A 72089-nucleotide genomic window follows, 5' to 3' on the forward strand; every position below is an offset into this window, starting at 1 on the left:
CCCATCACATCTCAGTGCAGGCTGCTGTTAGTCATCAAAAATGTGGCACATGATGCATACATACTTCCAGTGACATACTTCGGTTCCTCACAGAGAGCTGCCACAATTTGACCGTTACCCCAGAACCCATGATTTTCAGAAACCCGTCTCTCTTGTTATTCCTTTGGCCAAAAGTCGCAAAAACACTGTCAAGAGAATGGAAATTGTAAAAATTTCACTTACAAATCAGTCTCGTTAGACAACTTGCCCAGTGTGGTCGAGTAGAGAAGTCCTGGTATATAATCTGACTCAGGTTCTTCACTGCCTTTCACCTTCGTTTCCACCCCTGCAAGATGAGGACAGTCATGGGTGAGTAAATGAATGGAGATTTATAACTGGGTAGCATTTTTTACACCTATTTTACACAAAGTACAAGGCAGTGGAGATTCAGGTCCACCGTCGGTTTAATTTCTTGGCATGAATATGCTAGCCCAATGCACATTAGTGTTTAGATTCAAACTGCACATTAGTGTTTAGATTCCAAAGAGGCCAACTGTTTTTGATAACACTAAATTTAAAGCAAAACAACTCTCTTCCAACTGTATACAAAGTTTTGAGTCACGGCAAGTAGATTTTATTCCAACAAAGTGTGAATTTTGGCCCTCGAATTACTTACCAAAATCTCTTTAATTAACACCTTTGCCCTCACTTAGCATTATTTCATATGGCAGCCCAAATTCTCTCTCCTGCCTGGAGGAACTCATTAACTATGCAAATGAAATGCGCTCCAGCAGAGTGACAGCCAATTATACCACCTCCCTCCCACCAAATGAATACAATCCACTGGGTGTCTTTGGGGAGCTAAGGGGGAAAAGCTGCATAGGCTACTGCGTTGCTGTATGTGGCAATCAAGCTTTCCCACCGCTGCTAAACCCTTGGGAGCTTTTCACTCCTGTTGTTGAGAGCGTCGTCTGTCCACGTTGTTAATCTGCTTTTGCTGCACTCCCAAGCACAGGCTGTCCCAGGGGAGTCCTGTGAATGTGCACTCAAGTCCTAGCTGTCCCTTCTTCCTGCAAACAAGGGAGGAAATGTGTGCTTCCTTCATTGATTTTGATGCAAAAGACAGGCAGCCACGGTGCTGTCAAATTAATTAATTCCAGACCCATTTGCATTTATGAGCCACAAAAAATTAGTGGCCATCACATTGCAGTCCTTGTGGAGTGGGAGGCAGAAATAAGATAAAAATACTAGACTTTCTGAGTCTTCCCTAGAGGTACCAGGTTATCCCCTCTTTAGAGCCACAAGTCATTCTGAGAAGCCTCACAAATCCTATAGTTGCATAACCATGTTTGAAATTACTTTTCTGAAGGGTGCAAGATTGCTGTGTGTACTCATGGGGTGTATATCTAGTATTTTGTGTTATAAATCTAACAGTTTCTGCTCACTGGGTTCTTAGATATGGGTCTGGCCCTTTCCTCTCCAGACTGCTGGGTACAAAGACTGATGAAGATCTCATGTTTCGTTAGGGCACTTTCTCATTATCACTGCAACCAGAGTGCTCGTGAGACAATCCCCCTCCTCCAGTCTTTTTGAGGAACAACTTACGTACAGGGTATTCCCCTCCCTGCTTTGAGGTGCAAAGCCAGTTCTCCAGATGCACCAGTCAGCATGAGGAATAACACCTCTGGAGACGCTGTGTTTCTTTATCCCTCTCACCCTCTCTCATCAGAAAGGGAATGCAGACTCAAGGCACAGGGAAATGCTTTGAAGGCCCCATGTGGTGGCTCACAGGGGCTCAGATCCCTGATTAGATGGAAATGCCTGCTGAAACCTGATAACAAACCAATATCTGAATGGGAGGCTCCAGCAAATGCTACCAGAGTCAAGAAGTGTCTGTTGTTACATGAAATATTAACATCCACAAACACACACACAGAGCTATGCACACAAAAATGTTTACTTCCATACACAGATGTGTACGTCCATATACTTTATATTACATGCCTACACACAGAAATGCAAATTTAGATTATTTTCTTACATCGTTCCTTTCTGTCTTCTCATGTTGCTTAATTGTTATCTGGGCTAAACTTCAGAATTGAGTCCTATAATAAGTGGCAATCAGAGTTAACACACATACCAGTGAGGGGGAGCTTTATGACTTACAAACATATAAGGTAAATTTGCAAATGATGCAGAAATATAGATTAGAAGATTTGAGTGAATCAAGATAATGCAATATAGATTTAAGACAACATATTAATAGGCTCTGCAATCAGTAGGGTTGCCAGGTGGTTTAACCAAAAATACTGAACACCCCTTCCTACCCCCCCAAAAAAATACGGGAAAAAATTCCGTTGAGGAAAAAAAAAAAAGAAGGGGGAGACCAAAGTTGTTGAGGGGGAAAAAAAGGACCCCGAGAGTTAAGCAAAAAGAATAAAAAAAATTTAAAAAAACCCAGCATGGCCCCTTTAAGAAATGTGTTTGAGGCTTTTTTCCGGCAGCCATCTTGTTTTCCTGCACCGAGCCAGAAGACAGCTCCCCTGCGGAACCAGGTAATCGGAGTGGGGGGAGGCCTGGGTGGGTCCGGGGGCTGGGCCTAGTAGCTGAGTGTGTGTAGGGTTGCCAGGTGTCCGGTATTTTCGCCTCCTGGCAGGGAAAAAAATCAGAAAATACTGAACATTTTAGGTGTCCGGTATTTTCTGATTTTTTTTTACCGGACAGGAGATGAAAATACCAGACTGTCTGGGTCAATACCGGACACCTGGCAACCCTAGCAGCCAGAAGGGACCATTGTGATCATTTAGTCTGACCACCTGCCTAGCGCAGAGGACTGCCCCAAAATAATTCCTAGAACAGATCTTTTAGAAAAATAACCCCTACTATACATATAGTATGATGGGGGTTAATTTGGCTATGACAAAGCAGGAAAGAGATCTTGGAGTTATTGTGGATAGTTCTCTGAAAACGTCCACACAGTGTGCTGCAGCGGTCAAAAAGGCAAATAGAATGTTAGGAATTATTAAGAAAGGGATAAAAAATAAGACACAGAATATCTTACTGCCTCTGTATAAAACTATGGTACGCCCACATCTTGAGTTCTGTGTACAGATGTGGTCTTGTCACTTTTAAAAAGATTTTTTGGCCTTGAAAAGGGTTCAGTAAAAAGGGCAACTAAAATGATCAGGGGTTTGGAACAGGTCCCATATGAAGAGAGGCTAAAGTGACCGGGACTTTTCAGTTTGGAAAAGAGGAGACTGAGGGGGGATATGATAGAGGTCTATAAAATCATGAGCGGTGTGGAGAGGGTGAATAAAGAAAAGTTATTAATTAGTTCCCATAATGTAAGGACTAGAGGACACCAAATGAAATGACTGGGTAGCAGCTTTAAAACTAATAAGCAAAAGTTCTTCTTCACACAGCGCATAGTCAACCTGTGGAACTCCTTGCCAAAGGAGGCTGTGAAGGCTAGGACTATAACAGAGTTTAAAGAGAAGCTAGATAAATTAATGGAGGTTAGGTTCATAAAAGGGTATTAGCCAGGGGGTAGGAATGGTGTCCCTGGCCTCTGTTTGTCAGAGGCTGGAGATGGATGGGATGAGATAAATTGCTTGATCCTTGTCTTCAGTCCACCCCCTCCGGGGCACTTGGTGCTGGCCATTGTCGGCAGACAGGTTACTGGGCTAGATGGACCTTTGGTCTGACACTACAGCCATTCTTATGTTCTTATGGTTTAACAATGGCAAGTGATGGGGAATCCACTCTCACCTTTGGTATGTTGTTCTAGCCTTCACTGTCAAGGTATTATACCTTACTTCTAGTTGGAATTTGTCTAGCTTAAAATTCCAGCCATTGGATCACGCTACACCTTTCTTTGATAGATTGAAGAGCCAATTATTAAGTATATGTTCCATATGTAGATACTAACTGTAATCACGTCACCCCTTAACCTTCTCTTTCTTAAGCTAATATGTAGGTGACAGCCCATGTGTAACAAATCATTGTTAAAGCATAGCATGCACGGTTACAATCCTCCATACACAGCTACAGAATATGCAGCTACACATGCGCATGCAGTTATGCATGTCTGCTATGCTACACGTACACCTCCAAGATAACATTTAAGTTAAAATGACGACGTGATTTTTAAAAAATAAAACCAACTTTTTTTTAAAAAAAGTTTTTCTGTTTAAAAGGGCCTCTAGGATCCAGAACAGGGTACATTCATAAATTCCTTTCACCCCAAATTGCTTTGCTATCTATGTATGTAAAAAGAATCACTGAGATGCAGCCATTTCTGAGATAGAGGATGGTAGCTGAAAAGTAGTAGGATACCTTCCCTAATCTTGCATAACATTCAGAGGGGAAATTTTGAATGAGGATGCCAGTGGTTCCTCCTTACCACCATCCTTTCTCCAGGGAAATACCATGGGATCTTTTAGGGCTTGGATTTTCAGGAAGAGCTCTGTATGTACTTCAGCATAGTTATTACTATTTCAGTTCTACTCATAAATTGGGCCTCTGTGGGGGCAAAAGGCCATTTAGAACTACTGGCACAAGTATCTGATTCACGCAGGCCATTGCAGTAACTGGACATGCACATTAGGTACACACATGGCTGGACCTCAGGCATCAGCTTTTGGAAAAGCACATTCTGAGTACCCAAGCAAAGCAAACAGATGCTGGATTTTAAACACGTCATCCAAAATCTCACATACAGTCAACTGAATGGATCTCAGTTTAATATCCCTGGAAGGGTAAAGAGCTGAGATGATTCAATTGCTATTCAAACCTTTGGTTCTAGGAAATCCATCTGCTGCAAACTTGATACTTAGTCATTAAACCATGCCCTTCCAGCCAAAGTTCAAAGGGAAAAGGTGAGGTTAGCATTGGAACATATTGTTTACTCAAGGGAGGAGGGACTCTCCCTCATTGGCACCCTGATGTGCCTCCTTGGTTCCCTCATTTTCACCCTCATTTCTCCTGATTCCCAAATGTTGACTATCAGCCTTCACCCTAAAAGGGCTCATATGCTAACATGAGCCACTGCCTCCCTCCCCTAGCATTTACCTGGGGCAAACCGGGCTATTTCAGTCCTGGTCTGCCACATTCACGCAACCTATCCTACGGGACTTTTGACAATGTTCTGCAATCAGGATGATTCTTCACATTAAGGGGGCAGGTTTTTCAACTCCTTATGCTGCCTCTAAAAGAGGATATGGTAGATGCCAGTGGTGTATTCCCTACAGAAGTTGGGGTTTTATTTTAGGAAGGGGTTTATTGCTCCCAGGTTAGGTGTCAGCAAGCATTGAATTCTGAGTAGCTATAAACCTGAGGGGCCGCAACAGCTGGAAATGACCTTGCTGCAACCCCATCCAGAGCTCGCCCACTGGAAATGCAGCTTCCAATAAATTTAACACTCATCTGACAATCTCTCCACATCCTCCTGGTGGCAGAAGCAAAGTCAGTTGGTTTGGAAAACCCAGGTTGGATCTGAGCAAATGGCAGAACTTCCGGGGGCCTTTTTGCCTATGAAGAAAGTTCTGTGTTTCCATGACTTTTCTATTGGTTTATTTTAATTGGGGTAGGAGAGAGGGGAAGGAAGGGACTGGTGCAAAAGCACTAAGTAAGAGTGCCCTGGCTCATTGTGTGACAGTGAGTAATTCATTTAACTGCTTCAGTTTCCTGGGGGACAACAGCATTTACCTCCTATTGCAGCACTATGAATGAAAGTTATGTAAATGCAAAGAATTCCTTTTAAATTCAGTGGATGCACCACACATTTTCCTTCATCCTCAGGGGCTGAAATATCATCCTCAAGGAGATTGACCTATATGCTACCTAAATTGTAGTTCAATAGAGACAAATCCCAGCGATTTTGTTGCAAACGAGTAAAAGGAAAAGTGTGTATATCTGCATCTGTGGAAGCACAGCAAATGCAGAAGGCGTGTGAGATTTAAGTATGTTTGCATCTGCATGCAGCGATAGGTGTATGCTTGGGTGCCCAGGTGCCAGTGGGTGTATGAGTGCGTTCATTGTTTCTGTATGCAGGCACATGCCTGCTTGGAAGCCAGGGCAAGCTGTTGATGGATTCTCTTGAGAAGCGGTGTATATAAGAGTGTGAGAGAGTGAGTGAGAGAGCATGCTCACAAGCACAGGGGCAGCTTGGCCAGGCTGCACATAGGGTCTCTTGGGAGCAGGGCTGTATACTGAATTTATGAGCTCTTAAGTCATCACATTTACAATTTATATTCCTCAGTCTTTTAATCTCGGTAATAAACTTGGACTAAATCTTCACTGAAGCACTGTTGAAATTCCCCTGTTCCCAGCCTCCTACAGCAGCCGTATTCAGAAGTTTTCCGTAAGTAAACCCCAGGTTGTGATGTTGGCTGTTCAGATGGGGAAGGTGGGGGAGGCTTTCTTCCTCAGTTTCCCATGTCATGTAAAATCTTCTCAATTAAATATTCCACCTCTTCTGATTACTCATTCTTGTTCTGTGCAGCTAGGAATAATGTACCATGCAGATGTACATAGTTCTGGAGTTGTACTATTCCTCCTGCCCTGTAAAGAGAGAGGGCTCCTCTTCTGACACAGACACTCAGAGTTGTTCAACAGGATTGACTCTGAAGGAAAGAAGGAATTTTAAACGCCCTAGAACTGTACATGCAAATCACCAGTCTGATGGGGCAAATCACAGAAGTCCCCTTGAGGTTGTCCCTCAGTGTGCTGATTATGCTACTAACACTCACCTTCCTGCTCTCTAGAGCTCCCTCACCACCCTGTCCTGCTGGACCAGATTCTCTAGTTTTGCCTAGACAAGGCACAGAACGGGAGTCCTCTGCTGCCCCCGCCCCCCCCCCCCCCGGTAGAGCAACACAGACACTAAACCAGCTCTGTTCCGGGACGGCTCAGTTATAAGGGCTCAGCACCCAGGAAACCAAACCCCAAAAGGGACCAAAACTACAAATAAATTCTTCTTACTCAGAAGCTCGTAAAGTCTGCCCGCTTTAACAATAAAAGAGAGATATGCACAGTGGTTCCTCTCCTCCAGGTAACAATTATTTACACAGGGCTTGATAATAAACAAAAGTGGTTTTTATTAAGTACAAAAAGTAGGAAGTAAGTGGTTGCAAGTGAAAACAGTCAAATCAAAGTAAGTTATTACATTATAATGAACAAAAAATGCTTCGCTCCATGGTGTCCAACCAGTTCTGAAGCAGTGGTCCCCAAGGCGGTGCTCGCGGGTGCCATGGCGCCCACCGAGTGATCAGGGCTGGCCCCGCTCCCGGGCTTGTGGGACATGGGCAGTGCCAGCCCCTGGGTGCATGGGTGGCGCCAGCCCCAGGTGCACAGCACATGGTCAGTGCTGGCCCCGGGCGCATGGCGGTTAGGCGGCCCCACCCCCGGGTGCGCGACACGAGGTCTGTGCCGGCACTGGGCATGCGGTGTATGGGTGGTGCCGGCCCAGGTATGTGGCACAGGGGTGGCGCCGGCCCCGGGCACACAGCACATTGGTGGCTCTGCCCCACGGTGAGCGGCGTGAGGGCTATGCTGGCCCCGGGCTTGCAGCGTATGGGCGACACTGACACGGGTGCACGGCATAGGGGCGGCGCTGGCCCTGGGCGCGCAGCACATGGGCGGCCCCGCCACCGGGCACGTGGCGCATGGGTGCTGCCGGCTCCAGGACACAGTGCATGGGTGGTGGTGGCCCTGCCCCTGGGCGCACGGGACATGGGCTGTTCCGGCCCCGGGCACGCGGCATATGGGCGGCCCCACCCCTGGGTGTGCAGCACAGTTGTGGCACCAGCCCCGGGAGTGCAGGGCATGGGTGGCGCCAGCTCCGGGCATGCAGCATATGGGTGGCCCTGCCCCCGGGCGCATGTGTGTCCCTGCTCCCGGGTGCCCAGCATGTGAGTGGCTCTGTCCCTGGGCGCCTGGCAGTCGCAAAAGGTTGGGGACCACTGCAGTAGCCACTATAATGGCTATTGCTATAGCAAACTAGCCACACTCAACCAGACAAATATCCATATGTGGCTAGTGCAGGGGTGGGCAATAATTTTTGCCAGGGAGACACTCCAAGATTTTAGAAAGTGGTTGAGGGCCACGCTCTTCCATGGGGAGGTGCAGGGTCTGGGATGGAGGTTGGGTGCAGAAGGGAGATTGGGGTAAGGGAGTGGGGTGAAGGAGGAAGAATGTAGTTTAGCAAGCAGTTGTGACCTAGAGCAGGGGACTGAAGGGCATGGGTTTGGGATGTGACCTAGGGTAGGAGATTAGGGTGCCAGATCTGGGAGAGGGTATGGGATGGGTGCAAAAGGGGGGCAAAGGGTTTGGGTATGTTGAGTGGGGGGCAGAGGATTGGGGAAAGGAGGGGCTGGGGCACCATAGGCAGGATCTGGCCAGGAGACTTACCAGCCAGTAGCCAAACCTGCCTGCCTGGAGAGCTAACGACTGCAGAGTTTAAAACATTTCCCAGACAGACAGCCTGTTTGCCTAGCCATGTGCTTGGGTGAATAACTAAGCTGAGGGGAGAGGGCATGGTTCTTCTTGGCTGCCTGTTATTCAAGCAGACAGCTCCCATTGACCGGTTTCTTGTCAGAAACCAGCCAATGTGATTGCACTGGGGATTGGGACAGCTCCTCAAGCTTTCCCCCCTCCCCTCCGGGATTTCAATTTTGAAACAGAAATGGGGCCTAGCAGCCACGTTGCTGAGCGGTGTGTGGGGCTGTGGGGTAAGCAGGGGAGCCTCTGTGGGCCAAATCTGGTGGCTTGGTGGGCCAGATCCAGCCCGCAGGCAGTATTTTGCCCAGGCCTGAGCTAGTGGCTAGCGTGTTGGACACCACGGACTTAGCTAGGTCAATCCACTAAGAAACTTGTTTCATGCAAATTGTTACCCTAAACACCTATTTTTAATCTCAGGTAAAAAGCTTTAAGTCAGAGTTAATCTTTACTTTGACTTTGGTCTACAGCTTCTTCAAAGTTCTTTGCATCCTCTTAGGGTAGGCCTGGACAGTGGTGACTTGACAGAAGAAGGGGAGGCACCTGACCCCTACTCTGCCCCTGCCTCACCCTTGCTCCGGTGGGGAGGACTGGTGGGGACAAGGGGCTGGCACCAGCAGCGGGGTTCCACGCTGCATCCCCCCATGCACTCACCAGTTCAGCTGTGCCACTCTAGGGGAGGGAAGGGGCTGTCCAGGTGCGCCCTGGAAGTGAAAGCAGTGCCACTTCTGCTTCCAGAGAGTGCTGGGGCTGTCCTGGCTCTCCCCTGGTGTGGTGCCTCACAAGCTGGAGACGCACCTCCCAAGCTAGAGCCACCAGGACTGTGCCTTCCCTGCTGCCAGTGCTGGCGAGTGCAGGTTTGTGGGGAGGTGGCATGGGCTCCTGCTGCTGGTGCCGACTCTCTGGGCGCCACCCCACTGCTGGCTGCTGGCCAGCCACTTCTGTGTTGCAGGGTGCACTTTGGGGGGGAGGGTGCACGTGATCCCATATGCATCCCCACACAGCGTCTATGGGCCAGGCAGTGTCAAAGGCCAAGTGAAGACAAAGGACTGATGGTTCCTCATTGCTAAAATAGACTTTCCACCAGGGCAGGAACCAAAGTAGCATGCCAAGATTTAACAATCCTGCACTGGGCCATATCACTCTCCCAGGAAGCCGGGAGGGGCTCTCTCCACCACGTGCCTTATGGACCATCTGGGTCAATGTAAACCTTTCCATGGATTACCAGTTGTTAATGGAAACTCATCATTAAATACAGAATTACGCCAGACCCATTTTGCTAGTGCTGCAGTCAGGGAGAACGGTTTAATTTAAATTACTAAACACATTAAGTGTTTTAACTATCTCATGTTAGTGCATCTAATTTCATTTAAAACAAAGTAAAATATTATATCCAACACAAAAAGGTTTCAATGTTTTCTTTATTTATGGCAGGGGTGGGGAACCTTTTTGGGAGGCCACTGACCCACAGAAAAATCAGTTGCGGACCACACAAGTGAGAAGCAAAAAAACTCCTTCAAAAACCTCCAACCCTCACTGATGTGGTCCCCAACTGAGACACCTCATTCTTCTGGCACTCCAGCCCTCACAGGGTGAGGGGAAGGGACAGGGAGGTCTGAGGTTCAAGGCTTCCCACAGGCCAGATTTACTTTTCTGGGGTTCCAGAGTTTGTGGATTTTGTGGACCCCTTTAGGCTCTGGGATGGGAACAAAAATGAGAGGTTCAATGTGTGGGACAGTGCTGCCAGGGAGTGGGATACGGATGCAGGATCTGGATGGGAGGTGGTGTGCAGGACGGGGTGAGGAGGGTAGGGTCTGGTAGGGAGTTTGGAAGCAGGAGAGAGGGTGGGGTAGGGGTACAAGAGGGAGTTTGGGGGTGGGAGGGATTTGGGGGAGTAAAGCAGAAAAGGTGAGAGAGTGAGAATGCAGCCAAATAGCTATTTAGGGAGGGAGGCAAAGAATTGGGGAGTAAAGGAAAGTGCAACTTCTGCAAAGTAAAATTGTATCCTCCCTCACATCTGCCCTCTGCTCCAGCTTCATTCCTCTCAGCTCCATGATCCCCCTCAGCCTGATCCCCTGCATCACCCCATGCCCCTCAGTGAACTCCTGCCTCCTCATCCTCCTTCACCCCCCTCCTGTGCCCCCAGTGCACTCACCAGCAGGGCAGCGCGCTGGGACTCGCAGCCCCCCAGGAGCAGCTCTGGAGTGAGGAGAGGTGGAGGGAGCAGAATTTCTTCCCTGCCCAGCTCCAGCCTGGCTGGGCACAACGGGGTGAAAGAGGAAGAGGCTCCCTGCACACAGCCCTCGGGGAACAGCATGGCGTGGCCTGGGCCACAGTGCACCATGTGTTCTGGCTGCCCAGCCCCAGCTCTGCAGAGCAGGCCCAGCCCCGCCCCCTCTGGAAGCAGGATGCAGAGCCAGGGATGCACACATGCATGCCCCTCCCACCTGCATCCCTGCAGGAAGCTGGAGCTGTGGCAGAGGCTGGAGCCACAGCACTGGCTCGCTGCTGGGCAGGGAAGGGGGGAGGGGCAGGGCTGAGCTTCAGCTCCACATGCCAGTAAAAATTGGCTTGCGTGCCATTTGTGGCACGCGTGCCAGGGGTTGCTGACTCCTGGCATAGACAGTGCTTACACTGAAGTGCTCCAGCTGTGCTTCTGTAGCATTTCAAGTGTAGACAGGCCCTGGCTACGTCAGACCTGCATTTAGCATGGGTGTCCGGTATGTAAGGCAGGGGAAGGCTCGGCCTTCCCAAACCACCAGGCATAGCCCCACCCACACACTGTCCCCAGAATGCCTTCACTAAACATTCTGGGGTGGAGTGTTGCTGCCCCGGGAGCCCGCTGTCCCAGTGCTCCAGGGCTGGAGAGGCTAGGCTGGGCTGTGCTGGGTCACATGGTGTACCTTCCTCCAGTGCTGGGAAGACTGGGGCTATGCTGTGTGCCTTCTGCCCTCCTTGGAGCTGGAGAGGCTGGAGTGAGCACGCATCTGCCTGCTCCCCACCTCTCTCTGTGGTTGGGAAGAGGGTATGCACATGGCACGCTGCCCCACCTCCCCATGGGGGCGGGGCCTCAGAAGAAGGGGCGGGGCTGGAGGTGGGGCTGAGAGCTTGTTTCCGCCAGCCGTGCCTTCATCAACCACCCATGGCATTAACTACCACCCGCGGAAGGTATCTAGCAGCTGGGAAGGCGTAGTGCTCAGAGGTGGTTATTTCCCAATATAATGTCGTCCAAGATTAGACATGAGTCAGTTTTAGGTGAAATAGCTGAGCAAGGCAGGTAAACATCTCTCTCTCTGCAGTCAGAAGAGACCAGAGGAGCTTTTAAAAACCAGGTGGTATCATTTCCGTAGGATACCTGAGTGGCCTCAAATAACTCGGCTGCCAGGCACAAGCCCAAGCAATGTCATGAACCACCACTTCATAATGAGAATCTGAGCTACAATGTTCCCTCTCTGGTTTACTAACTGAATGCTCCACAAAGCTCATCCCTCTGGCAGGAGGCAGAAAAAAAATCCCGGGACAGTAATTCATCATTTTCTCTTTCCTGGAGTTTTAATATGGCGTCTTCTGGTCCTTCTTCATTTCCAGCTCTAGCACTTCTAGCCATGGTACCAAAAACTAGACCTTCTCCTCAGTGTTTAATATTGAATTCATCACCTTTGTATACGACAGAGAGAAGGGGAAAGCTAGGAATCCCAAGGGTGTCACAGGCAGGGAAGCAAGGCACGACTGCTCTGTCTTATTTCCGAGCAGAACACTGGTACAGCTATCGTTGTGAATGTACTGGTATAACTGGTTACATAGAAAGATGGGCCAAGTCTGGAATGTCACATCCAAGCTGCACTGAATTTTGGGATGAGGTGGAGCTCAGATTAGAATACATGGGTTGGTCCCAACATTCTCATATGGTTTTGGTTCTAGGTGATCTGAAATTGGGAGAGGTCTATTTCCTGAATTTAGGACATGATCCGAGGCTGCAAACCAGCAGCTGCCATTGACTTCATCCAGCCCCACCATGTAGGGCTGGGTTCTTAGTTTGGAGTTAGGTGGTCTCAAGAGACTTCTGCCATTTGTGATTTAAATTTCACATGAGCTGTCACTAGGATCTTGGGGGGTCTGAAATCTCAGATGAAACCGTATCCAGAAAAGTCCTTCCTCGGCTCCTCCCTGATTATTTATAGGTTAGAGGATGTTTGAGCAGCCACAGTTCCATTCAGCCTGCTAGATCTACATTTCTTCCTAATGCTCCCCAGAACCTCTCTGTCACCTATCACACAGCACTTTACTGGAATGCAGTTAATACATGAACATCTTTGTATGGGATGCACAGAAACTTCCTCTTGCCATCCACCATTGTGGGAGGTTGCAATCTGTGTCATTTAAGCCTTTGCTCCTCACCATTCACAGCTGCAAAAACAGCAGGCAAACTCCTGACCCCAGAAGCTAAATAGAAGGCATATATCCCGATTACTTCAGCCCACACGGATACTCATTGGCTTGCCTGCGTGAAGGGTAGATTCCTTAGGAGGAGTTCAGGCTGTGGAGAGGGGGCTTTGTTGTCTTGAGAAGGAAAGGCTTTTGTAGCTAAATCTGTTAGTTTACATCTTTCCTTAGGCAGCCAATTCCTATTGTAAATGGCATTACACAACCCACCATGAGGTATGAACAAAGCCCCTTCACCGCAGATTCTAACAGTTCTCGCAAGGGAAAAAGTTGTGCGATTCCACCCCTCCCCCGCAGGAAGGAATCAAGTACAATATCCCTTTAGATAGGGGCCACAGAGGGGTGAAGTGTCTGATGACAGTTTGAGTAGCAGAGCAAAGTGTGACCCTTGTTTGATTGGACAGTTGAAGTACTTAGAGCAAATGTCCCAGGCTCTTGTTGTTCTATAGATAAAAGGATCCAGGCCTTGTCACAGGATCAACAGGCTGCCAATAAACCCTTCTCCTGGTGACACTCTCTGCCAAGTCTGTTTCAAAACAAAAACAAACAAAAAATTGTTTTTACAGCTCAGAAAAGCTCTTTGGCATGGAGGAAAATTCAGGGCCTGTTGGAGTTCTGGACAAAGGGTTAATTGGTGCAGTGACTGAAAGTCCAGGAGTTGGATAGAAGTTTGAGGTCAGCTGCAGTTTTGTGCAAAGGCTCAGAACCGGTTTGATTTCAGTGTTGACACTACAGGGCTCAGTTTAGGATGAATTTGGGGACGTCCCCCTTCCCCCATTTTAATCCAAAATTGTTTCCCATCGTAGCAGAACAGGTATGAAAAATGCAAACTGCCTGTTTGGACAAATATAGGGAAAAAGCCCCATGACAAGACCTCAGCAGTCAGAATGCTCTTCCCATGGATGCGATTGTGTTTAAATTATGATGGGAGCCACATGGAGACCGCAACTCTGCCCATCTGGCATGCTGAAGCAGAAACCTAAGCAAAGGGGGGGGGGGGGGCAAAAGATCCAAAGATAATGAGCACCATTAAGGTTAGTCTGTCTCATGATTGTTTCTTATTAAAAAGAGACTGTACTTTATCTGAGCAGGATATGCTGTTCGGATGAGGGAATTAGCAGAACGACTGCCTCCATATCATCTAATTAGCAAAAATGTTGATAAGCAGATACAATCACATATGATTAGGATCCTTTTTAAAAGCCACTCCATTAATTAAATAGACAGAGAGGCCGCCTACAGCCCTCGCGTGCCACTGATTAGAATACAAATATTTACACTAATCTCACCTCCATCAGCATGGGACACTTTTGAGTATTTTTAGTGACATCTGATTACTATTGATTTCCATCCCCACTGTCAGGCCGTTTTGTTAGTATCTGAAAGTGCTGCCTTCAGTTTCGGATGCTTTAAATCATGTTAAGCGTTTATCTTAATGACGCTGCTGATAACCACTGCTCAGGTCACTCGTACTTCTCTTCAAAGAACACAGCCTGGGCTGGTTTTTATTGTTTGTACTTGAGATTTAAGATACGAAAAACATTTCTCATTTCAAAGCCTTGGTTTCTTTGGGGCTGCCTGGTTAGTTTGGGTCTAGTTACTTACTGTGTGCATGTTTTTCTCCCTCTCCTTATTTCTCTTTCTCCTTCTCTTTTTCACCCCTCTGTCTCTTTTGCAAACTCTTTTAGCTTACAGCAGTGGCATTCAGCTGAACTGCAGCTAATCTCTGAGGCTGCTGCAGGCAGCAGAGGGACAGGCAGTGATCAGCCCTCATTTGAGATGACAGTAGAAAAACACTTCCTACATTTCAGATTGGTAAATGTACTAAATCCAAGACAGATAATCCAGTGCGCCAGTGAGTCTGAGACTCTACAGACACTCATCACCAAATATGAGCATTGTGACTGCGGAGGGAGGAGAAGCATCTCAAATGGCACAGCTGAAAAAGTTAGAATTACCTCCTTCCCTGTCCATACGATACCACTCATGGCAGCCAATTTGAATTGGTTTCTGCTGGGAACTAGCTCTTGCTAAAAGCCCCCAGGAAACCTCCCAGCAAGCTGATTGGGACTGCTCCTTACCAAGTCTTTCCCCTCCCTCTAACAGAGAATGGATGTTAGAAACAGGAATGCAATGGCCTTTGAAGCCTTGTCCAAGAGATTTTAAAATGTTCAAATCTAGCCCATGTTGGCAAAAGCAGCCTGTGTGAGATGAGTTTGTTAGGTTCTTAGTCCACTTCATTGTGGGTAGGCATTTGTGGCCTGGTCTACACTGCCATGGGATGTCAACCCAAGTTTCACAACTTCAGCTATGTGAATAATGTAGCTGAAGTCAACACATTTTGGCATGCTTACCACAGTATCTTCATCACGGGGGTAAGCTCTCCCATCAACTCTACTTGCTCTTCTTGTTCTGGTGCACTGACAGTGTCAACAGGAGAGAGCTCTGCATTCGGTGTATCACATCTATACTAGATGCAATAAATTGCTGCCTGCTGGATTGATCACTGCCCCTGGATCTAGCCTGCAATGAAGACAAACCCTATGTCACAAACCCACCATCGCAACAGTCACTAACCAAATCCCCTGGATGGCAATTTTAGTTCAGAGGCCAATGACTGAAATGCCCATGGAGCCTGTTCTCCCTGCTCCCTGATATCCCTCTATGTCAGGTTTGAAGAACACTGGTGGGGAAGCATGGCAGGGACTTGCATCTACTTGAGCTGTACCTGTTTTAGGGATAAATAGAGAGCCCCTCTCACCGAAGGTGTAATTTGGCACTTTTCAGCAGCACTAATGCCCCATTCCAAAAAAGAAGTGCTGACTTCTAAGCACAAGTGGTTCCATTGATTTAGTTCAACTATTCACATGCATAAAGTTGAGTACATGTGTAAAGCTTTGCAGGATAATGGAAGGTCCCAAGCTAAAATCCAACAACTGAATATTTTGGTACTTTCAGGACTGTAGGGATATTTTCTGAGCATGGAGACAGTGCCCGTCCCCTAAGTAGAAACTCTAATATTACTTTCAAGCACAAGAATCTAAGTCAGGCGTCTCAAACTCCCAGCCTGTGGGCCATAACTGGTCGGAACTGGCAGGCAATCCAGCCAAGAAGGGGGCTGTCTATTCCCATTCCCCAAACCCTTTCCTGCCCATCAGCCTGCCCTCTCCCCATAGCTTCCCCATGGCTCTTGCCACCATGAAAGTATGGGAGGAAGGGCCCGATTGCTGCTGCTGTCCCATACCAGGTCCTCCCTGATAATCCTCAAGACTGTGTCTTCAGCAGTCAGGATGCCACGGTGGGTAGAGGGCAGGGTGATGGAGGGAAGGGGAGAGGCTTGGGGAACAGGAACAGACAACTCCTCCAGCCTGCTGAGACTCCCAGGCAGGATTGTACCACTGCAAGAATCACAGATCCGATGATGCATACCCAAGGGGGGAAGGACAAAACCAGGTGGACCATTTTAGCAAATAAAAAATATTTATTTATAACTGATGAATTTATAGTATTTATTTTAAGATTTTAATAGACCGTGTTAATAAAGAATTTACGGTATTTATTATATTTATTCTATGATTTCTAGTTAAACGTGTCAGAGATATAAGGATGGGAATGGCAAAGGGAATAGTCTCTAGTCTAAAAATATCCAGCTACACTAATTAAATAACAGTGATAACTACAAACTCTATGTACTACCCAAAACAACTACAACACTAAGCTTATACAACAAGAAAAAATCAAATCATACGTACCAACTTACACAGCACATGGAACATTTCAAAGATATCGGTTTGGTTGCGAAGGCCTTGGTTACGCCCGAGAGTCGGGGAAGGTGGCTGGTCGGTTGATCAGGCAGGCAGCGCTTTGAAGTATACAGGAACGCACACGCACGGTGGTACGTGTGTTGCGAAGACCTCCTCGAGTGAACTGTGCGATGGGTATTTATTCCCAAATCTGCACATCGCTTTCCCGCGCTTGCATATTACCATATATAGCCCAATGGTAGTGGGGGGTCTGTGTCCCAGGGGTTGGGCCGAAACTGAGCAGGTTTCATGCGACAGGTAAGCCCCGCAGTTCTCAAGCCAAGGTGACGGGTGGGAGAGTCTGAGGCTATTTTCCCCTTTTCACACCTTCCCTTTTTCTAAAGGCAATGGTATGCAGGAAGGGTGCGGCCGGTTTCTCCCAAGAAGTACTGCTGCCCACTATAGCAAGAGTGGCCTGGCCAAACTTTTTTACTGGGGGGCAGTTTTTTCTCTAACACTCCAGAAGGGGATGGCCCACAGGCTGGGAGTTTGAGATCCCTAATTTAAGTGGTCCTTCCACCTAGTGTCCTCTCCTAATAAATAGGCAAAAGGGGATGGGTCCAATACCGGGAACACTCACTCAACATCCATGCTGGAGATTCAAAATCTGAGAGTGGGGAAAAAGAGGAAAAAGTCCATACTTAATTTTTTTAAAGGAATGAAGGTACCATTAATTATTAAAACGCAACATCCAGTATATACAGGCAGCCATTCTCCACTCCTCATTCCTTCTGGCTATCTAATTAATTAATTGGAAACTTCCCCTCAGTCCTTGGCACAGACTGGGCTCCAAATTCAGAGCGCAATGGGTAGAATACGAACTTGCCATAGCGGCATGGATTTTTTAACACACTTCCTCCATTCACACAGTACTCCCCAAACCATCAAATTCCAAAGCACCATCCTCCTCCATTAATGAAGCCATCCTGGTGGAGGAGAAGGAACATGTCTGATGAATTCTCAGCAGATGAAACAACTTTGACTTCAATATTGCCCTTCATTTCCTTGAGCTCTAACCTCAAGAACTTCATTGCACTAACTGATGATGACTTTTATAGCTGAATTTAGGTAATTACATTACAAGTAGTTCCATGGCATTGACTTATCACCGACCCACAAGAGAAATGTATCCTTGTTGGCAATGAAATGGAAATTCTTCCAGCCAAAGGCCTCTTCTCCATTACCAGCCAAATGCCTCTTCTTCAAGGGAAACTTTCTTAGCTTTTCCTTTACGGTTCCTTTCTAATGGATGATGCAGTTTTCCCTTTAGGTCTTTGGCCCTATATGTATTGTATTTCTGCCTCTGTGTGCCAGGAAGAGGGCAAATAGACATTAGGAGCATATTCACGTCCTCAATTATTTTTTCTATCATAACAATCTTGACTTTTGTGGCACCTTTAACCCAAGCATTTCAAAGCACATTACCAATATATAAATATGGGAAATGATACAGAAAGAGGAGATGGGACAAAAATAAAATTAGTTAGTGACAAAAATAAAATTCAAGAGCCCTGGCTCCCAATTCCCCAGTTCTCTGAACTCCATTAGCATCAAAATGACTACGTGAGCGGAGAATCATGTCCCCTCAATATCTATTGCATAACTACAAAAATTCACAGGCAGGCAGAGTATAAGACATAACTACACTATTTCTATATTAATGCCATCAGAGATCTGTATCTCACATGTACATCATCATAGATGAGAAATATATTTTTTTAAAATGTGAAATAAACAGAAGTTGGTCCAATAAAAGATATTGCCTCTCTCACCACGTGTCTTGAATATCTTGGGACTGTCATAGCAGTGTGCAAACAAAAGCTAAGCCCCTGACAAAATGTGTAGAATTCACCAATATCATTGCAGTGTGCAAAAAAGAAAAAAAAAGCACTAAAGTGAGCTGTACAATGATTGGCTGAATTACCTCTGATGTCACAATCCCACCACCCAACTGTCTTAAAATCAAATTGTGAATTTAAATAAAGTGTTTCTCTGTGCTCCAAGCACAAACAAATCAAAAGATGAACTGAGCAAAATCAGCAGGTTGTGAGGAGCAAATTTGGAACGCACAAAGGAAACAGGATTCCCTGGATCCTGAACAACTCAGGACTTCAGGTCACTGAGCTTAGAGTATTTCAAAATCCATCCACCTTTCATTTGGGATGGTGAATTATTACGAAGTTTTAGGACTTCACCAAAAAGCCTCACAAGATGACATTAAAAAGTCCTACCGTAAACTCGCATTAAAATGGCATCCTGATAAGAACCCTAAGAACAAGGAGGAGGCAGAGAAGAAATTCAAAGCCGTAGCTGAGGCATACGAGGTTTTATCAGATCCCCAAAAGCGTTCCATCTACGACAGATCTGGCAAAGAAACTCGGCACAGAGGAGGCAGAGGTGCAACTGGAGGTCACTTCCACAGCCCATTTGATTCTGAATACATATTCCGTAACCCAGAAGAGATCTTCAGGGAATTTTTTGGAGGAATGGATCCCTTTGCACATGATTTTTGGGACATTCCATTTGATGGAAATATAGGTGAGAACAGACACAGAACTAATGGAAGAGGAGCTAGCTTTGCTGGCTTTGATACATTTCCTGATCTTATGGAATCATTTATGTCATTCGATTCAGCCAGCCCTGGTGAGCACACTACATTCTCCTGCAGATCCTTTGGAGGAGACACTAGTGGGTCAAACAACTTCAGATCAGTCTCAACTTCTACTGAAGTGGTCAATGGTAGAAGAATCACTACCAGGAAAATCATCGAGAATGGACAAGAAAGAACTGAAGTTGAGGAAGATGGGCAGCTGAAGTCCATAAAAATCAATGGAAGAGAACAACTGAAATGCTAGCAACTTACCATGCACACCTGTGCAGAAACATTACCAGCAAGCTGCTTGGAATATCTCATTTGTGGACTCTTGTTCAGTTAAATGGGATTTCATATAAGTAGTATGAATAAACAGCTTCACTGAGTTCATGACACAATTATTACAGACTTTTTAATTACTTGGAACAACTGTTTTACAGGTAAAGGCATAGAGGCATGCTGTTCAAGCCAGCTATAATGTTATTAAACCTAAAATAAATGTATCAGTTCAAATAAATATGGTACGGGTAAGAACAGTCTTCCTGGATTACCGAACAGACTAAGTATGTTAGTGTAAAGGGACTGGATGGCCCAGAGGAATGGTTATGAGTGAGAGAGCCTTTTATTTCTAGGTGGCAAGATAGGTCCATGGCGAGCTTTTTGGCGACTTATGTGAAATGAATTGGTGGAACCACTGTAGAATATAGTAGATGGATGTCCAATGTCACAAGTGATAGATGCATTGATACTCTTAATCACCGGGAACTGAAATGTCATGGAGACCGCAATACTCTTCCACCCCTAGAAATGGACTGTTCTTGTTAAGGTTGAGATAGCTGGTAAGGCTGAATAGAAACTTGCACTACCACAGTACCTATCCCATAACTTAGGGTATGTCTACACTACCTCCCTAGTTCGAACTGGGGGGGTAATGTAGTCATACGGAGTTGCAAATGAAGCCCAGGATTTGAATTTCCCGGGCTTCATTTGCATAAGCGGGGCTCCGCCATTTTTAAAACCCCGCTCGTTGAGAGCAGGCCAGCAAGGTGTTTTGTTTTTGCTTTTTGGGAGACAAACCAGTGAAGTTTTTTATTTGTTTTTGTTTTGCTTCTTCTGTGCACCCCCAACTGATTTTTCTGTGGCTCAGTGGCCCCTGACTGAAAAAAGGTTCCTCTAATTTAGATTATTCCTGTTGTAACTATGTACAGTGTGAAAATTGTGAGCCCTCAGACCCTACAGGGAAGCTATGAATGGGATGACTGATACAATGACAGATACACAATAATGGTTTTACTATATAATAAACAATCAAGCGTTCTTATCATGGTTATTGGGAAGACATCAGAACATCAAATATCAGCATACCCCAAGTGCATTGCAAGACTCCTTCATCCCTCTAGTATCTTTCCCTTTCTGACCCTTACAAAACACGGCTGCTAAGGTTATCATTCTTTCCTGCCTGCTGACCACACCTCTCCTTGTTCTTGAATCTCCAGACACATATCCAAATATGGAATACAATCATACTCACTCTCGCTTTTAAAAAGGGAGCGAAGGTCAGAACATCCCAAACTCTGAGGTGTTAGAAATCCAGATAAGCTCTGAATTTTGCAGTTTGAGCCCCAATATAAAATAGACTTTGGATCAAGATGCAAAATTCAGACCTGGAATTTGAACAGCTTAGAGAGTTCAGGAATGTTGAGCGTGACCCAGTCTACTGACAACAGCAAGCTGTAATACTGGATCTTGGTTTGAATCCCAAACCCCAGTGACATTAGGGCTTAGTTGGGACTGGAATTTTGGTTCAAGCCCACTCCTAAGATAATATTTGTATATATTTGTATGGCTTTAAATAAAACAATACACATCTCTACATGCACCTTGTATACTGAGTATCAGCGACACCCACATGTTTATATAGCGCCCTACAACTAAATAGATAGGCACCTTTTCTCCCAGGGTATGTCTACACAGAAAAGTTATTTAGAAATAACAGCCCTTATTTTGAAATAATGTTCCTAGTCTACACAGCCAAACTGCTATTTTGAAATTAATTCGAAATAGCGAAGTGCTTATTTTGAATTTGGTAAACCTCATTCTACGAGGAATAATGCCAAATTCGAAATAGCTATTTCGAAATAAGTGCTGTGTAGACACTTATTTCGAAATAGGGGGCCTCCAGCCTTCTGAGGGTGCCTTGGTGGCCACTCCACCCTCAACCAAGAACACTCCTCTCCCTCCCCCACTCCCCGGAGCCCTTCAAGGGGTAGACTCTGGCCACAGTGCCTGTGGCACTTCCAAGCCTGCTAGCCCAGAGCCAGCAGTCACTGCCCCTGACCCAGTAGCCCCAAAACATGAGCCAGCAAGCCACTGGCAGCCAGCCCTCCACTGCTCCCCAGGAGCCTGCCAAGGCTTGGAGAAGGCGGGTGCCTTCCTGGTCCAGGGCGGAGAACATGGACCTTATTCAGGTTTGGGGGGATGCCCCCAACGTCCATGATCTCCATATTGGATGGAGGAATGTGTCCATCTATGGCAGGATAGCTGCCAGCCTGGCCACCAAAGGCCACATGCGAACGCAGGAGCAGGTTTGCATGAAAATCAAGTTGGTCCGGCGAGACCCCCAACCCTGAGCCCCGAGCTTCCCCTCCCCCTTCTTCCCCTTGCTTCCCCCTTCCAGCTCCCTCCTCCCTTCTCCCACCCTCTCTCCTCCTCTGTCCTGCCTCCTTTCCCCAGTCTCATCAGAGTTTCATTCCCCACCCCCAGTTTTGTTAAATAAAGACAGTTTGTGTTTACGAAAAAATGTGTATTTTATTTTACATCAGGAAGGGGTCTGGGGGTGTAAGTGGAAGGATGTGAGGGAGGAATGAGGCACAACCCCCGAGTGGGGCAGACTAGGGAGGCTCTTAGTGCTCCTCAGGGTGGAAGCTCTCCCACAGGGCCTTCTGGATACTGACAGCCCCCCTGATGGACCTCCCAGATGGCAGCCTGCAGGAAGTGTAGCCAGGCTCGCAGCAACGCGTCCAAGAGAAGCACCAGAGTGCCCAGGGGCAGCTCTGGCTCCATGTTGCAGATGTTGTGGTGTCCTGAGTGCAGGGCTGAATTAAGCGGGGGGGCAAGCTGGGCAGCTGCCCAGGGCACCAACATATGGGGGGTGCCTGATGGCAGCTATAAGGGGCGCCGCGCCCCTGGCCGTATGGCACCCCTTAGAGCTGCAATCAGGCACTGTGCGGTGGGGGGCGGGGCCACGTATGCGCCGTGTGCCCAGGGGCAGAGCTGCGCCTGCGTCGCATGCCCACAGCCCGGGGCGCAGGAATGGCTCGAGCTGGCCCTGTCTGAGTGCGGGCAACCAGAGCACGCAGAAACAAAATGCTTTGCTGTCTCTCATTGAGGTAGACAAGCAAGCACGGAAACCTGAGAACTGGCTGTTCTGGGGGAGGAGGGGTTCCCTTTAAGCATAGGCCTCAAGATAGCCTCAGACAGCAGCCACACAAAGTAAATCCTGACTGGATGCCCTGTCGGACCTGGTTCCAGCCGGTCTTAAATGCGATTCAGCGTCCACTCAGTGTGGACACGCTATTTCGAAATAGCAAAACGCTATTTTGAAATGCATTTTGTGGGTAGACGTGTTATTTCAAAATAAGCTATTTCGAATTAACTATTTCGAAATAGCTTATTTTGAATAACGCTGTAGTGTAGACATACCCCCAGTCACAATTGTCGAGATCTCTTCCATTCACATTCACAATGACAGCACATCCGTATGGCAGCTGCCACAGTTATTTACACGGGACACTCAGTATTAAGAAAGTATTACTTTCAGCTTCCTTTAATGCCATTTGGCAGCTGTAAATAAGGAGGAACCAGCATCATGTGACCAACGAGTGGCTCCTTTGTGGTACATAAATCTAATTATCCCACTGTATCTATTTCTATAGTTAACTATTCCTCTGCTAGGGATGTTATGTGAATGAGATTGATCATCCTGCAAAGAAGCTACATCTTGGGACAAAACCCGGTTAACAGAGTCTATTTAAGAAGCTTCTACATTTGAAGATACGAACACACAATGTCCTTCAAGCATTATTGGACTGAGGTGCCAAAGACAGGCCACTGTGTTAACATACCTACTCAGCCCAGGTCTCTGCCCACGCGTGTTCAGATGCTGTGCCTGATACGAGTTGCTTCTCTGAGTGCAAATGCCAGGCCAAGGAGACAGATTCCTATCTAAACAAGGCAACTTTTCCTAAATAAATATAACATCAGATCAAAATGCAGGGTTCTTACTGAGCTGAGACTCCATGAAAAACACAAAACTAACCCAGCAACTACCCACTCAGCCAAGTAACATCAGCAGCCAGCACAAAGAGGCTGAGTCATTATTTTATTAACAGGCCCACAACTACTTTAATGGGGGCTTAGTCTGCAAAAACAAAAACATACATAAAAGCATTTGGAATTACTTCATAAAACACTAAATCACAATATTAACCGACTGACCTTTGCTCTACACAGACCTGCTAATTTTAGCAATTACAGCCAACAACTTGAACATATCAAGTGGGCAACTGTTTAACAATAATGACATCTGCTTGGAAAATCCAATTATGTCTAAACATCTTTAAATCCCCACTAGGGGATACCTGCTTTCTTTTTGCAACTGTTAGTCTCTGCCTAATAGGATTTAAACTCAGAGCCTGCTGCACACAGTGGTGGCAGTGGCCCCCTCTCCCTGGACTGGCAGCAGCAGGCCTGCGATCACATTAAGCAGCAAGTAAGAGTCTCTCCTTGGACAGTGATGGAAGCAGTTTGATTTTCTGACATCCTAATCTGATAGACGGGTGCATTAGCTGGATCCCTTCACTCCTGCGTTTCCCCTGCAGATTCAACTTTTCCCCACCACCTCTGATCTTATGTGCATTAAAGGCAACTGGCTGGTCCTAGGATACTCCCTATGGGTTTCCCCATCTCTGGGGCAGATGCTGGATCTAGTTGACCATTCATGCCCTAATTATTAAGAGGATTGTTGTAGTTGTTTTCATTCTTTGCTGGGTATTTAAAGCAAGATTTCCCACCACCTCTAACACAGATATATTTCCATTCCAGGCCATTTGAAGTATTAACATTTGCATAGTTCCAACAGCTCAGGGGCTTTCATAGTGTGGATCACATCTTAGCAACGAGATCATCTTGTGGGCATCTCTTCCTTCTCTCACTCACAACTGCAGAGACTAGTTTTCCTTACAGTCACGATCACACAAAAATCCTATGCGCCAACTATAGCAGCTATTTACATAACAAAACATCAATTTTGTTTAAAAGCATGAAGTTGTATCTGTTTTGTTCCTTTGGAAAGTTTTAATCAAAATACAGATTTTCAATGAGTCTCCCCTTCCCATCTGCTCTGCTCCCCTTGCTTCCCAGCTACTTCCTCTCCTTTGCTCCCTGCTAGTGATTGGCAGATCTGGTACTGCTGGTGGCTCCTGTCCTTTTAATGGGGAGCAATGCCTAAAAGAAGGCGGCAACTAGGCAGGCTCCTCTCTTCTTCGTTTGCAGCTGTGTTTGCCATTTCTAGGTTCATCACTGCAGAGAAAATGCCTGTAGAAGCATCTGGGAACAAAGGAGAAGAGCCAGCACCACAAGACTAAGCAGCAGTCCACAGACTTCCAGTAAGGCTTCCCCAAAGACAGTCTGAGGAGCTCCTGTGCTAGGCTTTTTACAGACAGTACAGCAACAAGGGGACTTCTTCTGATCCCTTGCACATGTCTGTAAACCCCTGAGCTCGGGGATTTACACTCCTGTGAGTGGGATCATAATCAGCTCCATGGCTCCTGCTTGTAATTGCTTAGCATCACTTTGCTCTCAGAGTTTGTAAGAATTTGTGTGTCAAGATAGAAGAACAGAAATTCTTCTCTCTGCCTCCTTTTGCAGATGGAGTCTGAAGAAAAACCATAATTATGTATTGGCAGCAGTACAGTCTGATGGCATGGAAGAGAGTGTGATGCCACAATAATTGCTACTGCTCAATCCTGAGACTTGAGGAAAGTCTCAGTTTTCATGGCCTTATCCTGTGATCAGCAGGAAACTGAATAGTTCTGATTCTATTTGGGTCTAGTGATGATAATGTAGCGTCAACCCATGAAGATGCAAACCTGGTGTCACAATGTGATCCTTTTGCATGGCTGGCCATATACACATAGGTTGAAACCCCATCTATTCCATATTATTACTACTGAGATCTTTCAGTCCCTATGTCTAGCACTGTGCAGTTGATGAGCTGTAGGGACAGAACACAGGAGCTGAGACATTTCATTATCAGAGGGAAGAACAAACAAAAAAGGGTGCAATCTGTAGAGAGAGAGAACATATTGTCATGGAGGTGGAAAGATGGAAGGAGGCAGTTTTGAAGGAGTAGGAGGGATGGATGGAGAGTACAAGTTTTGGGGGTTGTCCAGGCATAAGTGGCAGCATGAATGAATGGCTATATGAATATTACTGGCAGTTAACGGTCAAGAAAGAAGCTTGGGCAACATAAGGGAAATGAAGATAATGCAACTAAGGCACAGAAGGAGACTGTGGTGGAATCGTATTTTGTTTTGGGAGCAAAAAGGTGGAAGTGTGAATGGAGGGCAAGGCGAAGCCAATCAAACAGGAGAAGCTGGGTTTGGCAGATTGAAATTCTTATATAAAACACAGACACAAGATCATAGATATATGTTTGTAGAAAGTACACAGAAAATCATGTGGCCGAATCAAAATTTCTATCACCTATTAGTGAGTTGACTGAATAGTGAGTCAAAATGTCTCATAAATAATTATTCAGGCTTTATAGAGAATTTTGATTCATCCATATTCACAACTCTTTTCTACGTACTTTCTATAAGCAGACCTCTCTCTCTCTCTTTTTACACACTAGATTTACCTGGCATTGCTTAACTCAATTAAGTGGTTTTTTTGGGGGGGGGGGAGGGAAGAGGGAAGGAATAAAAGGAAAATATACATGCTTTATTTTTCAAAAATACAATGTTATTTTTATTAAGTTAATTTTTATTTTGGATTTCTTAAAAAGAAGGGATGGTTAAAATTTTTCAATTTTTTTTTTTTTAGTACTTTTTATGGGAATTCTATCAAGTGTATTTTTTTATTCATCCTTTAATCCTTCACCCTTTTTCTTCATTCATTATGTTTTACAAAAAAGGCCTATAGCCAATTTAGTTTCCAACAACATTTTCTTTTAGTTTTCCAACCTTAAGCATTGATTTAGTAGTGCCAAAACAGAGCACTACTCCAAATTTATCTGTTTTATCTGTTCTCTGTAAGGTTTATTGAGAAGCAATCCTATTCCAGGTTCATCCTACTTTTCTGGCTCATCTTGGTTGAGTCTCTTTCAACATTCACTCAGTTATATCAGTTTTGAGGACTGGGCTTGATCTGGTGATTCTGTCTCTTCAAACCCTTATGTTGCTTTAAGTTATGGTAAGAGGAAGCTGTATACCGAATGTGGTGTTCCTAGCTGCTACTGTTTAGGAGGAGCTCTCGATAAAACAGACAAACAAACTCTCTAATACACAGACACACACACAGAGCTATAGATATGCACAGCCAGTGGTTGTATTATCTGCACCTTCCCCCATATGAATATTTTTGGGAGGATGCCAGGCCCTTAGTTATCTTTCTAATATAAACTTCTACTCTGCTACCACCTAGTTCAACCCTTGTGCCTGATCTTATACTCTTCTGATAGTCATTTCAAAGAACAAATTAGAACTAACATGAGATGTATCTAAATACTCCCATCTGCTGAGCTCTCTAACAAATGGAACAGCCTCTGCAACAACATTTATCAACGAGCTAGTGTGTGTAGCCAAAACAGAGCTGGTTTCATGAAAGTCTATAGAATCAATTGGCGCATTTGCTAAAATGGGAGAGTTATAAAATGTAGCAGTCTAGCTCCATGGGTAATGTATTCACTTTGTGGTAGGCCATAGCTCATAAACAATAATGGAACACGAGTCTCCTATTGGAAGGAACATACAGGAAGCTGTGGAAATGTCTGGGTTATTTCTCCTATCCAAGGAACAAGAGTGCCTTACTGGGTTGCAGGGTCTCTGGGTAAGAAGGCTGTGGATCTGAATACCACAGCAGGGTTTCATCTTCTCCTTGATGGTCTCACAGAAGAGTTTCAGGAGGTAGCCAAGTTAGTCTGTTACAGAAAAAAACAACGAATGGTCGGGTAGCACTTTATAGACTAACAAAACATGTAGATGGTATCGTGAGCTTTCGTAGGCACCTCCCACTTCTTCAGATGACCGGAGTTATGAGTAGGGGATATGAAAACTCAAAATAAATAGGAGAGGGAAAGGAGAGGGGGAGAAAAAGAAAAAAAGAAAAGAGGAAAAAAGGAACGAGGGTGAGAGACAGAGACACACCCCTTCCTTTTTTCTTTTTTTTCTTTTTCTCCCTCCTCTCCTATTTATTTCCAGTTTTCATATCTCCTACTCATAACTCCGGTCATCTGAAGAAGTGGGCTGTGTCCATGACAGCTCACGATACCATCTACATGTTTTGTTAGTCTATAAAGTGCTACCAGACCATTTGTTGTTTTTTTTCACAGAAGAGTGGTAACAGGACAGTTTGGCACTGTTAGTAGAATCATCTTTTGTATGAGATGTTAAGCTCTGTTCAGGAGAAAGTTAAGATTCTGATTGTACCCTCCAAAAGTTAAGAGGTGAAGGTAACTTAAATTTCTTACAGATACTGTCCTATCACAATCTGAGTCTCTGCCAACTCTTTAGATAGCTCCCAGCTGGCTTTTGCTGCAACTCAGCCAGTTTTTGCTGTAGCTGTGCACTGAGGTGCAGCCCCTTACTTTCACCTCTGCTCCAATGTCTCCAGAAATGAGTGAATTGAGTCCATCTCATAGTCATAACCAGAATATAATGGGTATAACTTGAATGGGAAACATGCTAGATTCTCAGACTTTGTAGGCCAGATTAAGCTCTGCTGCAACTCCATCAACTTCAATGGAGTCAAGTCCTGCCTTGAAGCATTACAGGAGCTCCCCTCCTTTCCCATGTTCCTCATCTTTCCATACTCTGCTCCCTGGCTCAGATCTGTATTATAATATAATGAACAACCTGACCTTTCCATTTCACTGGGTACTTTGCTTGTTACCTCAAATCTATGCTGAAGTCTTAGAAGTGCTCCCTCCTTCCTCTTCCTCTCCCCCGCCCCAGCATACAGGAATTCCCTCACTTTTTTCTACTTTGGACATCGCTCTTATATGAATAAATAATTACCTGAAATCTGGTATCCTCCCACTGTGACCAGAAAAGGGCATTTGTCTAGACACTCCTTGGATGTCTTCCAAGCAGCATCTACCCGCTAAACTCCTCAAAACACCGTAACCTCTGAGGAGAAATGTTCCATACGTATAATGTCTACAGACTATTTTGATCAGATTGGACTGTATACATCGAGCCAGCAGGTTGAGGTTCCAAACCACCAGTGATGAAGTGTTTCTGGCCTGTGTTTTGATTTGCCTGAGGAGAATCCCCAACAGCATCTAAACAGCAGCAGGAGTAGGCCCAGCAGCTTCAGGTGAGTCAGCAATGAATGACATCCATGTTACTGAAGACAAACATACCAATGTGAACATGGTAGGCATGAGAAACCGCATGTGGCGATAACATTTTTAATCTTATTTTTTGTTTTATTATTCTCACCATTGTGGTTCCTCCAGCTCCCAAAACGAACAGGGATTTTTATTGCCAGGGTTAAAAAACACAAATTTGCATTACATCCTGGCTCCTGCTGTAATACTTCAGTCTCGTTTCTCTCTCGTCCCCTCTCCAGAACAACTGATGCTATCGCAGCCTGATTTAATTTCAAAGACGGATTGTGATTTGGCAGTCGGGGGGTGTGGGGGGGGGGGGGGGAAAGCCAAGCTAATCAAAAGTCACCATCTGCTGCGTTGCCATGGGGATATTCCTCCCCAATAAATGTGCTCTTTGCCAAAATCACAGATAACAGCACTATAAAGGGTGGGAGGTTGGGGGAAGGAATAAAAGAAAGAAGTTCCAACACTAGGGGGGGAAATGAGAGAGAAACAAGGGAGAAATGAGATCCAGAGAAGTGGAAGAAAAGGAGACACAGACTATTGAGAAGGAAAGGAAAAAAGACCAATAGAAAGAATACTGAAAAGAGGAAGAAATAAGAGATATAGGCAAACAGGCAGCTAATGATGAAGAAATAGGGGAAGACAGAAAAACAACTGAGGAAGTGGAAAGGGGAGACACACATAGACATGCTACTGAGTAGGAGAGAAACTGGAGTTGCTGCATAAGATGTAATAGCAAAACAAGAAGAGATAAGATAATTGCCCTCAAAGAGTAAGTTCTGGTGATCAGGAGGAAACTGACACTTCAATGAAAATTCCCAGTATGATGGTCGTAGTTCAGAAAGGTATCACTATTCAAATCATGAAGCAAAAAATATACAAAAAAAATCCCCTTGCTGTGACTAACAATAATGTATAGAGATGGCTGGGTTTTTATCCCCTTATCAGAAAGTCTAATCCTAAAGGTACCTACAGTATCCTGCAGTAATAGTCCCAAATAAATAACACAGCAAGTCTTGTGGGGGGGAGTGGCGTAAAGTACGGTATTTGCTCTGCTATAGAAATTCAGTGCAGACTGACACAGGATATGTCTTTTAACATAAAAATTCTCTGAAAATGAACATCCTCAAAACATCTTTTGAATGTTAGAATGGTTAGAATGGCAAAGGTCACATTATTAACTAACTATGGTGTCTACTTTCCATCTAGCTTTCTTTTTTCTACATGAATTTTGGTAACCACCTAGGATATAGACTATAAATAACAACAACCCCAAGCATTTCTACCCCCCACTATAACTTAAAAAGCAAAAGATACTGTACCTGACTTCTAGAGGGCAGAAGCTTCATCTTCAGATGGACTTTGGTAGTGCCTCGGGTTTTACTAGCCTGGTGGACGCTGGGGCTTCAGTGCAGAGTGTAAGCCCATTACCCAGCTGTAGCAGGACCTCCCTACATCTGAAAAGGATAAAAGAAGAAAGATTTTAGGACCCTGTGTGCTGAATGCCCACTGAGCCTACTTAGACAATGCATGTGTGTCCGGAATGATCCTGTGACAGGGTGCCTGCCCCACACTAGCCCTTTAAGGGGTAAAACATAGCCCAGGGGAGGTGGCTGGGCAGTGGAGCCCACAGCTGAGGCAGAGACAACCAATTAGGGCCCAGCTGGGGCTGTATAAATAAGGGCTCCTGGAAGAAGGAGAAAAAACACTCTTGTTCCAGCTGGGGAGCAGGAGTGACCAGGCTGCCAGAAAAGCTAGAGCAATGGTTCCCAAACTTTTCGGAATCATGCGCCCTTTTTTATTTTTGAGAATCCCTCACACACACCCCGGGCCGGCCAGAGCCGTTTTGGTGGCTCGGGCGCACGGTACATGCGCGGGCCCACCGGAGCATACAGCACATGCGCTGCCCAGCCCGACCTGGCCACCGCTGCTGGCATGCAGCCCAGGGCAGGCCGCGCCTGGCTGTGCAGAGCCCGGCGGCCGTGGGGGGAAGGACGCTGCTGGCCGACACCGCGGGTATGGGGGGGGGGGGGTGGCGCTGCAGGAGCCGGGCGCGCGGTGCCTGATAGCAGCTTACACACGTCCTTAGTCCGGCCCTGCCCTCAGCAGCAAAACTTAGGGGGGAGGAGTTGATTGAAGGCCTGGGGGTGGAGAGGGGGGGCAATTTCTTCATGCCCCCCAGTTTGGGAACCCAGGAGCTAGAGGCTTCCTGAGACAGAGCAGTGCTGGAGAAAGGCAGAGAGGCCTCTGGCCTGGCCTTACTCTCGTGCTGCAGGGCCCGAAGCACGTCCAGAGGTTACCAGAGCTGCGGGGAGGCAGTCAGTGCAGATAAAGGCAGTAGGTCCACACCCCTTGCTAGTGATGAGTGGCCATTTTAGACTCTGGTTTGCCCCTGAGGTAAAGGGTTAGATAACGACTGGCAGTGGGACATGGAGGCAAGGCGGGGATAGAAGAATTGGGGGTTCCCTGCGAGGGAAGGACCCCAGAATGCAGAGATATCTGGCTGAACAGAGAAGACCTGCAACAGAGGCGGAGACATGGACAACCAGAGGGCACTCTGAGGCAAGAGCGTTGATTCCCTGAGTGACCATCTGGAGGCGCCATGGGGATAAGTGCCCATCCCATGACAGACCCCTTAACCCCGCAAAACTAACGAAGATATGGGAATCATTCTGACCTCTCCTACATCTCCAGTAGTAACCCAGCAAAGTGGACACTCAATATCTATGCTAATAGAACAGGATGAACTATTCCTAGCAGAAACATGGATAGTTGAATTTGGATCTTTTCATGGAAACATAGAACCCTAGGGCTGGAAGAGTCCTCAGGAGGTCATCGACTCCAGCCCCCGGCCCAAAGCAGGACCAACCCCAACTAAATCAATCCAGCCAGGGCTTTGTCAAGCTGGAACTTAAAAACCTCTAGAGATGGAGATTCCACCACCTCCCTAGGTAACCCATTCCAGTACTTCACCACCCTCCCCGTGAAATAGTTTTTCCTAATATCCAACCTAGACCTCTCCCACTGTAACTTGAGACCACTGCTCCTTGTTCGGCCATCTGTCACTACTAAGAACAGCCTCTCTCCATCCTCTTTGGAACCTCCCTTCAGGAAGTTGAAGGCTGCTATCAAATCCCCCCTCACTCTTCTTTTCTGCAGACTAAATAAGCCCAAATCCCTCAGCCTCTCCTCGTAGGTCATGCACTCCAGCACCGCATTCATTTTGATCGTCTTCTGCTGGACCCTCTCCAAGGCATCCACATCATTTCTGTAGTGATGCATCCACATCAGAACTGGATGCAATATTACAGATGTGGCCTCACCAATGCCAAATAAAGAAGAAGAACTTCTCTAGATCTGCTAGAAATGCTCCTCCTTATGCACCCTAATATGCCATTAGCCTCCTTGGCTACCAGGGTGCACTGTTGACTCATATCCAACTTCTCATCCACTGTAATCCCCAGGGCCTTTTCTGCTGAACTGCTACTCAGACGGTTGGTCCCCAGCTTGTAACAATGCTTGGGATTCTTCCGTCCCAAGTGCAGGACTCTGCACTTGTCCTTGTTGAACCTCATCAGATTTCTTTTGGCCCAATCCTCCAATTTGTCTAGGTCAATCTGGACCCTATCCCTATCTTCCAACATATCTACCTCTTCCCCTAGCTTAGTGTCATCTGCAAACTTGCTGAAGGTGCAATCCATCCCCTCTTCCAGATCATTAATAAAGATGTTATACAAAACCAGCCAGCCAACAGATCTTTGGGGTACTCCACTTGAAACCAACCAAACATTGAACCATTGGGCCCAACAATCTAGCCAGCTTTCTATCCATCTTACAGTCCATTTATCCAATCCATACTTCCTTAACTTGCTGGCAAGAATATTATGGGAGACCGTATCAAAAGCTTTGCTAAATTTAAGGTACATCATATCCACTGACTTCCCCATGCCCACAGAGCCAGTTACTTTATCATAGAAGCTAATCAGATTGGTCAGGCATGACTTGCCCTTGGTGAATCTATGTTGACTATTCCTGATCACTTTTCCTTCTTCCAAGTGCTTCAAAATGAACTACTTGAGGATCCTCTCCATGATTTTTCCAAGGACCGTGGTGAGGCTGACTGGTCTATAGCTTCCTGGATTGTTGTTCTTCCCTTTTTTATAGATGAGCACTACATTTGCCTTTTTCCAATCGTCCAGGACCTCTCCTGATCTCCATGAGTTTTAAAAAATAATGGCCAAAGGCTCTGCAATGACATTTGCCAACCTCCTCAGTACCCTCAGATGCATTAAATCTGGACCCATGGATTTGTGTATGTCTAGCTTTTCTAAATAGTTCTTAATCTGTTCTTTCTCCACTGAGGGCTGCTCACTTCCTTCCCATTACTGCACAAGGCAACGCAGCAGTCAGAGAGCTGACCTTGTCTGTGAAGTCAGTGGCAAAAAAAGCATCGAGTACTTCAGCTTTTTTCACATAATCTGTCACTAGGTTACCTCCCTCATCCAGTAAGGGCCCCACACCCTCTCTGATCACCCTTTTATTGCTAACATGTCTGTAGAAACCTTTCTTACCCTTCATATCCCTTTCTAGCTGCAATTCCAATTGTGCTTTCATCTTCCTGATTCCTCCCCTGCATTCTCTAGCAATATATTTATACTCCTCCCTAGCCATCTGTCCAAGTTTCCACTTTTTATAAGCTTCCTTTTTGAAGTTTAAGCTCACCAAGCATTTCCCTGGTAAACCAATCTGGTTGCCTACCATATTTACTTTTCTCATTGCACATCGGGATGGTTCGTTCCTGTGCCTTCAATAAAACTTATTTAAAATACAGCCAGCTCTCCTGGACTCCTTTCCCCTTCATTTTAGCATGACAGGGGATCCTGCCCATCAGTTCTCTAAGGGAGTCAAAGGCAGCTTTTCTGAAGTCCAGGGTGATTATTTTGCTGCTCTTCTTTTTCCTTTTGTCAGGATCCTGAACTCGACCCTCTCATGATCACTGCTGCCCAGGTTGCCACACACATCTACTTCCCCCACTAACTCCTCCCTGTTTATCAGCAGCAGGTCAAGCTGTGCATGGTCCCTGGTCAGTTCCTTCAGCACTTGTACCAGGAAGTTATCCCCAACGTTCTCCAAAAACTTCCTGGATTGTCTTTTCTTCTCTATGAAAGTGATCCATGAATAGATCACTGTCTCATGACTGCATCACTCAGAAGTATTCAGTAACTGTTTTGGGTGAGCTTGTTTTGCAATTCAAAACTCAAACTATTTTGACTAGAGTTTAAGTCACACAGTGTTCTTCCCATTCCATAACTGGATGAGTATAACACAATATGCCAAACCTAAATATTCAAAAATCATAAGTAAGCCCCCCAAATACTATGAGAGTGGTTTAAAAATCACAAGACTTTAAATGTATAGATAGGGTGCTCTCTCTCTTTTTTATGGTCTTCTGATTTTGGAGCATTTAGGATGCACTTGAGTCACATTTTTATGTTTTTCTCCACAACCGCAAGAGCTAGAAACCCAATTAAATAAACAAAAGCTAAACTGCTCTCCTAATCACATGACTTCAGGAGCTAAGAGTTAAAAAATGAACAAGAAATACTGTGTGACTTGCAAAAGATGGCAATACTGGCTAGACTCCGATTGAATACTGGAAATTATTAATTTGAAACTCTCTTCCAGGGAATATTTTGCATTATTTCTGAATGAATTGTTTTTTCAACAAACATTCCAAGCTGTTAACTCATTCATTAGAGCATTTGTCTAGAAGGTGACCGACACAACCGGAGTTCCATTTGAATTTTTCAAATTAAGCTAATGCATAACTTTTTTCAGTGTAGCTTTAATGCAGGGGAATTGCATTGACTTATGTGAACTCTTTTGGGAGAAAGCGTCCCTGAAAAAAGGGCCAATCCATGAGAATCAGATTGGACACCTCCCTCAGAAAAAGGGAGGGACCCAAAAAAGAACGTCTACTCTCCAATGAGGCTAAAGAAATATTTGGCATCCACTGTCCCAGACATATACATTAACCAAAGACCAAAGGGTGCATGCCACAAACTCTTCCCCAAACACAATTTACATAAAAACTAAAGTCTGAGCAGTCCGTAACAGTAGTAGGATTTCTCTGGATCAGAGAACCCATTTCTTTGGGACTGGATTCAGCTATGTGCCATACGGACATCACTGTACGCCACTCGTCCTCAGCTTCAGACAACTGGAAGTAATAACAAGTTTAGCTAATATCCTTTTTAGCCTTTAAAAGGACCCCTGTATTCACAGTAAATCCAGACTGGATTCTCTCAGGGAAATGCTGAGATTTCCCCCCAAAAGTCTGGATTTACTATCAGCCCCTGGTCCTGCTTCCCTTCCAGTACTCCTCATATAGCTGAACCTGCAAATGACCACTGGTCCAAGATGCTTCTATAGGCCAGAAATACACCAGTGTATGGAAGGGAGGACTGTGCCACAAATCAATCTGGGGGAGGAAGGACCTCAATTCAACACCTGATGAGCAGGACTCCATGATGTCCAGTGAACAGAAAAAGGAAGTGATATCAGAGCTTTCAAATCTCCCAGCTTAACCAGGTGGTACATACTCCATGCAAAGCCCCTAGGATTGTAAACCATAGAGATCTTTAGATGTCCTCTAGGACTCTAATCATACAGTCCTCACCCTGCTTGCAACTACAGAGATAGGGCTAGTGGATTGGGCAATGTAATACGGTGGCATTATGTAAGGATCTCTCACTAGGTGCAGCTCTGTAAGCAAAGCAGGTTGGGGACCATGCACTAGGAAAGGTGTCTATGGTCAGGGAGCTGATTGTGTAGGGATAAGGCAAAATTTGAAGGAGAAGACAGGCAGAGAAAGAGGTGGTATGTGCAAATGGGAAAATTTGAGGAGAGAATAGAGGAGCCAGAGAGAGGAAAAGGGAAAGACAGCCAGAGAGAGAGAGGGATTTGAAGGACAAACTAAGGGGAACAGCCAAACAGAATAGGGTGTGGGGAGAACCTTTGGAAGAAGGAGACAAGTGGCAAATGAGGTAATGCTTAAGGATAAAAATGTGCAAATTGGGGGAATTACATAATTTACATATATTCTCTAGATTTCTGGACCTACAATCTTAAGAGATAGGATGTGATATTCAGATGGCAGAGGAGATCAGGCACAGGGAGACAGCTGTGTGAATGTAAGCAATTGGCTGGTGACAGCATCTTGGACCCAGGGGAAAGGCCAGTCAGAAAGCAGCCTAAGAACAGGGCCTGAAAGAACTGGGAAGTTGCACATGTACAGAATGGGAAGTGACTGTCTAAGAAAGAATACTTCAGAAAGGGATTTACGAGTCATAGTGGACTAAATATGAGCCAACAGTGTGACACTATTGCGAAAAAAAAGCAAACATGATTCTAAGATATATTAATAGGAGAGTTGTAATCAAGACATGAGAAGTGATTCTTCCGCTCTACTCTGCGCTAACTAGGCCTCAGCTGGAGGACTGAGTCCAATTCTGGGCACCACATTTCAGGAAAGATGTGGAGAAATTGGAGGAGGCCCAGAGAAGAGCAACAAAAATGATTACAGATTTAGAAAATATGGTCTGAGGGAAGATTGAAAGAACTGGGTTTGTTTAGTCTGAAAAAGAGGACTGAGAGTAAACACAACAGCTTTCAAGTACCTAAAAGGGTCTTACATAAGGAGAGAGAAAAAATTTTCTTTTTAACCTCTGATGCTTGGACAAGAAGCAAAGGGCTTAAATTGCAGCAAGGGAGGTTTAGGTTGGACATTAGGAAAAACTTCCTGTCAGGGTAGTTAAGTACTGGAATAAATACCTAAGGAATCTCCATGATTAGATATTTCTTAAGAGCAAGTTAGGAAAACATCTGTAAGGGATGATCTACATGGTGCTTGGTCCTGTATGAGTACAAGGAATGGGGACTTGATGACCTCTCAAGATCCCTTCCAGTTCTAGTAGTCTATGATTCTTGTTACTATAGAAAAGACACTGGTGGCTCAGAACACTCATAGTGACTCTCTGTGGAGGATTTGGTTTCAGTCCTTTGAGATCTGACCAGCTTGTGTTGTCTCAGCGAAGAAATAACTACATATTCTTCTAGTCCAGTTCCTGGTATCAAGGAGATAACATAAGATCTAGTTTTTCAGTGTTTACTGCATGACACAGGAAGAAGCTCAGACCAGCCACCCAACATTCTAGCTCTGTGGGAACACAAATATATCTGGGATTTTGGCATTATTCTGAATGACTTGAAATAAAAGCTAACTTTAACTCAATTCAGGTTCCCATGGAATCCAAATAGACACTCCTAGAATTCAGTCCTGACCAAAGTTTCCTGTTAGACCTTTTGCAAATGATCGTGACTGATAGTAGCCACAAATCAAATTAAGTTAGAGACCTGAGTGCTATCATTTGCGCTAACAATTATGGGTGCAAAGCTGGATGCTGAGGTAAGATTCTCAAAAACAGACTCCTTCCATGCTAGCCCAAGACAATCCCCAAGAAAAAAAATCCCAGAAGGAGTTGTACCAGCTGGAAGCTTGCAGAGTGTGTGGCATGAAGAATGATGCCAGGTATACACATATGCAATTTTGTTTGCAAGACACTCAAGGGATCTGGCAGAATCCACGAGGCTTTACCTTTTTATTCTTGAACACATCTCCACCTAATTCTCTGTAAAGGACCATGAGTAATGTTAAGCAAGAGGCATTTCCTATTCTAAGGACTGCAATTAGGATTACCACTAGAGGGCATTCAAAATACTGTAGGCTAGTTTCTGATTCATTCCTGCATAGGAGAGAGGAGGCACAAAAGCCCTATACAAAGATTTATGCATTGCAAAATACACATTTTATCTTGCTTGCTTTTTTCTCTGTGATGGACAATACCAATAACCCCATCAAACCTTCAATGCAGAGAGCAGTTCTTTCAGCCTCACACTCTACTTAAGAACCTGTCACAATGGCACTTAAGACCTGGCACTCCCCTGAGAGCTTGAGTTCAGTGTTGCTGGACAGGAAGGGGCATGCCTTAAGTTCCTCATGGAGAATGAGGGTTGTGCTGGGTGGTGCAAGAGACTGATGCACGTGGACAGAGAGGGCTGGTGTTGGAATGGTTGGCTGACCAAGTGGGGCTGCAGCAGTTGTCTAACTCAACTCAACTAAGTATGGATGGGAGTTAAGAGGACTAGTTCAGTCAGGGACAGTGGAGAGCTGGGTTTCCTGTGAACTTCTCCCCTCCTGCTTCCAACAAGGGCCTTCTTGGACAGATGGGGAAACTAGGACACAAGAGTCATCAAGTGGCAAGTCAGTGACAGAGCTGGGAATAGAACCGAGATCTCCAGCTCTATACTTTAACCTTTAGGCATCGCTCACAAGCACAGAGCACAATCTCCTTTCTCGCCTCCTCTCTTCCTGCTGCACACAGCAACTCAGGAGGGAGGCAAAGCTTGAGGTGGGGGAGGAGCAAAGCCGTGGAGGCAATGAATATGAGTTAAAAATAATGAAAGATTTTTTTTACAAAACCGTCTCCTATTCAGCTAGCTTCTCACTTCTTCCTTTTTTTTTCTTCAAATTAAACAGCAAATTATACTTATCAAAGAAAAGAAGGTAAAGAGAAATCTGAAAGGCTGTGGAAAACCTTTAATTATTAGTATAGTGGCATGAAAGCTGTTGAGCCCCTTAGAAACGTACATGACCAATTATCAAAAATATAAGAGATGCAGAAAGAAAGGTTTGTCTAATAAGTATGAATCGCAGGGCCATTTAGAACATCAGTGTTAAAGCATTAGAGTTAAATGGAAAAGTAAAAAGGGGCTGATGGTTTTAACTATTTCACAGAAGGACAAGAGGTTGATACTGATAAGACAAGCAGTATAGTGAAGTTAATTATCTGCGGCCCGTGGTGCACAAAGCTGTTTGAGCTGGTGATTAATAGAGATAAACCATTCAAACTCCACATTTCTAAGGTGAATGAAGATGGCAGAGGAACTGCGGCTGCCGCATACTAACTAATCTGATGGCAATGGGCCCTGTTTCTTCTGAGAGCATCGTTTGGATTTATCACATTCAATCTCCCTCCCCCTCACCTCCAATAACTGAAGTGAGACTTAGGAACTGAGGGGCAGATGGATGAATTTTCCCCAATTCACCTAGGTGTTTGCTGAGCTGATACCTGTCAAGAAAATTTGAATTGCCAGTTACCTACATTAATTAAAAATGTTCCAGTGTTGTTGCCTTTTCAGAGAATAATGCAAAATGGGTGAGTTCTATATATTTTATAAAATACTAACTAGTGTCTGTATGCACTACTGCTTCCTCTTGGCTGGAATTATTTCTATGTCATAAGCCCAATACTGTTCACAGCTAATGAGAATCTCTGAACTCAAGTGGCAGAAGGTCTGTGATTTTAGAGTATGAAGATCTACATGCTATTCCTGCTGTTGTTGTGAAGTATCAAATGGCTACAGCTTGCAGCATGGCGATATGCCCCTGCCATACTGGAGTCTGAGGCTTTATTATCTGTTCTGTATAAAGGCATTCAAATGCTACAGTGTTGGGCACCTCCTAAGTAACTAAAAACAGAAATAATCATAGGGTAAGAAGTGTTTGAATACGTAAGTTTCGTTTTATAGCCAGAGGGTGCCCATGTGAATGATGAAAGTGACTAATGGCTTAGCAATTCATGTGAGGTTTTGAATCACAAAGCAAAGATGTGGATACTGTCAGGACTGACTCAGCCCTTCATCCTTCTGAAGTCAATAATCTGGGCACCATGAAGTTTACCATGTTTGGGTCTGGCAGATAAGACTTTAAAAATGAAGAGCCTGTGTTGTGTGAACATTCAAGATGCATAGATAGATCCTGATCCTTCAAGATTTTGAGCCAGATCTCCAGACCAAAGTGATCTGTGTGTGTTCTAACAACAGCCGGAACCTCAAAACTTCAGAACTTTCAGTCTGATGCTTCTTCAAATCTCTTGAGTCTTCACATTTCTGATGAGCTTCCTGGTACTTCCTGCTTCTTTTTGGTTCCAGAAATACTGCAGAAATCATCCTTTCCTTTGTGGTATTTAAGTGCTTCAGTTTCTGGATTCCAGCTGGAATAATGAAGTTCTGAAATAGCAGTTAAAAATAAAAATAGGAAAAACAATTGACTTTGCTTTTTTGAACCTCAGACTACATATTTGGTGTTTGGATTTCCAGTTCAATTTTAACTTTGGGCTCAGATTGGGGTCAGTTGTTGTTTTCCCTAAACTAGTTCGCTCATCCCCGATAAGTCTGGAAATGCAACTGAACTTCTGCATCTGCAAACAAAAGAATGTTATATTTTTGGCCAAACTAAATTGTATGCTTTTTTTGTTTGTTAATTGCATCCAGGCCAACCTAGCACAGGCCAAGTTTCAAAGCAGTGGAATTTGTGCATGGGCTGGATACAAGCTATTGTAAATGGTGGTCTCTAAAGGAAATACTGAGAAATGGTAACTCTAAAAGTGACCAGCAGAACCAGTTTTTGTGCCACACAAAACTAATTGCCAGAGGAGTTCCTTAGTTTATGAGATAGTCCTGAATTTTGAATAGGACACTGAAATTTACTGTATTTGACTGCACTGAGTGGGACTCTCCCTACGCTTCGTAAACTAAAACCTTTTACTTGAATCTTTCCAAATTTTAGTGATGTGCATAAAATAGAACCTGGGCCCAAACTGCACCTGGTTTTCAGCTTGAAAAAACAAACACACCCTCGTTGCCATATTATAGAAATAGAACAAAATTGGAGTAATTTATCTGAACTGCCCTTTAACCCCCTACCCATGCATGATGTGAGCTGGATACTATTGTGATTTGTGCACCATTGCTTTGGTGATTTGGAGTAAAGATCAAAACCAAAACATGACCACCTTGACCCATCTCCCTAGCCCTAGATATGGTGAAGATGGAGGAATATACTTCATCCTTCTACCAAGAAGTCTCTTCTGCTAGAATCTCAATGACCACATCAGGGGAGAAGTAAAAGAAGACTCTGCTTTGTCATAACTGAGCATACCGGGGATACAGCAGCACTAGCTGTTGCAACTGGCCCTCAAATCTATAAAGTGTCAAACCAAACACCTAGAATCTGAATATCTTCAGCAATCAGGGAAAATTCTGACCCAGATATAAATTTTGCAGCTCGGGCTCATTCCCAACTGTATCATCCCAAGACATCCAGCAAAGTTTTCCCAATGGGTTCAATAGTGAGCATCAATCCTTCCAATTAAGATTCCTCTTTGGAAATTACAGGCCTCTCCCCTCACTTTGCTCATCTCCATCAGTGTCAAGTTTCTGTTGTTGCCAAACAAATGGGTTTAAGTAGCATGATGCAGAACAGTGGGAGAGCAGTTAAAAGAGGATAATGGGCTGAGTTATTTTGTCTCTGGTTAATTCACAGTGTCAAATGCCTGTAATGTACCTGAGCAAGGTCAGGGGTGGGTCTGTCCCTAACCTTACAAACTGGATTGGTTCACCCATCTGAGAGGAGGGTGAGATTAATATAGAACCAGCTCCACTAAGACAACATTCACAGTAACAGAAGTTACTGGTGCCCTTTAGGATCAATGTCAAATTACACATCCTGTATGCTACAATAAGCAGACTCCAAATAAGGTCTGCTTATTTTAATAGTTCAAGAGCTATTTGTTGCTAATACTGGAGGTTAAATATGGAATATACCGATTAATATGAAAACAAGGACAATGATGGTTTTGCGAAAAATGTTCAGAAGAGGTCCAGATTCACAAAAGAATCTAACTGTGTCTTCACTGCAGTTATCGGAGGCTCTTAGGGTATGTCTAGACTACATGGCTCTGTTGCCAGAGCCATGCAGATTAGTTTACTAGACATACCCAAATGAAGCCGTGATTTAAATAATCGCCGCTTCGTTTAAATTAAAATGGCTGCCGCGCTGTGCCGATCACCCTAGCCTCATCCCACGAGGCATACCGGGGAGGTCGACAAATGCCTTTGATGTCGACCACGGAGCATCCAGACTACAGCGCTGTGCCCCCAAACAGCTGATCGGCACAACGTGGCAGCCATTTTAATTTAAATGAAGTGGTGATTATTTAAATTGCAGCTTCATTTGGGTATGTCTAGTAAACTAATCTAGGGTCTAGACACACCCTAACTCACGCATTGCCACTAATACCCCTCCCAACCATTCACAAACTCCTCTCACAACAGTTTAATGATGCTTTTGATCTAGACCAGGGATGGGCAATAATTTCTGAAGGGGAAGGGGCACTTCATAAGTGGTCATGAGCCAACCTAGAAAGGGCAGGCCATTGAGCAGAACGGATGGGGCCTCAGGCACAAGCCTTTATATCAGCCTATGGGTCGGGACCCAAATATGGGTCGCCATTACATTTCAAAAGGGTCACCAAGTGTCTCCCCAGGTGGCTCTGCCCCCTCTCCTCCCCCCATTTTTGATTTGCCTTGGGTCACCAAGTCTTCCTGAATTGTCAAAATGAGTCCCCATCTGGAAAAGGTTGGGAACTGCTGCTTTATATAGTAGGGATTGAAAGGGCTTGCAGCTCCCCAGAAATGCATTAGCAGTGGGGCTGGGATCCCTTTCACCTGCTTCTATTTAAAGGGCTCATGTCTTAGCAGCCACAGGGAAGGACACAAGCACTCTGAATAGAAGCAGTTGAAAGGGCTCTCAGAATATATGGAGATATATACCTCTCTCATAGAGCTGAAAGGGGCCTTGAGAGGTCATTGAGTGCAGTCCCCTGCCCTCATGGCAGGACCAAGTACCATCTCTGATAGATTTGCCACAGATAGCCCCCCTTAAGAACTGTCCTCACATCCCTGGGTTTAGCAGGCCAATGCTCAAACCACTGAGGCTCCTCCTGGGAGCCACTAGGGAGGTGCAAGCCTTTTCAACTCTGGCTATTTAAAAGGCTTGTGCCTTCCCTGCAGCTGCTAATGTGTTGCCTGGCCACGGCTGAGAAAACACAAGCCCTTTAAATAGCAGGAATTGGAAGGCCTCACACTTCCCCGGTGGCTGCCAAGCAACACGTAGGGGGCAGGGCCGGGAGCTGCTGCAGGCCTGCTGACAGCCTCTTGCCCAGCCTTGATTTGGACGAACTGGACTAGCTCAGGCAGACACCCTACACACTTTGCAGTGATGATGTAGGTTAAATCACTAAACTTCTGATAGTCCTCCAGTGCCTTTCCGCTGTTCCCACAGTGTGCCCAGAAGGTCAGGTAGGGTGTCCCACAATTCACTGGGAAAGAATACTAGAGTGGCGCAGCTTACTGCAGCACAAAAAACCATGGGATGGGCCCCCACAAGTGCTAGCCACACGTGGGGGAAACACAGCACTCATTCTTGGGCTCTCTCTGGTGCTCATCGCCCAAGTTAACTCTGCAGTGAAAATAACCCACAAGCATTTCTGCAGGGTTGGATTGGATTGGAAATCTCAAGAGAACAGAATGTCTGAAGTAGGGATATAAAATCCCGTTTAACTGATTAAATGGAGGTAAGCAGGGAGGGGTCCAGCAGGGCTGGAGTACTCCCCACCCCCACTCACTGGGGTTGGGCTAGAATAACCCAGGCCACAGGCAGAGGTTGCTCCAACCCGGCTGCTCCTAGCCCCATGCAGGGGCTGCTGCCATGGTTCCCTTCACCCTTACTCCCACAAGGGCTGCCTATTCTGCCATGGTTCCCAACCCCCCTCATAAGCTGGGAGCCAGCAGCCCCATGTGGGGGGCCCAGCCCCCCAGGTGGGGCCTGCTCCCAGGTACCAGTTAACTGGTACCCAGTATGCATAATCCATTAAGGGTGATGCTTACCGGGTAACTGTTTAATTGTTTGTCTGTTAACATCCCTATCTAAAGAGATTTCTGTTATTTCTTGCTTTCTAAGAAAGCTTTGTGAGAAATCTTGCTACATTGTGCTGCTTGAAACCATATCTCCAACTGACAAATGAAGTCCTGGTAATTATCAGACCATAGGCCAAATTCATTGCTCATCTAATTCCATTGAAGGCTTATCTTGCTTAGGGACATTTGCACGTGTATAAATTTCCCTCAGATGTACAAACCCTCAGACTCTATTGGCATCATTTACTACTATTCCAAAAATTTGTAACAAATTACTTAGTCGATTATTTTTGCCTTTATTTAGGTACAAATTTCAGGTGTTCTGTCTACAATTCTCTGAAATTTGTTATTTCCTCTGCTAATCTTTGTTCATTGCAATATTTGGTTATGTAAATCAAAATATAAATTGTTTGGCTGATTTCGATTGCACATCTAGGTCACAAAGTCTTGTTTTTGTCTCCTTACTAGATGACTAAAACTTTTAGGACAAGATTTCTGTGTCAAGTATTCAGACACACAATAGTTCAAGTTGATTCATTAATATTCTCTAATGGTAACCCAAAATGTTCTGTTTCCACTGGTATTTCAGCCTCTAAATTTGTTTTGTTAGAATAATTATGAAAAGTCAACACAAAAGGTGTGTAGATTCAGGCAAAGCAAACTTTGATTTTGTTTTTAGCGTGATTGCATTTAAAATTATTTTATTAAAATGTACCTATTTTCTTTTCATCAATGAAATTACAGATGAAAAATCAAAAACAATATTTTACCAAAACATTATCCAATAAAATAACAGAGTTAGAAAAATAGTTCCAGCATATGGAGGTAAAATATAATAGGTAGAAAATGTCTGTGAGAAATGGGCTAGCCATTTCAATTACCAGATTTAACCAGAAAATTCAGTCACCTCTGAGGGTTTATTAATCAAATGTTGAGAGTTCTGAATTTCTGATGGGGCATTACATAGCCCCAATAGTCTTATCTTGAAATTCCTGAAAAAATACATTTCTTTAAAATTTGCTTTAAATTAGTGGGCATTTTTTTCAGTTAAATAAAGTGAGATGATTGCAAAAATGCCTAATTTTTAAAGCATAAATTTATCCGTGCTCAAGATAACTATTTAAATGGTTATTGTGTGTAGCCTTAGAAGTATGTACACAAAGGGTGAAATTCACCTCCAGTGCAGAGGTTCAGTATAAAGTCCTCCACATCACTTAAACCTCACATAAGAGGCCACACAATTGAATGAATGTTCAGAAGTACCTGCATATCAACTTCTCCTCTCCCTGCCCATTCACAGATGGTCTCTTGGAGCGTTGATTGGGATCTGTCCAGAAGATTAACCACTGATACATGTTTTTTGAGAGTCACCTCTGTGCAAGAAGCCCGGGGTTGATATTCCCTCCTCTAGGCTAGAGTAGCAGCCACAGGGTCAGTGTGGATGCACCATGCTCTGGAGAGGATGAATTTCACCTTTCCAAACTCCCTGCATGCCATTCAAATAGACTTTTAATGATCTAAAAAAGTGCTGTGTTTGGAGCAACTTCAGACATGGTAAAACTGAATGTGTGCTTAACAGAGCTGTGGGGCAAGGGTGTGTGTAAAGAAGGATATGGGACATGAACAAGATTATTTGGTTACTCAGCAAAGGCTAGTATACAGCACTGTAAAGCTTCAGATAAAAATAAACAAAAGGAAGAGTTCAAAATATTGCCATTTTAATAACAAAAGACCTCACTACTGCATCTCCTATTACATCTTGCTGAGTCTGCCAATCATTTTGTGTAAATTATAAAATGTGCAGATTAGAGGGGGTGGATTACTGTATTAATATGTTTCAAATATAGGAATAAAATAGAGTGTCTCAATCACCATTTGGAACAAGCTTGATGGGAAAAGGTGCTTAAGGCTGCTTCAAGTTGTAATCACATAATTGCTAGAATATTTCTTGGACACCTTGAAATAATACCAATTTTTCCAATGGCTCCACTTTCCATAATGAAATTTGAATGATTTATTCTTCTGTATCTTATTGTTTCTATTACAAGAGTCAAATGTACAATTTCCAGACCTATTTAATGTTAACTTTGTTCTTCATGTAACTCCATGGGCTTGCATAGTGTTACATCATGGGTGAATCTGATCCTATATAGCTGGTACTATAACTTCTAGACCACATATATATACACACATACACAAATACATTATCTTATACAAGCAATCTTTTGAATAAAAAACTGGGAAGATAACTGTCTAAATTATATTATTTGTACCCAAAATAAATTGTTCTGCATATTTTTGCCCACAAAATTAGAACAATTCAAAATAGGAGATCAAGAGAAACACAGGAGAGAGAGAGCACACGCCAAAACCCAATATTGTAGCATGTATGTGGCCTGGACTACTTCATTTCTGTGTTGAAACCAATTTGTGGCATTATGTTTCTATCTCCTGCATGTCCACATTGCCACAAGGTCTTATTTTTACAAAACAGACTCATCACTCTTTCCCACAGGATGAAAACATGGTTAAATACTCGCTGTAAAAAAACCATTATGTGATGTGCTAGCCAAATGATACACATAACTCCAACGTAAGTGCTTTTTTGGCAGCTACTCAAAGGAGCAAAAAATCACATCGTTTTCAGCCCCAATGATAAGATTACACAAAAGAAAGCAAAATATACAAAATGGGTTGATGATAAATATTGTACAATAAATGGAGAATAAGCTGGTTTTCTTGCTGTCACACCCTTTACAGTTTACCGTAATTTTTCCATAACTAGGGACAGACGTGCCACTTATTCCATCCTTTGGGTGTCCCCAAAAAACAACAAAAATAAAGATCTGAAAAGATTCCTTTTCAGGAACTTCCTCCACCAACTATTTCCTCTTTTTCAAATGAGGTATTCAGAAAGGAAACGATGGCCAGTGCTAACATTCCCCATGGGAGGAACTCATCTTCCCTTCACATGCAGAGATGTGAGAATGTCCTCTAATGAGACACATCAGGAAAAGAAATAATCCTCTCACCAGTAGAGTATTCCCACCGGATAGTTGAGTCTGGTGCTCAGTCCAAGATGGCGCCATCACAGGAGCCATATTTTCCATTGGATAGTAAATGTCATATGGCACATGGAGATTAGAGAATATACTCCAGACTATACACACTATTTACTCCAGGTGGGTATAAATGGGGACCACTAAAACCTACCACACATCTTAACTCAGATCCTCCACTAGTGCTAAAAAGACTTAAGAGTGGAGAAGCAGGGTGGAGAAGTTCAACAACAGTTATATATAGAGCTGGATGCATGATTTGTTGCAACTTTTCCTTATTTGCAAGTCATTCACACAGTTCCCCTGATTTCTTCAGCCATATTTTTTTTTTGTAACTGCGCCTGGACCGTCTGAGCAAACAACTTTCAGCTTATGGGTTGTTCATGAGCTGTTGACATCAGACTTTTTTATTCATTTTTCATTTCTTATGGCATATGATTGGTCACTTACATCACACAGTACCCAAGAAACTTTTAAAACAGGAGGATAGTGAATAAAAAGTACACTTTTTCTGTGAAGCTCTTGCCTAGCTAGGGGACACAAACATGGTTAATAGAATGGCAGTGCAACACTGAAATGAATGTCTGCAAACACCATTGGAAAGAAGTCAATTGACTTTATCTGTGATTTTGAAATGGAGATGAGATCCACCAGTTTTGTTCATAGGACTTGTATGTGTAAATTGAGGGTAGAAAAGATTTCTGTTAAGACTAATGTGATTTACACTCACAAAGCAAGTTATAGATGCATTGAGGGGAGAACAGCCACCATTAATAGGAGCTAATTGCGGGAAGCCAATTATCCCCATTAGCATTATCAGGAATAATACTGATGCACTGTGGGGAGAAGACAACCGCAAATATAAAGATGTGTTTCCTTATTTTCTTAGTAAATCTTATGCTCAAAACAAGATAACTCCCAGCGCTTCCACTCCTCACCTAGGCCAAGCTCTGAAGTGAGAATCTGAGCAGAGTCAGGCTGACTCATTCTTCATTCATGAAGCTGCAATGAGAGTGTCTGCCAAGACTGAAAGATTTGGGGTGGTAGCCCTTGTGTGTGCTCTGCAGCCCCTCTTTAATATCAAAGGAAGTCCACACACACATACATTGAGACCTTCACTGAGAGAAAAGTTACTGGTCAGGAACATTCTCGTTAATCGCAGCTTCCATTGCATCTTTGAAGATGGATGCCAGCTTTGTCTTGGATTGCTCTTGTTTATCACTCTCTTGTCATTGACAAGCACCCAGCGGACACATTTATACCTTCTGTGGTGCCATAGCAGCATCTTAAACAGATACCTGTAACCCTAATGGTGGCCCTTTAAACGAAGAAAAAGCAGCAAAATGAAATGCAAGCGACATATTACCACACTTGTTTTAAATTGATATTTAATTAAAAAGTTAATTATTAATTAAGTTTATCAATCGCACATCAGTTGTTCAATAGAAAAGGGCTCATTCATTTAATTATCTGCATGCAACCGATAGTATATGCTTTTTAGACTGGCAAGGTTATCTCTGCATCTCTTCTAATTTAGATCAGTTTAGCTTCTAATCTATCCAGAGTGCTTCCTTTTGCAGGCTTTTGATTTGATCTATAAATGTTTACTTACAGAACTGTTAGGTATTAGAGGCTGATGAAATAAAGGAGAGAGCGCTGGCTGTGTTGCATTACGCTCGCTGAAGGATTCTGCTGCTGCTTGGTTAGAAAGAGCTTCTCTGGGTTTTCTTTCACTGTGCGCCTGCTGTAAAAGTTTCAAGAGAAGATAAACATCCACCCAGAAAGTATGTTAATAGCCCAAACAATGGGGAATCTTCAAAGGATGGGAGAGGCCTGAGAGCAGAGTATGGCGACAGACGCCACCACCGGGTAAATCATCCTACTGCCTTTGCTGCCTAAATGACCACAGGGTGCAGATCACGGTAGCCGCCCAAGAGCTGGCCATTTGTGAGTGGTGCCACATCTGGCCAAGAACAGTGGCAAAATGTGGTTATTCCTAAGAGTCCACTGGCTTAAGAAATCAGCCCAGGGCTTCTGTTCTCCCTTTCCACATCAGTTATTGGGTGTTAATCAATAACTATTATATATATATATATATATATATATATATATATATATATATTTAGCATGTACTAAACTATGCAATAGAACTAGTTTCCTCCTCCCCGTTTAAATGTATTTCTAAGACGTTATTTGGTATTTATTTGAAATTGATAACTCTCTAGTTAAAACTCTAATAAATGCATAATTTGAATCCTACTATTGCAGCTGGAAAGCTCCATTGAGGGAGGACACTAGTACATTTCCACATTATGGGAGAGTTGGTTCTGCAAGGTGCTGAGTGCCTTGTATCCCACTGAATTTAATAAGAGTTGTGAACACTTTGAATTCTGCAGGTCTGGACCTTAGATGAGGTTAGGTATAGGCATTATATAAACAAGTAAAAATGGAATCAAACCAAAACCTCAGACCCAGCCACCCACTATCCCTAAAACTCTGGGGAAGTCCAGATCCAGAGCATGCTAAGCAATCAACTCTTATATAAATGGTTATCATTTCTATAGTACAATAGGTGTGCATGGCATTTCACAGGCAAATGTGAAGACAAGATCCCTGCCCCTTGGAGCTTACAATCTAAATTAGATCAAGAGCACAACACAAAAACTACAACAGACCAGGGTGGATAGGGATATGGAAGGGTGGGAGAAACACATCACTAAACAAAAGGAGGAAAGAACTACTCTTGGAGAATGGGATTTATTCCCACAGAGAGAAGATCTTTGAGTTGATTAGATTCACATGTTTCTTGTTGGTTGCTCAGATTTTTAATTACTATTTGAAATTAATTAATTATATTTATGATTTTGACTTCTGCACTGGAACATTTGTTGGAAGGCCTCACAGAAGATGTATGCTTCAAGGAGGGATGATGAAACAGTTTAGAATTTAATTTTTCAAAGAAAGGAAAAGTGTTTTACAGCAGGCCAATAATTATGGCACAGAAGTTCATATAATACAGGCAGAAGCTGTAAAACCAGTAGTTTGTATCTGATTGAAAGACAACATGCCCAGGGCAATGCTCCTTCAGAAGGAAAAGCATAGAGGAGAGGGGGCAGTTAGAAGAGAGGAAGGTCATTTGCAATGTCTGGGCCTTTCCAAAGATTAAAGTTTCTGGAAAGTGAATTTCAGAGTTGCAGGCACAAGAATTTGTTGAAAGTGATGTTTATGTATGCAAGTGTCATCCTGATGAGGGATATGCAACCTATCTGAGCAACAAAACAGTTACTCACCTTTTTGTAATTGTAACATGTTGCATATATATATTCATTATGAGTAGGTGTATATGTGTCCTGTGCACCAGTGTCACAGAGTTTTCACTAGTGGGACCCATGAGGGAGAAGGGCACCTCCCTCACCCTACTCCTACATTAATTCCTTGTGCTCTGAGTGGAGTGTATAAAGGGTGTAGCTGCCTTGCCCCTCACATTGGAAAGCCAGGGGATCCCACTGTGTTTGGGAATGAGGGTGGATTGCTTAATGTATGCAACCTATTTTGAAGAACAGGTAGGAGATGGCAAGTAACCATTTTTTCTTCTTCCAGTGCTTGTGTACATCCAATATACTCTAGGTGGCTCCCAAGCTGTTATTCAAAGCAGTGGGGTTGGGTGTCTCATGGGAAGAGGGCAGGGCTGGCCTTATCATGAGGCGAACTGAAGCAGTCACCTCAGGTGCAAGCCTGGAGGGGTGGGGTGTCACTAGGACCCAGAGAATTGAGATCTTTCAAAGTTTTGCCCCAAGCAAGGGGGCATGAGGACGTCATTTGAGCTCCCCACCTCAGGTGCCAAAATGTTGTGGGCTGGCTCTGGAAGAGGGACTGTAGGACTGCTCTTCCTACATTTACATCTTCCCTGGATGTAACAGGCCCGGCTGTGTCTACATTGGCACCCTTTTCCGGAAAAGGGATGCTAATGAGACAAGTTGGAATTGCAAATGCAGCAGGGGATTTAAATATCCCCCACAGCATTTGCATGAACATGGCTGCCGCTTTTTTCTGGCTCAGGGATTTGCGGGACAAAAGTGCCAGTCTAGACAGGATCTTTTGGAAAATAAAGCCTTTTCCGGAAGATCCCTTATTCCTGATTTTAAGAGGAATAAGGGATCTTCTGGAAAAGGCTTTATTTTCCAAAAGATCCCGTCTAGACTGGCGCTTTTCTCCCGCAAAGCCCCGAGCCAGAAAAAAGCAGCAGCCATGTTCATGCAAATGCCGTGGGGGATATTTAAATCCCCCGCGGCATTTGCAATTCCGACTTGTCTCATTAGCATCCCTTTTCCGGAAAAGGGTGCCAATGTAGACACAGCCGCAGTGTATAATGTCTGTGCATGTTTATATAGATTATGCTGCTGTCCAGCAGATATCTACAATGGGAACACAAATGTTGCAGAGGCTGAGTGTGCTGTCAGCTTCTCAGGTGGTGCACTGCTGTTACACCCTTGACACCATAACAAATAGCGATGCAACTGGTGATCCATTTTGAGAGTCAATGGATTCTGGTGCAACTCTCACCCTTTGTTCTGAGTGACAAAGTCTCTGATTAACAGCAAGAGCAGGGGTTCTTGATTGGATAAATGGGAATATTACAGCCTTACACACATGAGCACTCCAATACCATCCTGCATCAGTCTTGTTTCAGAATGGCCTTGGGAATCAGGGGTAGAGGTGGAGAGGTATAGAGCAGATCCTTGTCCCACAAAAATAGGAAAGAGTCTGAGACTGAGGACTGCACCCAGAAAGAATGATGCATAGCCCCTGCTGTAGCAGAAGTCGCAGTTTCTACGGAAGCCTGCAGAGCTGATAGAGAAACCAGGCAACCTTCTGCAACAAGAGACTGGAACTGTTCTCTAGAGCTTTCCAGCAGTTTATTTGTAAACCAAGAGATTGCCTCCCAGTTAGAATAATTGTAACTGGACAATAAGGTCTGGCGATTGGCAGTGAAAAGTTGTAAACTTGCCATAAACTAAAATCTTTCTCCTAGAGAGATCAAGCTTCTAGTCACCTTTTTGTCTGGGAGTAGCTTCAGACAAGCCTGACAACGCCTTTTGTTCACCACGGCCATAACTAGCGAGCTTGGCATAGAATGTAAATAAATCTGCTCAAATCTCTGGGACAGAGCCTAGCATATGTATTCCATTCATTTGGCCACCAGAGAAATGAGAAAAGGCCTTGCTACACTGTTTTAATAGGTTGCATAATGACATCATTTATAAGCAGGACTGCCTCACCTGCTGTAGCCACATGTGAAACATCAATCAGTTTGCAGAACAAGGTATGCGAGATAATGTATTTTATTGGACCAACTTCTGTTCATGAAAGAGACAGGCTCTTCTTCAGCTCCGTGCAGCCTGAAAGCTTGTCTCTCTCACCAACAGAAGCTGAGCCAAGAAAGATATTACCTCACTCCCCTTGTCTGGCTAATATCCTGGGACTGATATAGCTACAATACTAAATACAACAATCAATTCATGGATATTTTTCTCCTCTAGCTCCATCTATATACTAAGAGAAGTAGTCATTTTCCTGATGTGCATTTGTTTCCTTAAAATCATCGGGTGCTAGGAAGGATGCCTCTGGTGCCAGGACTACATCATGTGATGAGGAGGCTCCAGGAAGGGAAAGCAAGAGAAAATCCCAACGTTGGTCCTGTGGTGCCAGAGTAGGCTGCAGCTCCCAAGTGGATTGAGGCAACTCCTGTAATTGTAAGTCCACAGGTTGCTTGGTACCAATCGAGACAGACCTCTTGGTACTGGCTGGAGAAAGGCTGTCTCTTAGGGGATCTGCTTCCATGAGGTAGACAGAGGCAATGTTGATCTGAATGCTGGAAGCATCCCACAGAGCATCCAATACTGCTTTTGAGAAGATACTAGGTGCTATTTATATCTGACCCAAGAGACCCAAACCCTGGCTATATTCCTTTCAGGTGTGCATGGATAAATATGAATGGGACCTGGAAAAAGTCCTGGACTCCTGTCTGTTGGTACCCTGGGCCAGGGGGTAGGTACCAGACTGAATAAGGACGAAGAGAGTGGCACCCATCTACGTAAGAACATAAGAATGACCGTATTGGGTCAGACCATCTAGCCCAGTAGGCTGTCTGCTGACAGTGGCCAGTGTCAGGTGCCCCAGAGGGGGTGGACCAAAGACAATGATCAAGCGATTTGTGCAAACAGAGGCCAGGTCACCATTCCTACCCCCTGGCTAATAGCCTTTTATGGGTTTATCTAGCTTCTCTTTAAACTCTGTTATAGTTCTAGCTTTCACATCCTCCTCTGGCAAGGAGTTCCACAGGTTGATTATGCGCTGTGTGAAGAACTTTCGCTTATTAGTTTTAAACAATGAGTCATGAGCTTATTAGTTTTAAATCTATACTCAATGAGTCTACCAGTGAGTATTCACCCTGAATCAATGTCAATGGTAGTAGTGGCAGGAAAAAAGGTCTTGAGCTGCTGTGTAGCCCTCTGGCATTTTGGACACTGATCTATTGTTTGTTGCCCTGCCATGATCAAAGCTGTCTGATCAGCAACAGCTGATGAAGTAGCTAGTTTCAGTGGCTCTTGGGACGGCTCTAGAATTAATGACTCAGATCTCTCAGGGTATGTCTACATTACAGCACTATTTCGATTTAACTTAATTTGAAATAGTTAATTCGAATTAAGCTAATTCGAATTAACGCATCTAGACACAAAAACTGTTTTGAAATAGCGTTTTGCTATTTCAAAATAGTGTGTCCACACTGAGTGGATCCTGAACCGAAGTTAAGGCTGGCCGGAACCAGTGCCAGCAGGTCATCAGGTTAGGACTTAGTGTGTGGGGCTGCTGCCTGAGGCTAACTGAGCTCCGTGCTTAAAGGGACACTACCCCCACCCTGGAGAGACAGTTCTCAGGGTTCTCCGTTTGCTTGTCTGAGTGACAGCAAAGCAGTCCTGTCTTGGAGTGCCCTGAGTGCCCGCACTTGAGACACCACAACACTCGGCCACATGGAGGCAGAGCTTCCCCTGGGCACGCCGGTGCGTCTCGTGGGGTTGTTGCCATCAGTCCAGCTGCACTTACTGCAGGCTGCCATTCAGGGGGTCCATCGGGGGGCTGTCAGGATCCAGGAGGCCCTGCGGGAAAGCATCCACCCCGGGGAGCTTTCATAGCCACCCGAGTCCTCCCCACCGGGGGCTTGTGCACCATTCCTCCCTCACATCCTTCCACTTACCCCTCCCTAGCCCCCCTTCCTGATGTCAAACAAAAGACACGTATGTTCAAAAATAGAAACTGGGTTATTGAACAAAACTGGGGGGGGGGGTGGGATGAACCTCTGGGGAGACTGGGAAAAGGAGGTGGGAGAGGGAAAGAGAGAGGGTGAGAGAGGGGAGGGGGAAACCTGGGAGGAGGGAGCTGGGAGGGGAAAGCAAGGGGAAGAAGGGGGAGGAGAAGCTCAGGGCCCAGGGTTTGGGGTCTTGCCGGACCAACTTGATTTTCATGCAAACCTGCTCCTGGGTTCGCATGTGGCCTTTGGTGGCCAGGCTGGCAGCTATCCTGCCATAGACGACCACATTCCTCCACCTAGTGCGGAGATCATGGACGTTGGGGGCATCCCCCCCCAACCTGAATAAGGTCCATGATCTCCACCCTGGACCAGGAAGATGCCCGCCTTCTCCAGCCCCTGTCAGGCTCCTGGGAGCTGGCAGAATGCTCCTGGGGAGCGGTGGAGGGCTGGCTGCCAGTGGCTTGCTGGCTCATGTTTTGGGGCAACTGGGTCAGGGGCCCCGGTGGCCACGGCTGACTGTGGCCAGGGTCTACCCCTTTAATGGCTCCAGGACTGGGGCAGAGGAGAGTAAGTTTTCCTGGTTGTGCCCAGAGTGGCCACCAGGGCTCCCTGGGAAGGATTGGAGGCCCTATTTCAAATTAAGTGTCTACACAGCACTTAATTTGAAATAGCTATTTCGAATTTGGCATTACTCCTCATAGAATGAGGTTTACCAAATTCGAATTAAGCGCTCTGCTATTTCAAATTAATTTCGAAATAGCGGTTTGCATGTATAGACGCTATTAAAATTAATTTGAAATAACAGTTGTTATTTCGAATTAACTTTGCAGTGTAGCTATACCCTCAGGGAACAGATAGCCAACGGACAGGATGCACTGCTCTCAATATCGGAACACCCTTCGTGGAGGAATGCTGCATTCTTGTCTACAAGGAGTATGATGCCAACTTCTTATGTTTCTGAGAGCATGATTCATCTAATGTCTTTGGTCTCAAAGAAGATAGTCCCAGTGAGAAGAATCTCCTGGGACGCCAATCTGCCAGGAAAGCTGCAGGAACACAATGGATAGAAGTCATTGAAGACCTCCCCTGGCTTAGATAATCAAAAGGGCTCCAACAGGGATTCACTGAATCAGACTACATCTACACTACAGCCTGGATTCATGCTCCACCCTGCATGAAAAAAGAAAGGGAAGTCAATGGGAAAGTTTCTCCCATCAACCCCCAGCAGTAAATCAGTTTAAGGTACCTCAATGCCAGCTAGGTTATTCATGTAGCTGGAGTTGCACGGTTTACATTGACTTTCTGCTGTAGTGTAGATATAGCCTCATTTCAAGTATGGAATTTATGCATCTGCTCATGGATGTTCTAAAAGAAGCCAAATTGGCATATATAATTCATAAAAAATAATATAACCTATCTATTTTCCATATCCTCCATATTGTACCACAATATTTGACTGTGGCACTAAGCCATGGGATATCCCAAAGTCATGGGTTTTGTTGTTTGTTTATGATATTTAAAGAGCGACTTCCATACAGATAAGAGAAACTAATGAAAAGATGATAAAAACCCCAGAATTGTTTGTACTGGGTACTTTTGGTACTTTTATAAGATGCTTTCAGTGCCTGCCTGGGGGGAGGAATATGGAGTGGTTTGTCTTTGTCTCTTGCAATTGGTCACACTGTTTGGCAAACTTGAACCTGAACTACTACTTCTGCCCATGCTCAGGGGATGGAATTTTGGGAGATGAGAGAATTTTTTGGTGTCAGGAAACCCAGCAGCCCTTCCTGTTCCGAATAGTCCAGCAAGAGTTTCTGGGAACTGGGCTTTTCTAGGCCAGTGACACAAGAAAAAAATGTTTTCATCTCGGTGTGATAGCTCAGCATCAGAGTCCTACCATGCAACCTTCTAAAAGATGTCAGTTAGGACTGAATGAGCCAGTTTGAATCAAAAAAAGAAAGGACTGAACTTTCAACCAAAGCTTGAAACCAACTTGAGTTTATGTAACAACTTCCTTAAGCTATGATTGTTTCATCCCTTGCGCTTAGGGCTCTCGGCACCAAGAGTGCAAATGCTTTGGGAGGAGGGGATGGCAGAGGGATGGGGAGGCATGTTTGTGTGAGATTTCCAGCTCAATTTGGCAGACTCATCTGTTAGGCAGTTTAGATAAGGGGATGATTAGTGGACTCAGCCTTAGGTTTGAAATACCCAGACTCCCTGGAACCACAGGTTCAAATCCCAACAGGGTTGACTCAGCCTTTCAATGTAGATAAAGTGAGCTCAGTGCAATCTAGACTGCATTGACATTAGGAAAATTGGGACATACAGTTTTCCAACAGTGCATCTCCTTCGACCCACAGAGGTAGCAATGTTGGACACTGTAGTAGAAACAGGGATCTGAAGCCAGTTAGATGACATGCTGGTAAAGTCCCTCTGAGCTCTGTCTATACTAGAACTTCTACTGTGTCACTAATTGGAGCTGCATTAATGATGATTCATGGATCTGAATTCTCCTAAAGTAGACAAGACCTTATTGAGTGGAGGTCTATCAGATGAGACTGACTGCTCTGTGCACACATGAAGGATTCCATGGAGCTCTTTGTTGCCATTCTCTTTGGCAAAATTTCCCTTCCGACAGTTGTGCTGTGTGTGGCAGTCCCGAGGCGGGGGGGGGGGGGGGAGGGAATCACCCCAGTACCCCGCTCGCCTGTGCCTCTAGCCCCCTGTCTCTGCCCCTTTGTCTCTGTCCCTCGGTCTCTGCCCCTATGGCAGCTGCTGCTGCACCCTGGCTTACTCTCAGCCAGGGGCGGGGAGGGCTCTCAATCCTCGGTCCCACTCACGGGCCGCCGGCGGGGGTTTGCCCTCCAGCGGGCTCGGCCTCCTTCAGTCCTCGGGTGGGGGAGTTGGAATCGCCCGTCGCCTGACCCCGTCCTCGGGGCTCCGGGGTGGGTCGTCCCGTGCTGGGTCTGGGCTGCGGGGGTCCGGCACTCCTCCTCCGGGTCTCCGGCGTTCCCTCCAGGTTTGCCTGCGGGAGTTGAGGGAATGCCACCAGCCCCCTCCCCTTCCGGCTCCCCCCCTTTATACTCTGGCATGCTCGAGATGTGCCGGTCCGTCCTCCGCCTCCCAGCCACCTCCTCCCGGGTCCAAGTGCCCACCGCGGGCAGCGCGCCCGCCGCCGCATGCGCCCCCGCACCTGCCTCCTGGCTCGGCGGCTTTCCCTCCTGTCGGCCGGTCTTCCCCGAGTCCCGCCCGGCCACGCTGCCCGGCACCTCGCCGGGGGCGCTGTTATCAGTGTGGGGAGGGTCTTCCCCGTCACACTGTGGAGGGGCCATTCCAGAGCTGGCTGCAACTTACTAGTGCTGTGTTTGTGAATCAGTCGTCAGTGAAAAACACTACAGAAATGTATAGTATTATTCCTATTATCATACAGATCAGCATTGAAATGTCTGAGTTTTGAAAATGAACCAATCCTACACATTTTTGAGATTCTCTTATCACTGGCACAGATACAGTCTGGATGCATCTGCACTGCACCGTTATTTTGAGATAAGTAGAATTATTTCAAAAGGACAACGCGAGCATCTACTCAGCCATTCCGTTATTTTAAAATAATTTTGAAATAACGGACGGCTTATTCTGAAATCTGTAAACCTCATTCTATGAGGAATAATGCCTATGCTATTTTGAAAAAGGCATGTGTAAAAGCTCCACTGCTGCTATTTCGAAATAGCCCCTCACCAGGGCCCTTCTAGGTTATTCCTCACCAGTGCCTCCTGTGGCTCTAAGCATGTCTACATTAGGGAAGCTTGCCTCGGACTAATGTTGAGGCTTCCCGGAGTGTAGACATGTTATTTTGAAATAAGCTATTTCGGAATAACTATTCTAGAATAGCTTATTTCAAAATAAGCGTGCAGTGTAGACCTACCCTCTGTCAAACACTATTTGCAATTAGAGGTGAGTAAACAAAAACAAGTGAACAGATTTTTCTTTTCAAAAAATCACCTATTTGTTGATTTCCCATGAACAGGTCACAACATTCTGGAATTTATTCATTATTCAAAATTATTTACAAATTTCTTCCTTGAATAACTTGAGCTTTGAAGAGTGTTTTTGAACAATGCCTTGTAATTATTGGCAGTATGTTCTCTTTTGGAATAGAAACAAAATCACATGATTTCTGTAACTAGCAAACATAGCATTAATTACTAATTTCCACTGAATATACAACTTAAAATTCACTTTAAGCCAATCTATAACCGCTGGAGTTAAATATTCGCCTTTCCTTAGTGTACACCCTAATAAAATTCTAGAGCCAAGCATTCCCAGATAGTGAACATGAAAGACTGGATATGGTAATGTGAAATGTTGTTTTCAGATGCAAATGAAAATTAGTGGAAAATTGTTTCCACCCAACTCATCATCAGTTTCTTGTAATGTTTGTCTCAAAACATCAGAGAGATACAGTGGGTGAGTCAATATATTTTATTAGACCAAGAGTGGATAAAAAAAGAAAAGCTTTCAAGCTACACAGAGATTTTCTTCAGGCCTGTGTAGCTTGAAAGCTTGGCTCAATAAAAGATATTACCTCACTCAGCTTGTCTGACTTAATCAAGGCTAGTTTGGATAGTACATATTCCTATTCTGATCTTTTTATTCAGTCTAAATACAAAGAGTTATTATTAAGGATTATTAAATACCCTTTCTCTTCCTCTCCCACTGAAATATCACCTTGTTCCTTTGTTCATCACATCACCAGCTTGAGTGATCTGACTCCTCTCCCCTTGCCCTCCCGCAAATGTGCATTACCTACACGCGGGAAGATGCTATGTACCTCTACGCTCACACATGGCTCATTGGGATAAGAGCAGCATCCCCAAGGCTACCAAAGACATAGAGTTAAATAGTATATGAACAATTGACACAAAAACATATGAAAAAACAATTTATCTGATCTGACTATCCTCCCTTGCAAACCAGACTTCTCAGGGTGTAGCAACCCCCTATTTAATAAAATGTCTTCTTGCTTCATGCCCATAGTTTGCCACTGCTTTCATTGTGTTTTGGTCTAATTCAGATTGTATTTTCCATGGGACAGTGACCTTGCCTTTATAATTACCTGCAAAATGCTATGCATGCCTATTATGCCATAAATATAAAATACCCATCATCTCTAGAGCTGTAAGAAAAATAATTCCATGATTATACAGATGGATTCTTGAGTTAATTGTGCACAGGAATTTACATGATTGGGTTTTACTAGTATGAATGCTCATGGAATGTGCATTTCACATTTGCACTTTGAATAAACATGGAAAGCAAATTTCAGACTGACCTCAGGGAAGTGTTCACATTAGAAACCTGTTTGCAGAGACACAGCTACAAGCTCTTGAATGTAGCCACTCTAAGCTGATGGAAAAGGTCTCCCAACTTTTTAACTATTTTAGTTAAAAGCAGAAGCTATGTCAACAGGAGAAGGGCTCCCATCCATATAGTGCTGGCCATACCAGCACTTATGTTGGTGTATCTTATGCTACTCAGGGGAGTGACTTATTCATCCCTCCTGAGCAATATAAGTTCTGCCAATATAAGCTCTAGTGTCAAGCATCCAACAGCCTTGCCAGGTTCCTGGACAAGACGGGGGCTTTATGCTCCCAGAAGGAGTGGGACCTTAGGTAGAAGGGATGGAGATGTGGCAACCAGCCCCTAATGCTTCCCAGACCATGACACGCTCTTCCCAACCCACAGCACTGCCTGGAGTGAACCATGCCACACGCCCGCCACCCCAGGCAGCCCACAGAGCCAACTGAAGTGCATTGTGTGGCACTCCAGCAGCGATTTAAAGGGCTGGGATGATGACGCTGCCACTGTAGTAGTGGTGCCAGTGGCCAGGAGTCCTGGGTCCTTTGGAATTGCTGGGCCCCGGGGAAGTTGCCCTCATTGGTGGTAGGGTTGCCAGATGGTTGAAACAAAAATACTGAATACGCCCCCCTCAAAAAAAAAAAACAAAAAAAACAAAAAAAAAAAACCAGGAAAAAATTCTGTTGAAGGGGGAAAAAAGGGGAGGAGACCAAAGTTGTTGACTCCAAGACTTATTAAGCAAAAAAAAAAAAATTAAAATAAAAGAGCATTAAAACAGCATGTCCCCTTTAAGAGTGAGTGCAGGGATAGGAACAGGGAAGAGGTTGAGCACTAAGACCCAGGGGAAGCATTGCTTCCACTAGGTCGGCAGCCATTTTGTTACTGCAGCCTTGCAGAACCAGGTACGCATGGGGGCTGGAGTCGGGGGGCTGGGGGTGTTGGGGGCCAAGGTGGTTCGGGGAGGGCAGGGAATGCTGGGCGCTGAGTGTTTGTAGGGTTGCCAGGTGCCCGGCATTTTCACCTCCTGTCCGGGGAAAAAAAATCAGAAAATATCGAACATCTTAGGTGTCCAGTATTCTCTGAAATTTTTACCGGACAGGAGGTGAAAATACAGGACTGTCTGGGTGAATACCAGACACCTGGCAACCCTAAGTGGACCCATCTAGTATAGATATAGCCTGCTAATCCAGTCACAGAACAAAAACAAAGACTTACAAAACCCAGTTATAGAATAAAAAAAATGAAAGAAACACCAACAGCAGCGTATATTTAATTGAACAATTCTGACTCTCTTTCAACCTGGCCTGGAACATTTCAAAAACAGAAAAAGGTGAAATTTGCTGAGTAAATTGTTCTTTTCTATTACCTTCCTCAACCAGCTTGTCTTCTTGCCCCCACTGACCATAACTTATGCATTATCCTTGACTGTAGCCCCATCTGCTCCCTGATATTCAGAAATCTACCTACTCCTACACCTTGGCACAGTCTCAACACCACCCTGTGTGTTGAGCTCCTTAGTCAAGCCCCCCTCCATCACCTCAATAGTCATAACTCTTCTCTATGGAGTCCCTGCTCTCCAGGCAGTAGCCATGCACAATGTCTCCTCTACTCACCGTCTCCAATGGACACAGCAGTGAAACTCCATCATGCTTGCCCTCAAATAACTATGCTAGCTCCCCTTTCATTTTAGAATTTGATACAAAATTACACTTCTAACTGTCCAGAGACTTATTCCATCTCTTCTCTCCCTTCCTTCTTTCCTTCCGTATGGCCTGCCCATTACTGATGGAAAATCCTTCCCACCTTGCAGCCCCTACCACGTAGGACATGCTCTATACATCCCCTTATCTCACTGCAAAATAGGACGGAAACAATCCTCTTTCCCCCTTTCTTTAACACCTTGTCTCCTCCCTTTGCCGTTATTTATTATTTAACTCTTTATCGGTCTAACTTACAGAAGCCCCATCAGCTGGGATACTGTTTGCATGAGCAATGTGAGGCAAAATGGTTCTCTACAGCCGGTGGGTGCCTGTCTCTGTAGGGGAGTGTGGTGAAGGTTTAAGAATCAGAGGAGGTTAACTGTTGGCTTAACCTTTCTAAGCTCATCTGCCTTCGTGCAGGCAAAGACGCAAGCTCTAAACATGTATTATCTTTTCAGTACATTTGTTTCAGGAGCGGGATGCACTAAGCAAAGGTACGCCAATTGATAATAAACCTGCTCCACAGTGTCATTTGTGGGTGATTTGAAGAAAAACAGACCATGTAATCAGGTCTAAGGGGGTCTATAATACCAGCAGACGCTAGTGCTGTCAGCTATAGAAAATAATTAGAATGTTATCCCTGTGGCAAGGAGAATGTAAATACATCTAAAATACGACATAATGACATTCTCCTCTGTAAGCCAGGGGATCTGCTTCAAATAAAAGGGCCATTAACACAACAATTAAAGCCAAGGGGGCTGGTGAGACAGGGAGCCAGCCTGGTGCAGGGCGAGGCGAGTGAGCACCCAGCGTAAATCTTTCGCCATCACAGCCAGGAATGTGACTATTAGCCCTCCCATGACCTGAGGGCATCCCAATAATGTATCTGCACTCTGTCAGGGTCAGGATTTCGTAATGTCCTCCAGTGTGGAGAGGAGGGCCCGTTGCACAGTGCGGTGCTAGAAAGAGCTAGTCAAAAGGGGCACATCTGTGCTGCTGGGCCCCGGACCTTAGTCCTAATTCAGCAAAACACATAAGCACATGTGCTGCTTTCAGAATAGTTCCAGGGAAGTCAGGACTACTCTGATGCTTAGAGTGAAGCAAGTGCCTATGAGTTCTGCTGAATCAGGGCCCTTGTGAACTTGCTGAGCAGAGCTAGAACCTGGCCTTTTATTCCTTCTCCCTCCCTGACTCCCTCCAACCTCCAGGTAACTGTACAAACGACCTAGAGATCGAACCTCTCTCCTCTTTGTTTCCTTGGGAATTAAAACACCCTAACTCAGGTTCTCCTGATCCTGATTTATTAGAGATTACCTAGATTCACCCACCAGAATTTTGTCATTTCCAACCCAGGGGAATCATTGAAGCAAGCCGCATATTGAATGCAGCATACGTCTGAATACAGTTTCAGGGGGATTCTCTCTCAGTCCATCCACCAGACAGCTATAACAGAAGTCCTACATACTTTTCAAACAACTTAGAAATATTTTATTCTATCAATTGCAGAGCAAACTCATAAAAAGGACAGTCAATCAACTTGAGAAAGAAAAAGTTCCTACACCATGTATAACTTGCCACTGTATAAGAGGACAACAATGATAATATGCACAATTGAATAAAAACACTAAACATAGTGGGAAACCTGATTTTAGGCAGAATGTACCTAAATCTGACACATAACAGGGGGTTCTGCCTCTCAAACTTTGACAACACTCATTGTACCAATGAAATATCACTGAATTAAACCAACAAGCTCAGCCTTACAATGACTCCAGGCTTGGATAGATGGAAACTGCCAGTAATTTAGGCCATAACTGAAGAGTTAATGGATTTTAAAGAAAAGAGTCTTACAAGGTTAAAGAGGTTTCCATTATTTTTTTTAATAGTGAATTTTTTCACACTTAAATTTAAACATTCTCTTGCCATTATGTGAACGCATATTCATTTACAATGGAAGTGTCTAAATGCTACAACTAGAGCACTAAACAGGAAGTGAAACTGATTATTGGGTTCCACTACCTAGGCAGAGTAAAATAGCAAAAATTAAAAAAATATATAGTTATTCAAAAGTGATTTAGTTTGAAACATTCTCTGTCTTATTAATGTAGGGGAATAACAGCAATAAAAACTTTTCAAAATGTTTTCTAGCAACTCATGTCCCTTTCAGAACAAGATGATGTGCTTTTGAATATGCTACTCTGGGTGTATGGCATTAATCTCCAGTCCACAATCCACAAAAAAACTGGATTATTGTAAATATTTATGTGATATGCAATATAGTGGAGCTACAGTATTTAAAGGTGATCTTCAACATTTTTTAGATGCCCTTCTCAGACTCTTTAAGATGTGTAAGGAAGACCTGAAAGTTTTAAATAATTATGACTGAGATGATTTAATGTATAAAGTGTTATATCATGTTGAAGAAACTATAACTCTCTATATAAAAATTCTTAAATGCTAATGACCTCCAGGGAAGGAACATTTATGGGTCTAAGAGCTGAGAGAATGCACAACTCAAACTTCCCTCTCTAAATCTAGAGCCTAGTTGTCAGAACTTAAAGCTCTCATTAAATTCAGCTGGAGGGATAGATGGCCACCATTTCAGAAAATTAGCACCAGTACTTGAAGTCAGAAGTGGAAAAGATCTTTTGTTTACCTTGTCGATACATCACCGGATTAATTATAACCAATACAGGAATATTGAACATGTGCTAGTACATGGTCTAATATAGAATTATAAGTCTATCTGTCTAGGTATAGCACTCATCATGATAGTATTTGGGAAAGAATTATGTAAACAAAAATTAGCCAGATGTCTAATATAGCATACTCTTTGAAGATTCGCATTACAAATAAACATACAGATAATAAATAGCAGATAAGCTAAATGGTCATGAAAATCTGATGAATTTTCACTGCCTGCTTCAAACTATTTACTTCTTTTGAAGATGCTGATGTGCAGTTCAGCATCCAATACATATTAGTTGGGTAAAAAGTCCATCCCTCAACCTTTTGATGTCTTGGTTCTCAATGTGTGGTACATGGGATCTTTTAAAAAGAGAAACAAAAGTGATATAGCAGAAAATACAGAAAATCTTTCATGAAACAGAGAGTAGTGTTGTTAATTTGCATATCACACATCTGAGCATGAAATCATAAAGATATAAGACTAGACGGGACCTTAAGAGGTGGTCTGCTCCAGACTCCTGTGCTGAGGCAGAATCAAGTATAACTAGACTATCCAACCATATGAAAAAACTTGCACAGATCCAGACACTGCATAGTCCTGTCTTTTGTTTCTGCTACACTATCCAACAAGTGTTTGTCTTATCTGCCATTAAAATCTTCCAATGATGGAGATTCCACAACTTCAGTTGGAAGCCTATTCCAGTGCTTAACTATTCTATAGTTAGAAAATGTTCCCTAATATCTCATCTAAATCTCCTTTGCTGCAAATTAATCTATTTTTTGTCTTATTGTCAGTGAACATTGAGAACAATTGATCAGAGTCCCCTTTATAACATCCGTTATCATATTTGGAGACTTATCAGGTCCCCGTTCAGTCTTCTTTTCTCATGACTAACCATGTCCAGTTTTTTTTTGTTAACCTTTCCTCATAGGTCAGCTTTCTAAATCTTTTATCATTTCTGTAGCTCCCTTCTGGACTGTCCCCAATTTGTCCATATCCTTTCCAGAGTGTGGCACTCAGAATGGGACACAAAACTCCCCACAAAAGCCTCACCAGTGCTGAATACAGTGGGACAATTATCTCACGTTTTATGTATGGCACTGCTTTTAATGCCTCTCAACGTATTTGCCTTTTCCGCAACTGAATCATATTGTTGGCTCATATTCAACTTGTGATCTAATATAACCCCTGATCCTTTTCAGGAATACTACCACCAAGCCAATTATTCTCCATTTCCTAGTGGTGCATTTGATTCTTCCTTTCTAAGTGAAGTACTTTGCACTTATTTTTATGTAATCATGTTGATTTTGGTCAGATTCTCCAATTTCTTAAGGTTATTTTGAATTCTAAACCTGTCCTCCAAAGTCCTACCAACCCCTTCCAAATTGGTGTCCTCAACACATTTTATAAGCATACCCTCCACTGCAGTATCCAAGTAACTATTGAAAATATTGAATGGTACCGCCCCAGGACAGTCTCCTGTGGAATCTCATTACAGACATCCTCTCAGTCTGATCACAAACCATTGACAACCACACTTTGGGTACATCTACTCTTGGTGCTGGAGGTGAGATTCCTAACTGTCAAAGGCATACCTATACTAGCTCTGCTGGAGCTAGCATGCTAAACATAGTAGTGTAGCTGCAGTGACATGGGCAGCAGCATGGTGGTATGGGTGAGTCTCCCCAATTGCAAACCTGTCTAGACTCTAGTGATATGTATTAGAGGTGACTAGCCCATGACGCTATTTACTATTGCCTTGCTACACAACTCTTTTTAGTGTGCTAGTTTGAGCAAAGCTAGTGCAGGTCTGTCTCATGAGCTGACAATCACATACCTGCCCAGCTCTAAGAATAGACATAACCTTTGAATATATTTCAACCAGTTATGTACCCACCCCATAGTAATTTCATTTAGACCATATTTCACTTGTTTATGAGACAGTTACATGGGATTGTATCAAAAGCCTTATGTAATTCAAGATATAGCATGTCTATAGCTTCCATCACTTGCTAGGACAGTAACCCTGTCAAAAAAGGAAAATTAGGTTGCTTTGGCATGATTTATACTGGATTATTTAATAATTTGTTCCAATATATTTCCAATAGCAATGTCTGACGTGTATAGCTCCTCTTGTCCTTTTTGTTCCCCTTTTTAAAGACAGGTACTATTTTTGCTTTTCTCCAATCTTCTGGGACCTCACCCATCTTCTATGAATAGTCAAAGATAATTGCTAACAATTCTGAGATTGCTTCCATTAGTTCCTTATGTACCCTTGAATTTAATCAAGTATTGACAATTTTAATATATCTATTTTATCTAAATATTCTTTAATCTGCCATTTTTCTGTGTTGGCTTCTTGTTGTTCCCTCCTCTTGTCGTTAATATTAATTTTGTTAGGTATCTGGTCACAATTAAACTCTTTAATGAAGCCTCAAGCGCAACAGGCATAAAGCACCTAAGTTTTCTTGATCTCATCTGCTTATAGCTGTTCTTCTCCAGTAGCGAACCTACACAATCCTTTGTCTAATTCAGTTATAGAACCTCTTTTTATTGCCTTTTATGTCCCTTGCTAGGTTCAATTCACTGCAGATAGATATAACTTATAACCTGTAACGCAAAGGCAGCAACCAACCGATTTATTTCTCTCAAGTGACCCTTCAGTCTATAGGCATCAACTCACTGGGTGCTTCAAAGCTAGAACACCCATGGGAAAAAATAATGGGCACTGAGCACCCATTGGCAGCCCCACTTCTCCTCTCGCCCGTCCAGCACCTCCCACCTTGCAGAAGGTGCTGGGAAAGGAGGCAGAGGATTGGGGGTAGGAAGAGCCAGGGGAGGGGGTGGAATGGGATGGGAAGAGGCAGGGCAGGAATAAGGGTTTGGGGAAAGGGGGAGTGGAGCGGAGGCAGGGCCTGGGGCAGAGCAAGGGTCAAGCTCCCGGAACTTAGAAAATCAGTGCCTTTGCTTCAATCTATAATAGACCCGTTTTGAAAAATCTGTAATAAAAAAAAAAATCCAGCATATGTAACAGGCAAGTGAACTTTTCAACAAATCAGGACCAAGTTTGTAGGGAACCGGAGTGTTTTGGAGCAAACCTGGGTTAATTCAAAGTGACACTGGAAGCCAAAACAAAATCAGATGAAACTTGCCTCATTTGTCTAACTTTTTTCTGACTCTAATTTGAGTGAAATTCTAAGGATGACACAAACCTCATCATGACAGTACAGAGTGAGGTCACATGACTGGGTACTTGGCTTTGGAGTCGTAACCCAGGTCATGTTAATTGGGCCAGGAAATAAAGTTACTCTTGCCAGAATCGTGTGTATCAGACCCATATTACAGTAAAACAAAAACAAAAACAAACAAAAAACAAAACTAAAACCACTTGTGCAAACATTGTGAGCCAAACCCAATAAATTGCTTTTTTCCTTCTTCAAATTTCTAGAACATACCTATTGTCCTGCATACACAGTGCTCTGGGTGCAGATCAAAACATATTTATTAGCACCCAGCCTACTACAGTACATCCTACTGCAGCATATAGCCATACAAAATCAGAGTGGGAATTAGGAGTTTAAATCAAAATCCTGGTTCCAAATAAACCTGCATTTTAGGATTTCAAAATCCAGTTGTATATGCAGGTCTCTAGGAGCTGGCATAAGGTCATGTGCTGTCACCAATACTCTAGGTCCAAAAATCATGAACTTGGAGGATTTGAAATTCAGATCCTGATCCAAATATTGCTTTCCAAACCACCTCTAATGAAATTATGTTGTGTATCAATTTCTCTTCTCCCCAGCCTAGTACAGTATTAAAGCTTATATATTTCTGAGTGCTTTCTCCAGTTTTAAATTACCTCAGAATGATGCTTTCAATCACTTCAGTTGACACACTATGGCTTCACAGAGGCAAGGTGGGTGAGGTAATATCTTTTATTAGACCAACTTTTTTGGTGTGAGACACAAGCTTTCTAGCCACACACAGCTCTCCTTCCAGCCTGGGAAAGGAACACTCAGCCACACAGCAAAATGCAAAGTGAAATAGATTTTTCAGTGTTAGTAGTTAGCACATTATTATAAGAGACCATTCAAGGTAGATTGGTCCATTAATAGTTCTGCAGTCAGAGGACAAGAAAAGGAGGTTAGTGGGTGACAGAAAGTTGTAATAAGCCATAAAGCTGGTGTGTCGGTTCAGTCCATGATTTTTGGTGTCCAGCAGAGGGTAGTGATTTAGTAGGGATTCTCCCCCTGTTCAGTGGGAGGCCACTCCTCCTGACTACATTGCACACAGTTATGAGAATTAGCTGGGCAATGCACCGCCGATGAATCTTGCTGGCCATCCAGGGAAGCTGTAGTCAGTTGAGGTCGCTAGCCTGTAATTGGGCAGAGGAGCAAACAGTTATAATTCCTGCCCATAGTCCAGATGGGTCAGAAAGGCACCTGGGGCTCAGGCCTGCATTCAGGGCCAAGAGGCAAACACAGGCCCAGCCCGTAAGGAGGGGCAGCAAAGAATCAGTGTCTCGGGCCCATATTCAAGGCGAAGTGGCAAAGGGGTTGGCCTAACTCTGACAGACTGCCAATATACAGAGGCTTCTTGGCCTAGGGAGGGGGAAATTGCTGCCCCAGTATTGGAATAGGAGAGGGACGTGTGCCTGCTCACTCCACTGCATCCCGGCCCAGGGCCATCTCAGTGGCAGAGTGTTCTGCCTCAGGTCAGCGAGGCAGAAGAAGTGGATCATGTCCACGAAAGCTCATGATACAATCTACACGTTTTGTTAGTCTCTAAGGTGCTGCAGGACTAATCATTATTTTTTATGTTTTTTCAGTTACAGACTAACATGGCTAGCTCTCTGAGACTTCCCCTCGTAATGCACCTCGATCCGTTTCAGGGCTACCGAATGGAAAGCCTGCAGCAGTCCTGGCAACTCTTACGTTTCTCAGTCCTCAACTCCAGTGGTAGTCTCCTAGTTTGCAAGCATGCAAGAGGCACCTGGCCCTTTCAACAGTTGCCATCTAACTGAACTGTAAGCCCCGCCTTTTGTATTTCCTGTGCTGGCCTCTGACTTCCTGTAATGTTCACAAAGTGGTTCCATCCTCTCTTGTCAGAGGGAGGTCCTTCTTCCTCAATACACAGAGTAATGAATTTAAGCTTAGTCCAATAAAAGTTATTACTTCACCTACCTTATCTCTCTAATATCCTGGGATCTACACTGCTACAACTAAAAACTGGTTAACAGTCTAATAGATTTCACCATGGCAATCATACTGAAACTTGGCATGAGGTTAGTCAAGGACACTAGTTGACACAGATGACACTAAATTGGGAAAAGTTGTCAATACCAGAGCAAAGATAATACAAAGGGAAACACAAGGCATGGCATGAAACAACAAAAAAAGGGTTGACCTGGAACAAGAGTAGGTAATGTTTCTAGAGAAAAAAATCCAGCAAAAAATATCCAGTGAGAAGGAGCAATGCGGAAGTTGCCATGGCTGAAGGGAGCTAGGAGTACTGCAATTAGTATATTAGACAGGGTATGCGTTTGCAGTGGGATATGGCTCGGACAAAAATGGATATGAATTTTTATATGCATTAATTAAGGCATCATGTCAAGAGACAGGGAGGGGAAGAGTCCTTCTCTGTATACCTCTTCGGCAGTGATTCTCATTCAGGAGTCCACACATACCTTCCGGGGGTACATCAACTCATCTAGATATTTGCTTAGTTTTACAACAGGCTACATAAAAAGCACTTGCTAATTAGCAGGGCTCGATAAATCACTGTTTCTACTTGCCCATGGCAAGTAGATTTCAGCCGGTCACCCCGTTCACCGGCGGCGTGTGCATGCACAATGCAGGTCTTGCGCATGCACAGTGCAGGGCTGGCGAGTAGATTTTGCTGCCGTTTGTCAAGCCCTGCTAATTAGTACAAACTAAAATTTAATAAAATGGTTTGTTTATACTGCTCTTTATACTGAAATATATAATATTTATATTACAATCAATTTGTTTTATAATTAAATGGTCAAAATGAAAGAGTAAGCAATTTTTCAATAATACTACACTGTGCACTTCTATATTTTCATGTCTGATTTTGTAAGCAAGTAGTTTTTAAGTGAGATGTAACTTGGGAGTACGCAAGACAAATCAGACTTCTGAAAGGTGGATAGTACTCTGGAAAGATTGAGAGCCACTGCTGTAGGGTAATCACACTTGGACCTTGGCATTCAGTTCTGAGCATCGTGTTCCCAGAAAAAAATAGACTGAACGGGGTTCAGGGAGAAGAAGTAAAAATTATTAGACTTATGTCTAGAAAGAGGGAAATGCAAACATGCATAAAGGGAATCACAGTCACAGTGTGCCAACATAAAGGTGATATGGTAGAACACCATAGCGGGAAAGTCATGCTTCAAGATGGATGTATGCTAATATTCAATTACCTTCACCTCTCTGGTGGTATCTGCCTTCTTTTTTGCAGCTGGGAAATTAAGACTCCTTCAATGAGATCTTTCCCAGAGGTGTGCTAAATTCAGAAGTATTCATCTGCATCCCCTCTTCCAAGCTGCTTTTTTTGGGAGGAGGGCAGGGTGGGTCAGATAAAATTGCACCTGCATTTAAACTGCCCATTTTGGGGTTCTACAAAGCAAAAACTCAACCAGCCAGATGTCACAAATCCAAACCTATACCCAGTTCCATCAGTGCATACTTGAACAAGAGATGGGCCAATACCAGAACCAATTATACATAGCTCTCCCCACTCCCAGACTTCAGGAGTATGTATGTATAAAATGCAGCCAGACTCAAACCACTTTTAGTTTTGCAAAACCATCCCTGATTTTGCCTTATACTCACCTATCACCACGTTCTCCCATGCAACTCTCTAGACATAGCAGGAGGTGAAATAAACCCAGTGGCTGAGAGGCCATCATAGACTAAGGCTGCTGCAGAATAATAAAGCCAATCATGGTTTTTATGGTATTTGGTAATGCAAAAAATTTAAAAAACAACAACCCTAAAATCTAAAATAATCCTAGTTTGTGAGTATGGTGGAACTGCACAGGCACTTCTGGTTTGTGTGTGGCATTAAAAGGGACAAATCAAAGGAGAAAAATCTACTCAAAGTGAACAAGAGCCATTCATATGTTCAACAAGGGATTCCTTCCTTTTTCTGTTCCCATTCCCATTTGTCTGATCTCCCTAAAACCTCCAGAAGTCAAAACTCCCCCTGTCATGGATTCCTTTCCAAAATAGTCCACAAAAGACATTATTTAGGCGATTTGGCTGGGGAGAGAGGGAATGGAGAGTTTGATCTCTGAATTCCAGGGAATTTCTTGTATCCATTCTTTCTTCTGTTTCACCTCTGTTTGAGCTCCCCTCCTACACTTGTCACTGGCTGCCAAGGTACTGAGAGGTAGACAGGGCAGCCACCTCTCCCATGTGACAGCATTCAGCACCTTACCTGGGAGTTCAGCACAAGCTGCAGTTCTACTCCTGCCTTCTACTGCCCCTCAAGAATGGAAGGAATGGTTAATAGGCTGGGCAATAAGACTATCAGTGTGGCAAGCTGCTTAGCAGATTAGTTGAAAATTCAAACAATTGCAGTTATAGATAGTACCCCACCTAAACAGTATGGCGACACACACACTAGCAAAAATCATTTACATTAGATGGATGATCCAGGACAGGTGCAGTCCCACAGACATACTGTATCACTCAACCATCAGTCTTCAGGACCAGGAGTAAAGGACCAGGACATGGATAAGGACTGGACTAGTTCAATCAAATAAAGACCAACCTGCACCATTGCCCAAATTCAGTCTTTACACTTTTGACAAAGGTCTCCTTGAACATTTTCTCTGAGGCATCCATCTGACCTGGAAGCTGTTATTTACACAGCTGACAACCACATTCTACAGGAATATTCTGGGAGGACATAAAATGGCAGCAACTAGAAAGCATGGCCCTGCAGTCAGGGGTCTAGGGATTCCTACATGAATGGCAAGAATTAATATTTTATGTAGAGGGTGAGTGAAAAGGGGGAGTCCTTTTGAGAAGGGGAGAAATGCACAAAGTTCCTTATCACTTTGCTTAGAACTTTTGACTGACACTATCTGGGTCGATCAGGATTTTTCCTTTAGTGATGTAATTCATGAGTTGTATTACTG

At 44.2% G+C, this 72089-nt stretch overlaps 1 protein-coding gene and 1 long non-coding RNA gene across 2 annotated transcripts; one reads left to right on the forward strand and one right to left on the reverse strand.

Annotated features, from left to right (window-relative positions):
• Positions 1-9878: 9878 nt before the first annotated feature.
• LOC102459777 (uncharacterized) lies at positions 9879-48601 on the reverse strand. Its single transcript, XR_016350437.1, has 5 exons — positions 48482-48601; positions 30253-30387; positions 16671-17328; positions 15273-15441; positions 9879-13444 (listed from the first exon to the last, which is right to left on the reverse strand). It is a non-coding gene; the product is annotated as an uncharacterized LOC102459777 (long non-coding RNA).
• DNAJB8 (DnaJ heat shock protein family (Hsp40) member B8) lies at positions 18691-19712 on the forward strand. The gene has a single exon (XM_006120227.5). It carries the CDS (start codon positions 18884-18886, stop codon positions 19574-19576), a length of 693 nt encoding a protein of 230 aa, XP_006120289.1. The 5' UTR covers positions 18691-18883; the 3' UTR covers positions 19577-19712.
• Positions 48602-72089: the final 23488 nt, after the last annotated feature.

The sequence above is a fragment of the Pelodiscus sinensis genome, chromosome 11 (genome assembly GCF_052426305.1).
Source record: "Pelodiscus sinensis isolate ZL-2025 chromosome 11, ASM5242630v1, whole genome shotgun sequence".
NCBI lineage: Eukaryota > Metazoa > Chordata > Testudines > Trionychidae > Pelodiscus > Pelodiscus sinensis.

What these genes read in the sequence shown, in the direction of transcription:
- DNAJB8 (XM_006120227.5), top strand. Translation starts at nt 18,884, where the DNA reads ATGGTGAATTATTACGAAGTTTTAGGACTTCACCAAAAAGCCTCACAA.